Genomic DNA, 71,518 nt, shown 5'->3' on the forward strand with positions numbered 1-71,518 from the left:
CACAACCTCCCCTTCCACTGTAATAAGCCCTCCAAACGTTGGGCTCATCTTCAGTGGTGTTGCTGAGGAAGGTGGATCAAGAAGCTCCTCCGCCTTTGTGATGAGGGCCTCTGTGACTGCAAGGGCAGGAGCTTTAAAAAACTGTGTCCTCGCCGTAATGTTGATTAGATAAGGGGGAGCTTGACCCCTCAGCTCATGTCCCCTCATCATATAAGACATGCCCTCATCATATAAGACATGCCCTCTTTTACTTTGGATGAGAATTCCTCAAACAAAGTAATTTTTGCCACTGTCTCTCCGTCAGTGATTGCTGCCACCGTATTTTTTTTGGTTAACAGTGGTTTGACCCCTCCATCTTGGATATCCCAGCTGATCACCTGATAAATACATAAATAAAGAAATGTATTTCTATGATCTTACTCCTGTGTGTCTGTGATTTGATGCTATATAAATAACACTGAATTGAATTGAATCACCTTTAGCTGGTCGCAAGATTTTAACACCCGGATGTGAATGGGTGGGGGCCTGAAGTACGGCGTCTCAGGCCGGTTATTGGTCAATTTCATTAAGGCCATTCTGAAAAAAAAAAAAGCAAAAGAAACACATTAACAGGTTCATACATTTCTGCTGGATCCAGTTCTGATAGAATACAGTAACACCTGTTGCTTTTGTTGTCTCTTCACATTTTGATATGAAACAAACACATCATTAACTTCCTCAACCCCAAGTGTGTTTCTGAGGTTCCTGCTTGATATTTACATACCCGAAAACATTTCAATATTTCTGTGAAAACACAAATTATCTTTACAAAATGGTGGTCTGACAATCAATTTAACGCGTATGAGCCTTCATAAAATACATACAAATATTACAGCACATGTAAGTCTATCCAATTCACTCTGGATGGAACGCAGAAAAAAAAAATCACAATTTTCTTTTCCCCACTTAATTTTTTTCAGATAATAAATAAAATAATAATTAATTAAAATAATACTTGAAAATAGGTTACAGTGGACAATAGAAAACAAGGAATCATCATAGTAAGATTATCTGAAAAAGGATTCATGCTCCTGAATTGAAAAACAGTAACATTACAGATATCTTACTGAAGACCTAGCCAAAGATTGCCTGCCTGCCTCCCCCCCCCCCCCCCCCCCCCCCACACACACACACACACACACACGGCACAGACGCGCACGCACAAACACAAACATAGTGCACCTGCTTGGTCTCTGTGGCTTTAGTTCATATTGGCTCCCCTTTTTAATCATTTGAGCCAATAGAATTACTGTCCCTGCTTTTAGGTCAGTCCCGCCCTCCTTAACTGGGCAGAAAATGGCAATTTTTGACCAGAAACAGCTCTGTGGGAGATGACCACTACCCTTTGCACCAGGCAGTGGAAACATTGGGGCTGAATAGATTTCTGTTTTATATATGTTCCTGTCAACTATTCCTCCTGTCTGATATGTATATTGTCTTCCGGCACAGTACGATTTCATGACAATACAGGGCTATGAATACGATAAATACTTAGCTATACTCCTATTGGTTACTCAGCTGCTGTATAGAGTAACTGGGAAAGTAATTGGCTTGCAAAGCTGGGAGGAGGTTGCCAGGGCAGAGTGCCAGCCTTAAGCAATTTTTTCATACTAACAGCCCAAACTTTAACGTCTTAAAGTTTATAAAACTGTTATAGATCTGGAAGATTTGTCTGATTCTGTAAGATCTTAATATTTCATAAAAAAAAACAGATGCCATTTTCATGAATACATTCAGATAGTTTTTTCAATTAAATATCCCTGAAACAATAAGTTCATCAAACTATGACACCTACAAATACATTGCTATCAATACTAAGTGTGAATTTATCAAAAGTGAATTTTTTTCTTCGAGAGAAAAATGAAGATACACATATATAAAACATTCGTAGGCCGAAAGAAAAGTCAGGCCAAATTTTAGGGGTACTTTAACTGTCTTTATATTCACAGGAACTGAAATGGCTAGATCTTTTATCTTTCACTACATTATAATGTGTTGTACATAGTATAAAGGCACTAAAGAAACGGCTCCAATATCAATACTTACGTTTTATGAAGTTCTTAATACCACTAAGAGTAAAGTAGAAGAGCTGACTGTATGACTGAATGACTGTGACTGGAAGTTTCTTCAGAAAGACCGGGAAAGGGACCGCTGGTCTTTTATGTTACAAATTGTGATGTAATCTGTTGCCACCCGCCTGATTGGCTAACTATGATTGTTGTTTTTCCCAATTGTACTGCCTTGTGTTGATTTTGTCTCTTTACTTTAGGGCGGTTTTTGTTGGTGATCAGACCCGATTCTTGTCTAATTTGAATTATGAAATTATCAGTACTATTTTATAAGTCTCAAACTTACAATTTAAAACGTATAAAATTACTGGTGTTTTTTATTTTTTATGTAGTTATTTTTCTTTAAGTTCGACTCCTAAAGCCCTGCATGTATTTTTTAGGTGAGCTTTTATTTTGAAAGTGGTGATCTCTTTTCCTGGTGTCATGGGGAAGCACGCCTGACAGATCCACGTTACCCGGTCGTTAAGTCTGACGTCACTCGCTGTGTCTGGGCCTAAACTCCACTGCAGGTCCATATATCAAACGATCACTATGGCATTACTGAGAGTTGAAAAACTGTCTAAAGTCTTTCATCTTTAATAAAATGATCAGCGTTCTGCTCTACCAGGTGTAACAATTGAGTTTAACATCCAGGCATCCATGAAAACGGAGTTAGAAGTTAGCAGGAAGTTAGCTCGCTAGCTTCTATCTAAATACAATATAGCATGTCCTGACTGCGGGCTTTTGGAAACAAATTAAAACGTACAGCTCTGTTATCACTTCCAACATAAATGAAGACAGAAAACTAAACAGCAGTGATGTTTGTAGGGTTACTGAAGTTTGGCTAGCTGGTATATAATGATGTGCTACGTGACCGCTAGCGACACAGCTATGTTAGCATAATATAAACAAGCTAACTTTTTTTCCATTCGATAAAAGTTAACGTGAGTGTTCTCGGTGGTCAGGAACAAATGTAATCGCATGGCAGGATGCTGTAAAAGGACCAAACTTCAGCCAGGAGAACAACTGAGATAATCCATCCACAATACGAGGTTAGTCATTCATATACAGCTGCATGGGCTGGGCTGTAGTTACATCCTAAGGTTTTAAAAACTGAGCTTAAATAAATGATTAGCGGTAATAAAAGCCGAGGGAGGTCAACAGTGATCACGGACTGTTTTAGGAGCTTTTTGAGATTAAATAGAAGAAAATACATAGCATTAAACATGTTAACAACACAAAAGCCATATTAAACGCAGACTACTTTAGACCCGGAAGTAGGATTTGTCACGTCATCACTTAACGACCGGATACGGCAAGGCTGGGATGGTCCATTTGGTAAAGTAAATCCGTTGGGCATCTTTCTTTGCTTTTAGACAATAATTCTGATGGCAAAAGAACCAAATGGGACAGGCAAAAAAACCCAATAAATAATAATAATTCAAACCTCAGCTTCAGAGCATTTCCTCCATCTGTCTGACACATTTTTAAGGCTAACTACTGAAACTGCAAAAACTCCTGATGTTTACATAAACCAGTTATAGTTACTGTACAGGGGTTTTTTGAGGGTTTTTTTGCATACAAAATATTAATTATAATGTTTTTTTAAAAAAACTAATGAAAAACTTGCTAAATCTCCTCTCTCAATACGAAATTGCTTATTCTGCCGTTAACTCAAGTTTTGAGCTTCTGGTAGTTCAGGTGACGATAATCATTCATAAGACTAGTTCCTGTGCCATTGGGCAATTTCAAGCTGCACCACTATTTGGAGTAAGTCCTAGTACCATCTCCAAATTGAAGGCTAAATTCTATACAATGGTGGATGTCAGAGACAGGCCGTGAAGTGGACATCCCAAGAAGACAACACCACAAGAAGATCACCCTGTCAGCACTTAGGAACTATAGGCAGTGTTCTACAGATTTGTAGTCAGGGTTTGCAGGATGATATGCCAACTTTGTTTTGAAAATGGTGACATGATAGAAAGTGCACACACTGTAAGAAGTCATCTATAGAATTTAACCAATAAATCTGAGGTAACAATTTGCATTGACTTTTTTGGGATAGATTTAAGTCAATATATTGTGTATAAAATAGCTTCAATAAAAAGCTATGAAATACTTAATTAAATTGGGTAAAATGTACCCCATATTTACGTATATATTCAACAGCTACTTACTCATTGAAATTAGGTACAATTAATTATATAATTACTAATAAAATTTAATTATTATCAGTTGATAAACATTATCTATTCATATAAGGTAAAATGTATCCCCCAAAAAAGACATTCAGATGGTTCATCATCTCAATGTTTTTATTCCATAAAAACACAGAATAAAGTGCAACACAACAGCTAATGCAGACAACACTTTCAAAGGCCACTTAGTCCATTTTAAAAGCCAAAAGCACATACAGAAACTCTGCGAGGTTGTTTCTGTGCATGTACGTTATCAAAAATATGGATACATAGAACAGAACACTAACACCAACATTCAATCTGTGCTTGCTGTCAGAAGAAAAATTACAGCTCCATCAAGCTATGTCTGGACAAAAGATTCTCTTGGAACAAGAGGGGAAATGTGTGTGCATTGCACAAGCTTATTTTTGAGGCCGTGGACCTTTTTCAGTAGTTTGGCCCCGTCAAGTTCCAAAAAAAGTTTTTGAAAAGTGTCAAATGTGTTCTTCAGCTCCTTCGGATATTCGAGGTTGAGGGCATATATCAGTCCCATCAGCAGTACACATGCCTTTGTTCGGCTTCCACATCCCTCCATCACTTGGTTTCCTTCATTCACAATGGACACATCTGATGGATCCTCCTCAGCCATGATGTTGGGGTTCATGATCACCTTCATCATTTTGTCTGTGTAATCCTCACATTCCTACGTGTTAAAAAGAAAGAAACCAAAAGCATACACATGTTTTATTTTATTTAAGATGCTTTTTCAATATATTTCAGTTTATCTAAAGAGGGGAGTGGACAGAAGATGAATGGAGAAGGGGAGAACAGGGGATAGGAGAGGACAGGAGAGAAGAACATTAGGATCCCTTGAGTTAATAAGTAATCTGTTATCAATATGACAAACCTGGCAGTCATGAAAAAGATCTTCTTGTCTTTCCCCGAGGTAGCTAATGAGGCAGCAGATAAGGAGATCCCTTTTCTTCTCAATGCTTTGTGTCTGTCGGGAGATACAATTTAGTGAAAAGACTAAGTTGAGTGATTTACTTACATTAAGACTGAATTAAAAACAAAAACGTGGCTGATGTCTATCTCCAGCTTTCAACAGGTGAGAGGCTGGGTACACACTGGAAAGTCAATCACAAGGCAACATTGAGACAGACAGGATAAACAAACATGCACGCACACACTCAAACCTAAGGACAATTCGGAGAGACCAATTATCCTAACAGTCATGTTTTCTGACTGTGGGAGGAAGCTGGAATACCTGGGGGGAACCCAGAAATGCACAGGGAGAACATGCAAACTCCACGCATAAAGACCCAGGGCCAGGATTTGAACCCAGGACCTTCTTGCTACCCACTGCAGCCCTCCATAATTACATATTTGTGGAAAAAAGTCAAATAACATACATCATTCAAAGTGTCCAGCAGAGGTCTCATCTTGGAACCAGCAGCTCCTCCTTTGGCAGGCATAAGCTGCAAAAGACCTGGTGTGTACTCATCAAGTTTCAGCATGAATGTCTCCACCAACGAAACTGGTGATGCGTCTGAACTCTTCGATGATCTAAGAAGTAAGGGGACAAAAAAAAAGAAATTTTAAATGACAGACCAGATCTCATATTTATAACATGAATGTTTTTTATTTATTTGTTTTCCTCCTGAAAAATCTCCCTATAGCTGGAGTTCATGATGCTGCTGTGTCCCAGTGTTTCCACGCAGTGCGATCATCTGAGCGGATAATGAAGCAGATACGTGAGCAAAGCTGTATCTGCATGACAGAACAAGCGACTACTGCCGCGCACATTTTTAAATACAAGCAAGCCTGCTTCAGAGCTTTTCAGAAAGTTCTGGTGCTGCTAAAACAAAGTCGCCAGTTACAGCTGGGAGAAAGCTTTCAGTGAGCTCTCCGCAATGATGAGGAGCTACAGATCAACGGGGAGACGCAGACAGAAGCAACAGCTGATTTTTAAGAGTTTAAAACACGACTGTTGGGAATGATTTGCCCAATGTTCATAGAATCTCAAAGACATACAGGATTTAAGTTTGTTTACCTGTTTTATGTGTTGACCCAGAAGCAGAGCCACCACAACTTAAGGATTGCCCCTCTCATTTCTCAAAAAAAATCTTCTGACGTCCATTTTCTTTTCCATCGAGACAGGAAAGTAGTTTGCAAAGACTATGATTCAAATTCATGGGCTTCATCCTCCTGGGGACGCATTTGTAGACCGATTACGCCACACGCGCCGAAGGCTGTCCAAATTCGTCCAAATTCGTAGACTCCGCCGAATGTAGCCGACAAATGCATCCTCCTTTTCCTCGAATTTTAAGGATGGGTCGGGTGTGTCCTTCGTGGCCCACCATATCCCAGAATTCATAGCGCAGCCCAGCCAAACTCCAGTTTCCGGAAATGGCAGCCGCTACTAAGTTTTAAAATTACTCTTTCTGGGTCACAAAATAAACTTTTAACATATTTTCAGGCGAGAATGTGGGTGTGTAAACTGCAACTATCTGCTCCGTTTATCGAGACATCGCATATTTGCAAAAGTGCTTCGACGTTTTCTGAGATGTCTGTTACCCACCAGCTCAATAGCTAGCTGAGAGCTCGAGGGTTACTAGAGCCGCCGAGAACGGCACAACTCCCGGCACATCATTTTCAGATCACCGCGGTCTTTCGCTACTCTGGTTAAACATAGGTTTACATCCGGCCTACCCGACCTTCTGAGGAACGGCCCACATAGCCTGCGAAAGCCGGGTCCTCAGGAGGATTCAGCCCATGAATTTGGACACAACCTCAGCGTTCCGATTACCAGTCCAGGACTGGTCATGCAGGCTGACTGATAAAGCGCACCACGAACACATTTAATTGCAACTTACCGGCAGTTGTCTAGACGGTTAACAGACAGCAGCAGATTCAAAGTTTTATTTCAAGTAATGGTGCATTACACAGACGTAAGCAATAGAAGTGAAGTGTAATAGCTCATTACTTCAAAAATTACCATTTGCATACGCTATTATATATTATTCACCCTATGTAAATAGCTTACCTTCACTTCTGTGGTTTGATCAGGTTTGTTGGAAGCCGGAAAAAGGACCCAGAATTTTCTTGCTGTCCCGCTTGGTCAAAAAGTGCGGTCTGGCGCATGCGCAATTAGGAACATAAGACTCATTGTTTGGGGATATATTTTACTGCATTTTTTAATGTAATGATCTTACTGTTAGGAAAAGGGTATAATTAACCCATTACTTTATAATTCCTTGGCTGAGTGCAGTAATAGAGTAAATTTTACATGATTTGCATAGATTATATATACCTCTCTCCAAAATAGCTTTTATCAGTGCAGGATGGGTACTGGGGATCCTGCTTTCCTCAGTTTACAGAAGTAGAGGCATTGCTGTGCTTTCTTGGCCAGTGATGCAGTGTTGCATGTTCAGGAGAGGTCCTGTGTAATGTGCACACCCAGAAATTTTTGTGCTGCTCACCTTCTCCACAGCAGCACCATTTATTTTGAGTAACCAACTGATTCACCTTCTTCCTGTAGTTTATCTCATCAGTGTTACTAATAAGACCCACCACCGTTGTATTATCTGCCAACCTAATGAGAAAGTTATTGCTGTAGTGCAAGGTGGAGCCAAGAATCAACATTGTGTAGAGGCGATGGATCAGCACACATTCATGGGGAGCTCTAGTGATGAGCATGATGATGCCTGATGTGTGTGAAATTTAAGTAAGTTTGAAGCAAAACAGCAACAGTGCTAGAAGTGAGTACCAAAAAAACTGACCTGACAATTTGATCCAGGCAGTCCACCACAACCGGTCAAAATAGTTCCCGTGTTGTCCCTTTCACTCTTCCCCAAGTATCAAACAGATATTAAACCCTATTTAAATTTAGAGTCACTGACACGTGAAACAATGTGGCTTTTACCACTGTTAAACCAGTGGTGCTGCAGGTGATATGTGGTCATGTCACTCACCCTAATTGCCTTACTTTTAAATGTCTTTTTCAATTGGAACATTTTTACACGTTTGTAAATCAACAGAATTACATATGTCTCACAGTTTTGCAGTGGTATAAAGACTAAAGGGTAACGATTTTGTGATACAAAAATCCTATTCGACCAAAAAAAGTCCCAGAGAACAGAGGAAAACATAGGGAAGTAAAAGCCAGGTGCATTATTGATAGCGTTAGAAGTTAACATGAAAATAATTCATTCAAACAGAATTAACTTCAATGTGGTGTCTCGACACAGAAAAGCTATTGATCATGACAGTCTGTGATCTGTCAGATTATTGTTGGCCAGTTTGGACTGCAAAGATCTAAAGCTTTGATTATTCTTGGTTCAAATCATTATGTACAAATATTGTATACAATGGTCCCTTGTTTAGTACGGGAGTTACGTTCTGAAAATAACCCGCGATAGGTGAAATCCACGAAGTAGCCAACTTTATTTTTTACAATTATTATACAGTGGCTTGCAAAAGTATTCAGCCCCCTTGAACTTCTCCACATTTTGTCACATTACAGCCACAAACATGAATCAATTTTATTGGAATTCCACGTGAAAGACCAACACAAAGTGGTGTACAAGTGAGAAGTGGAACGAAAATCATACATGAGTCCAAACATTTTTTACAAATAAATAACTGAAAAGTGGAGTGTGTGTAATTATTCAGTCCCCTGAGTCAATACTTTGTAGAACCACCTTTTGCTGCAATTACAGCTGCCAGTCTTTTAGGGTATGTCTCTACCAGCTTTACACATCTAGAGACTGAAATCCTTGCCCATTCTTCTTTGTAAAACAGCTCCAGCTCAGTCAGATTAGATGGACAGCATTTGTGAACAGCAGTTTTCAGATCTTGCCACAGATTCTCGATTGGATTTAGATCTGGACTTTGACTGGGCCATTCTAACACATGGATATGTTTTGTTTTAAACCATTCTATTGTTGCCCTGGCTTTATGTTTAGGGTCGTTGTCCTGCTGGAAGGTGAACCTCCGCCCCAGTCTCAAGTCTTTTGCAGACTCCAAGAGGTTTTCTTCCAAGATTGCCCTGTATTTGGCTCCATCCATCTTCCCATCAACTCTGACCAGCTTCCCTGTCCCTGCTGAAGAGAAGCCCCCCCCAGAGCATGATGCTGCCACCACCATATTTGACAGTGGTGATGGTGTGTTCAGAGTGATGTGCAGTGTTAGCTTTCCGCCACACATAGCGTTTTGCATTTTGGCCAAAAAGTTCCTATTTTCATCTGACCAGAGCACCTTCTTCCACATGTTTGCTGTGTCCCCCACATGGCTTGTGGCAAACTGCAAACGGGACTTCTTATGGTTTTCTTTTAACAATGGTTTTCTTCTTGCCACTCTTCCATAAAGGCCAACTTTGTGCAGTGCACGACTAATAGTTGTCCTATGGGCAGATTCCCCCACCTGAGCTGTAGATCTCTGCAGCTCGTCCAGAGTCACCATGGGCCTCTTGGCTGCATTTCTCATCAGCGCTCTCCTTGTTCGGCCTGTGAGTTTAGGTGGACGGCCTTGTCTTGGTAGGTTTACAGTTGTGCCATACTCCTTCCATTTCTGAATGATTGATTGAACAGTGCTCCGTGGGATGTTCAAGGCTTGGGAAATCTTTTTGCAGCCTAAGCTTTAAATTTCTCAATAACTTTATCTCTGACCTGTCTGGTGTGTTCTTTGGACTTCATGGTCTTGTTGCTCCCAGTATTCTCTTAGACAACCTCTGAGGCCGTCACAGAGCAGCTGTATTTGTACTGACATTAGATTACACACAGGTGCACTCTATTTAGTCATTAGCACTCATCAGGCAATGTCTATGGGCAACTGACTGCACTCAGACCAAAGGGGCTGAATAATTACACACACCCCACTTTGCAGTTATTTATTTGTGAAAAATGTTTGGAATCATGTATGATTTTCGTTCCACTTCTCAAGTGTACACCACTTTGTATTGGTCTTTCACGTGGAATTCCAATTAAATTGATTCATGTTTGTGGCTGTAATGTGACAAAATGTGGAAAAGTTCAAGGGGGCCAAATACTTTTGCAAGCCACTGTAGATGTTTTAAGGCTGTAAAACCTCTCACTACACACTTTATACACTTTTCTCAGACAGGCACTTTTCTCTTTTGTTTAAACACCCTCGAAGTTCAAACCTTCATAGAAAAATCAGTCCAGTATTATGGAATGAAACCAAAGATTAAACCCTGTTTTCAGGTGCAGGACATGGGAATAGAGCAGCTGCGAGAGAATTCAATATTAATGAATCAATGGTACAGAAGTAGACGAAGCAAGAAGAACGAGTTGAGTAAAGTTTGACTTATCTGACTGTTTTGTTTCGTTTAATGCGCCTTATAACCTGGTGTGCCTTATGGGCCGAAAAATACGGCAACTTGTACCTTCCTTTAGCATGTCAAAAGGTCCAACTTTTTGTGCGTTGGTTAGCATCTTCCTCTGCCTTTTGAGTGCTACCGCAGGTGCCTTTGACGGTGCAAAATTTTTCATCAACATTGTTGTGTTTGTTGGGGAGAAAAACTACAAACACACAGTACAGCACTTCAGAGTCACACTGCTAGCGATCGAAGATTTATGTAAATTTGACAAGCTGAACGCATTCTGTACTGTACAGGAGACATGGCACGAGGAGACTGATTAACAGTTGTTTACAGCCAATCAGGATGCCGAACACATTTGTGTGGGGGGAAAAAAGAAAAGAAAAAGCATGCAAAATTGCAAAAAAAAAAAAAATTCAGCGAAAGAGCAAGACCTTGAAAGGTAAACCCTGTTATAGCGAGGGACCACTATAGATAAAATAAACTGATGGGGGTAAACAGGTAACATCATTGTGTTCTCTCACAGATCTCAGGATTGTACTTGTTGGGAAAACTGGAGTTGGGAAGAGTGCAGCAGGAAACACCATCTTAGGAAGAGATGCTTTTAAATCTGAGCTGACTTCTTCCTCAGTGACAGAAGTGTGTGAGAAAAAGATGGGAGAGTTTGGTGGCCTTAAACTGGCTGTAATTGATACACCAGGACTGGGTGACACAAATAAATCTGAAGAGCAGGTGAGGAGAGAGATCGCTCGATGCATGTCCTTTGCTGCTCCTGGGCCACATGTTTTTTTGGTTGTGCTCCAGCCAACCAGATTCACAAAAGAAGAACAAAAATCAGTGAAAATCATTCAGACAATATTTGGAAAACAGGCATCGCGTTACACCATGGTACTGTTTACCCATGGAGATGAGCTGAAGAAAAGACATTCCTCCATAGAAAAATTAATTAATGAGAATCCAGATCTCCGCCGCTTCATCAGTCAGTGTCACAGAAATCATCATGTTTTTGACAATGATGACAGAGATCCCTCTCAGCTTAAAGAGCTGCTGCTGAAGATCAGTGCAATGATTCAACTAAATGGAGGAGGCTTCTACACCAACGAAATGTTCCAAGTGGCTGAGAGAGCCATAAAACAAAAGATTAAAGAACTTCTGGAAAAATATCCAGACATGAATCTTGAAGAAGCAAGAAGAAAGGCAGAGGAAGACAACTCCTTTATTCAGGCTGTTCTAAAGGGTGTTTTTATTGGAGCTGCTGCTGGAGGTCTAGGTTTAGCTGCTGCTGGTGCAGCCGCTGCTGGAGTTGCTGCTGCTGGAGCTGCTGCTGGAGCGGCTGTTGGAGTTGGAGCTGCTGTTGGAGCTGCTGTTGCAGCTGCATATGCCGGGGTTCCAAAACAAGATATATATTTCAGAGTGAAAGATGAAACAGGATGCAACATACAGTAATACACAAAGGATTGTAGTAATTAGTTAGATCATTCCAGTCCTATGAAAAATTGAGATAAACTTCAAACTATATTTCATAAATATTGTTTATTTTTCCTGTTCTGTCACCATATTATCTTTATCATAAGGCTGATTGCTGCTCAGATACAGATATAGATTAGGATCTTATTTCATTAATTATTTTTATGATTTTTTTGTCTGCAGCCCTTCACATGTCCTTATGTTGTATGTCAGTAGAACACATTATCCACACTGAATCTTTTAATTATGTTCCTATATTCAAAAGCAATAACTGATTGATAACTCTGTGTGTGTGTGTGTGTGTGTGTGTGTGTGTGTGTGTGTGTGTGTGTGTGTGTGTGTGTGTGTGTGTGTGTGACTTTGTTTGCCACTGATGGACTCAAAGGTGATCAAAGCAAACAGGCTGGAACAGGCCGGACGTTTGGTCAAATGTGCCCCTCTGGATTATTAAGTCTAAAAAATGTTAAAGTGATCCTTTTAAAATAAATTACATCAAGAGAAAAAGCACATGCTGTCTGAAATTCTTTTTATTGTTATCTGCTGTTTATAAAATGAGCTATTATGTGCACAGGTGGTGAGCATACTGATACACTGGTGTAACACCACCTGATGACCTGTGTTGTTTCAGGCTTACGCCTCAGGGTGGTGCTGGTGGGGCAGGAGAGAGTGGGGAAGAGTTCAGCAGGAAACACCATCCTGGGAAAGAAGGCGTTTGACTGTAAGATCAGTTCCAGCCCAGTGACTCTGTGCAGTCAGAAGATAGAAGCTGATGTTCAGGGTCGCAGAATCTTTGTGGTCGACACTCCTGGACTCTTCAGCACTCGGTTGTCTATAAACATGGTGAAAGCAGAGATGTTAAAAGCACTCAAGCTGAGCTTTCCAGGTCCTCACGTTTTCCTCCTCGTCCTCCAGCTCGGAAGATTCACCAAACAAGAGCAGGAAGGGCTGAAAAGCCTGCAGACAATGCTGAGTCCTGACGTTTCCAAACACACCATGGTCCTGTTCACATATGGAGACAGACTGAAAAACACCATCGACATAGAGAAGTTTGTCAGCAAAGACAACAACCTGCAGGAACTGCTTAAAAACTGCAGCGGTCTGTACCACGTGTTCAACAATGAAGAGATGGATGAGAGGCTCCAAGTCCACGAGCTGCTAGACAAAATAGACTCCATTACAGATGGAGGACATTTGTACAATCAGGGAAGCTTTGAGTCAGAGAGATCGATCAGGAGTTTCTATGTGTATTGCTGGGGTTTAACGCTCCGGGTTCTTAGACAAATTAATTACATGGGAATATTTAACATCATCCGTTTCATCTTCACATGGTGGGAGACACATTTCGAGTGAGATAAAACTGTAAAATGAGGCAGAGGAGAGAAAGAACACAGGATGACGGCTGAGAAACAAAGGACAAAAACAGGAGTATGTGACAGGAGGAATGTTTTCATCAGTCCTTGATACCCAGAGGTCACACATCCACAGATTTTGTTAAGCATATATCTAGATTAGGATCATAGCTGGGTGAGTCTATTCCAAGTGACAGAGGTGTTGATGAAATCTGAAATAAACTGAGATAGACACAACCAGGTTGTCTTGATGAGTTGTATTTACCTTTGGGTCAAACAACAGCACTGAGAGATTAACAGTAGTCTGCATGTTTTTGACAAAGAGAGACTGTAAGCCTAGATTAAAAAAGAAAAAAGAAAGAAACAATTTATCTCTCAGAATCCCGGGTAATGAAAGATAACTTGTACACAGACATGTGGTACATCTGTAAGATTAAATTGAGAGCATTTAATTCAGTAAGATCAGCCTGACACAGAAGTAGCACAATCGCAACATTTTCCAATACACTCTTACATTTACTGATTTATTGTTCAGACAAGTATTTACAATTACAAGGTAAACATGAGCTCAAGAAATGCAGACAGTTTCCATTAAGGTCATCTTTGTTGAGCTACAGAAAGAATATAGTTGTGTTTAGTGTAGGGCAACAGTTATGAGCAACAAAACAGAGGCAAAGGGTCCATTTTACACTGAAACGTCTGATTCTTTATCAGAGTAAAGACAAGTTGGGATCCTCAGGATGTTCCTTGGGGTCACGTGCACACTGAACCAGCTGAGATGAAGTGATAAATAAACCATAGAAGTATCAGAGTACTACAGGACTACAACACATTGACAGACCTGGGACACAATGAGACCACAAACGCAGCTCAAAGTGGAGGTTGAGTGGAGTTGAGTGAGATCCTCATTCTGCCTGGTGGGTTTTGCATTTGTCACACTGAGGAATGGACAGATAAACCACATCAGAGCACTATTTATGATATTTAGCTCTTCCATATTGCACACAAGTAACTCAGTCCATCACACCATAGTACCCTGTGAGGGTGAGGTGTTCTGTCTCCTGACCCCAACCCATCACCAGGGACTTCACCAGTCAAAGGAAAAGGATATCAAAGGCACTGACAGGTGAGTTTGTCTCTTTCCCCAGCAAAAGGCAGCAAAATGTGAGTTTTTAAAACACTGCGGTGTTAGAGAGTAATGTTTGCTATGCCAGAACTTCATCAACATCAACCTCCCCTCAACAGTGCAGGTGAACAGATGTCCCCCAGAGCTAGCAGTTTTCCAAGGATTCAGCCAACTCAGCCTCTGAACCACCAGCTGATCTCTATCCTGGGTACAGTGAAGGAAAGAGTGGTGCAAGAAGACCCGCACCACTCCACCTCCCAGTGCATTAGTGCTGGAAGTGATGCGTTGGGTGCATGTGTTTCTGTTGTCATCTCTAATTTGATTCTTCATCTGTATTTTTTTCCAGTTAAGAATTTTTATTTTTGAGATGACAAAGTTTTATCATAAAGAAAGAAAAAAATGAATCAGAGTCATGGGTCAGGGAGTGACGTCATATTTACCAAAGGACAACAGTGCTGTAGTTCTCTGGAAGAAGCACAATTATTAGAGTGAAAGCAGATGAGAAGCACAATGGTTCAATACAGATGGATTAAGATGTTTTCATTAATGACAGCAATGTTTCACATAACAGGTAAGAGAGCTCATACGTGATATTAAAAAAAACTAACTGTAGTGTTCTTGTGGAAATGCGCCTAGTGCCATTTGACAGAATTAGTACTTTATTTTTGTTTGAATTGTCATTAGTGCTGACATATATAATAAATGCCATTACACAGTATAGTGGTTCCAATAAAGATTAAAATACTTACATTTCTTAATATTGATACATTCGAAGGTTATGTGTTATTGAAGTGGTGAAGTGGCTGAGAATTCATCCTTTAAGTGTCAAAACTGGTAAGACTATGAGTAACTACATCATGTAATATCCTGTTATAAACAAAAATAAAATAAACATCTTTTGTACAACAGCAGGTTAAAGATAACAGCTGGTGTTGGAAAAATAAGAATAAGTTCCCTGTACAGCAGACCATATCAAAATCAAATTCTAGCTTGAAGACTAAACAATTTCTTATTTCTCTTTGGCAGGATTGCTTTGAAGCGAACATGAGGCATTCCCTCACCTGTTATTCGGTAGACTACAACCAAGCCCAGTATAATTACTATGAGCACGAAATAGCATTACAACATATTTCACAAAAAATACAGAGATTAACCCAAAGTGACCTGAGAAATCAACATAGAAATGAACATAGACTGTGACAGTTGTTAGCGTGGAAAACCAAACTGAAGACTGAAAATCGACTGCTGAATTGTTGGATTAAAATATCAATGGTTTTACTAATGCGTCAGTTAACAGACACAAATGCACGTGTTTAAGCATACGATTTCAAAGACTTATTGATACTACTGGTATTATTTATTTAAAATACTTTGTCTGAAAAAGCTGCAATTACAACCACATTCTCATGTGTGATAACTGGGTTGTTTTTTCTCAGTAGCAGCAACTGAACAATCTGACATTTTCGTCAAAGATGGAGATGAAATCACTTTGTCTTGTGGAAATGATAAATGTGACAGAACTACTTGGCTCTTAATTAGTTATAGTAAAACGTCATTAGCAACTCGCTCAACAAAGTGAGTTTCTTGAGCAAACGCTATGTCAATGCATTTAGATTTTAAAAGGTCAAAATACATCGCCCTTTTTTTCATGTCCCTTGCACCATTAAGGTTCAAGGATGAGATTTTAAAGCTACTCATAGCCATACAGAAAAAGATCCATAAAAAAACAAGAATACAGCATCGTATCTGCTGTTTTTCCCCTGTCAGGTATAGCATCAAACTCTGGCCCTAATTTTCTGCATCAGTTTTCGCAGTCTATACACTTCAGTGTCCCTCAAACCATCAGGGGTCCTTTGTCGTATCAACCATTTAGCTGAATCAAGAAACAACTCTCTATCAGGAAAAAAATCCTGTACAACCACATCTCGCTTCCCTTTGGTTACTTCCAAAAAACTCCTAATTTGTTCTAAACCGTATCCATTACTTCTCTGACCATCAGGAATAGAAGAGTCAGATGACTCTCTACCACTATCAGAATCGGATAAAACATCCGACTCACTCTCTCTTCCACCCTTTTCGTTTGCCTGCATCTTTTTTGGCTTTGCACCTTTGGAGTCCTTAGGTTTCCTTTTTGTATGTGGAATCTTAAAAACACTTTCATTATCCCCAAACAAATTCCCGTCACTTGGGACCATTCCATCCACATCCATTTCCTGTTGCACTCCTACTGGCGTAGCTGTGTGGCCAAACTCCTCACACACTTCAGCATAAGTAGCGGCAACCTCACTGGTGTCCTGACTGCTAAGAGTCTCACATCCTGAAACTCCGCCTGTCTTTCCATCTCCGACATTGAAAGCTGGGGCTCCGTCCCGTGCATCACTTGCAGAAACACCTTTGCCCCCCTTACCTGCTGAGACCCTTGCCAAAGTACCTGCCAAAGTCCCCTCCCCTGCGTCGTCAGAGCCCTGCACAGTTTCAGCTTCATTATGCACCTTCTCAGGACAATTACGGACCGAATGCCCTTCCTGATGGCACCCAAAACATCTCATGGTTTCCGTTGTTGCAAAAATTGTGTAGTCAAACCTGTCAACCTTAAATTTCATAACTATGTTCAGCTCCTCATTCTCATTGTTTGGAATCATATACACCCGTCGGCGAAATGAAACAACATGCCGTAACTTCGCAGATTTACACCCAGAAGGGAGCATAACCATAGCTGACACAATCTGACCATGACGTGACAACTCTTTCAGCAAAATATCATCACTGATGAAAGGCGGCAAATTAGACAGAATGATCTTCTTCGCCAGGTTCATTAGAGGAAAGACCGTGGTATATGTACTTCTCAAACCACACTCCTCTACCGAAAAATCGGTACCAACCGGTATTTTAATACCATGCCGCCGGGAGAGGCTCCGAAAGCCCTCCGTCGCATGATTTCTTCTGGCCATCGCACCGAGCTAAGAGCTCAGCGCTGCCGAAAAGAACACCAAACAAAAAACAAGTGAAAAAGGATTTTGCAAAAGGACGAAAAAGTGAATTACCACTGTGAAAAAAGCAAAGTTCAAACGCTCACACTCGTTCTCCGTCCCCCACCTGCACCAGACGCTCACACATGCGCACCTGACAGAGAAAGAAAGAAAGAAAGAAAGAAAGAAAGAAAGAAAGAAAGAAAGAAAGAAAGAAAGAAAGAAAGAAAGAAAGAAAAACAAACTACTTTCTGAGGGTTCTCAGAAAGAATAACATCCCTGAGAAACTGTTGGTGTCCTCTTATCGCTGCAAAGTATCCTGTGCTACTTTCTTTGTGCATGGTTTTGCACAGTAGCACAGAAGAGTGAGCGCAATAGGGTTATAAAGGTCACCAGGCACAGCGGTCCCCAACCCCCGGGCCACGGACCGGGAGCCGATCCGTGAGTCATTTGGTACCTGGCCGCGAGAGTTGAGACTCAGGTGTGAAGTTTATGGTTTTCAGGGTTTTTATCAGTTTTATGATTATTATTACTTTTTTTATCATTTTTATCGTTAACTGGGTTTCCCTGGGTCTTTCCCCGTGTGTTATGAATGAATCTTCTTTTTTTTGGGTACCGGTACTGGTTTTATTTTGTTGTGTTTATCCTCGACACCTTAAAGGCCAGTCCGTGAAAATATTGTCGGACATAAACCGGTCCGTGGCACAAAAAAAGGTTGGGGACCGCTGGCCTAGCAGATAGTCAGCTGTCCTCTCCCCTCACTTGAAAAACTGCACAGCTCCCATTGTCTCAAGAACATGAATCGAATCCTTCAAGACCCAGCTCACCCTGGTCATGTACTGTTTGAATGTCTACCTGAAACTAACAGACTAAGCAACAGATTTTATCCCCAAGCAAGCCATTACCATGCTGAACACTACTGAATTAGGCAATCAGATCCAATACAGCTTTCATGTACAATGTAACATTGTTATAACACAATCTCAGGTTTACACATTTGATGCTACGGTTACCACTGGTCTTTACATCAGCACCAGCAAACAAGGTAAATCATTGAGAGCACAGTCTTGATCACTGTCATCAGCATGGATTCTGTTGTTTAATAAACACTGAAGCAATATGCAATATGAGTTTGCACAAGACAGAATGTCACACTGCACAATGTAATGTCATTGCTGGTACAAGTACATATTTCTATATATGGCAGTGGACAGGAAGTGTGCTGTGGCTTCAGTGGAGATAAACCTCTACAGCACATATTTTAATAACCTGTAGATTTACTCTAATTTACCTCCATTAAAGTAAGTAAGACTGCTGTCTCAGTTTGGTTAAAGAAGGATGTATGTTCATTTTTTCTTTCATATCTACACGTTTGTAAAAACTAAGGGAATACATGTGACCTACCAACATTAAAAATAACCACAGCGTGAATGAAGAGGAGACAGGAAGTAAAGAAGATAGACATTTGTCTTTGACAAGTACAACAGAGTTTGCAAGTTGCAGTTGTGACAAGATGAGAAGGAAAACCAGAACAAAAGGCGATGATTGATCACAAATTATTCAACATTTCTCTGTTTTTGTTGCTTCTTTATTCAGGTAAGGTAACCTTTACAAATACTCTAAAACATAATTTTTACTTAATATCAACAACAAATTTTAAAAATACATTTTCAGATCTGAAAATAAACAAAGACACTGCATATTAGAGTAAAGACTTTATTTTAGTCCAGTCTCATTATTGATATTTCTTTACTTTTTAAATCAACAGTAATTGCACAAAATGATGCGATTTATGCGAAATATGAGAACTGTTTAGCTAAATCACCCTAAAAAATTTCTATTTCATGTATTAAACCACAAAAAGCATATAAAGTGCTTTGAGAACTCAGAGTAGAAAAACGCTATATAAGAACTAGCCCATTTACCATTTGATATAATATATTTTTGGCCTCTGTGACCCATGGGACACTGTTTTCCCTACTCAGTATTTCTACTTCAAACCAGGCTCACAGTGCATTATGCATAATGCAACTGTAGGAAAGGAAGATCTACATGTACATACAAGTATTAAAATGTTTGGGGGGTTGTGCTTCTGTTTAAAGGTAAAGATACATTTAACATGTAACAAATTTTTTCCAACTTCTTTTCAGATTTACTTTATTCTGAAATCTTTATGTAGACAGCTGTGCTTTTGTTAGAGCAAAACTGAGTTTGGTGCACACATTTTTTCTGTGCACAAGAATGTAAATTATCTGCATTTGCACAAGTAATGGTAATATTTTTGTTTCTCTTTCATGTTCTCAGGAGCACTTAGTGAAGATCTTTCGCTTGCCTTCACTGTCAGAGATGGAGATAAAGTCACTTTGCCTTGTAAAAATAGGATCAACATTCATCACAACTGTGACACTACCACCTGGATCTTCAGAGATTCAAGAGGCACACCAGCAGTAGAGCTGGTTAATCATGGACAAATCAAAGAAAAAGCCAAATCAGACAGACTGAGTGTTACAGCAGAATGCTCACTGGTTATAAAGAAGGTCACAGCTGAGGATGTTGGTCGTTACACCTGCAGACAGTTTAGAGGTAATCCAGGGATACAGCAAGGTCCAGATGCTGTGGTTTATCTGTCTGTTGTCGTCAGTAAGTATTTACACCACAATATATTTTAGTTCAAGTGGTGTCATTGGAACAGCATATTTTCATTATATATGAAAATAAATATGTGTTCTTGCTTCGTTTTTCTCTTGCAATTCATCTTCACCAGTGACCGAAAAGAAGAACGCTGATAAAGTAACTTTAAGCTGCTCTGTGTTGACATTTGATCGGTGTAAACACAAAGTGAAGTGGATCCATAACAGAAGAGATCTGGATAGAGATTACTCAAATTTAAAAACATCACAGTCTTCCTGCTCTGCTACAGTGACTTTTCTGAACCTTACATATGGTCACATATCAAGTTCTGACTTTAAGTGTAGCTTAAAAAGAACAGAAAATAACAAAGAGCAGCTTTTTACCTTCAGCCATCATTCATCAGGTAAGAAACCAGGAGAGGTTCTGAAGAGCTTATTAAATGAATTCACATTATTTTGTCTAAGTACCTAAGATATTATCTTATTTTATTAATCTGAAGATTTAATCGACTGAATATACAGAAAGTTTTCTAATGAAAGGGCCACTGAATTTTGTTTTTTGTTCAGGTGAAGAAACAAATACAGCAACAACAGTTAAATTAGACACAATGACTACAATAAAAGTGCTGGAAATGGATGGTTCAACAAATTTACCAGGTAATGTCAACAATATTCTATATCAATTTTTCAGCAAAGTCTTTTTCTTTCTGAATTTTAGGAGAAAATGTTAGTTGTTGTTAGTGAATGAGCAAAGTTTAATCAAAAGTCATTCAGACTGGTGTTAGTAATGACTTCATTTATGGGTTTTAATTTACAATATTACATATACAAAGCAAACACTTACAGCTTCCTATTGAGTAGTTGCCAGAGTTTTGTTTCTTTGTTCAGATGAAGGTACATAAACAAATCATTTAACTGTTATAGAACATACAGAATGAAAGATCCTTTCAATTTTATTCTTTTGTTTTTGGTGAAGAAATATATGCAGCAGCAACAATTAAATTGGAAATAATGACTGAATCTGGCATTAAAGGAGGTCTGACAACAAAACAGCTGGAAATCATGAATGGTTTGAGAAAATTACCAGGTAATGGCAACAATATCTCTCTCTTTCTACAGACTTCAGTAAATATTAAAGGTATGCACTGATATTTCAGATCATGTACTTAAACATACATTTAAAATATACTTTTCATGTTTTCACTCTCTTCCCAGACTGGTCCTGGTACAGGCTTGCCATTGTGGCCCTGGGTTTAGTAGCACTTATAGCAGCTGTTGTTGTCGTCAGCATCTGGATAAGAGTTGGTGGGATTTATTCACATATAAACAGAAAGGTTGATAAACCTGGATTCTGTTTGTGGAAGTTAAAGTTGACTCCTTATTTTCTATTTTTTAGGGAAAAAAGCACAGATGGATGAAAACATGGTGAGTTTATTAATCAGAATGAAACAGATAATTTTAGATTTTTTCCTTCATTTGTTCCACAAGAACAACAAAACAGCACGACACATTAGGACAAGACAGATAATAAATAGAAAATTAAGCTGGAATGTCTGCAATAAAACAACCTTTCCCAGTAACACAAACATGTCGGATTATACAGAAATTTTAGAGCTCACAGTTCTCCTCATGAAGAGGCGGCACTCATCAGGATCAAAACACTAATTCATGGCAAACCTGATAAAAGCTCACATAAGGATCAATGAATATCCATATCTATGCCATATATATATATATATATATATATATACATATTTGCCTGTTTGTTTCAGGAACAGAATTTAAACTCTGCAGTAACTTCGTCTGCTCCAGGAACCATTCAGGAATCTGTGAGATCAAACAGTTACTCACCACATGTATTTGTTCACCTATATGTTGAATCTGCATTTTATACATTACTGAGCAGTTTTTATGTTGTCTTCACTGTGCAGGCTGATCTTCAAGATGTTGTTCTCTACGCCTCCCTCAGCTACACCGAGACCAACTACAGCTGTCCAGGTCTTCAGGTAATTTGATTGTTAAGGTTGCGGGGTTTCTCCTCCTACTGATCCCTGTCGGTAGTTACTGCTTACCCATTGGTTTTAGGGCACATGGCTGGAAGATCTGGCGTAGTTATTGACCTGTCTCCTGGGGTATCCTCTGGTGCAACACGTTCTCACTCTTTAAGCAGAGGAACCCTGGCCAAGCATCCATATATAGTAAGGAGTAAGAACCTTGTGGCAGGGCGTGGTCTGCAGTGCCGCTGCAGGGGTGGTGGATGCACCTGAGCGGCAACACACCTCGCCAATTTAAAGTGTGGGCTAACTCGTGTCGTGGTTGTTGGTGTGTCAGGCTGTGCGCAAAGAAGCTGCAGCTAAAGGTTTGTACAGCAACCAATGAATAAAGATAATGCAAAGCATGTTCATGTAGTGGGGTCTGCTGTGGTTACATTCCTAGACGGCCGGCCTCTGGCTCAAAGCTTTTCAGTGAAGTGAAAATATTGAACATGGACATTTTTGTGTTTTTCTGAAATAGTTATGTTATGGTGTGCAAGAGGAAATTATTTATGTTTGATTTAAAGAAAAACCCTTGGGAAATTTTGACAAAAATTTTACATTTCATTGAGAGGCTAGTAATTTTGTCCTCATCTGTTCATATGTAAAAACAAAAAATATTAAAATAAAAAGAAATTGGCTCACAAGAGGAGCCGTAGAGAGTAGAATTCTTCTTGGTAAAGTAAATGTGTTTGTAACAAAAACGTTTGTTAAAGCTCCCAAACAGGGCAGGTTAAGAAACAAAAAGGAAAAAAAGAAAAAAGCTGTGTATTCTTTTTCAGGTTCCCCATAAAGACGATGAAGAAGGTGAAGCTTTGACCTACATTATATGTCCAGTCTCTTCTCCTGGACCTGCTCCCAGCAACCTCTATGCTAGCATCAACAAACCAAAAAACTAAAAAACAGGAAAAAACACAGAATCTCTTTTTCTTTGATAACTTCTTTCTTTCTTTCCATTCTTGTGTAATGAAAGAGGGTTTCTGTTTTGCTAAAGTTCCCAGGATTTAACAACAGTGATAATATAATCTGTATTTCAATTTTTAATTTCTAACACAGAATGTTGCACTATATTTTTTCATAGATTGTTTATTGCTTTATCAGTGTACATATATGTGTTTGTATATCTGCAGTTTAGGCCTGACAATTTTATGATATTAAAAAGTGTTTTTCCATTATGTAAAATCCCAAGCAGCCAATAAAGGCTCCAGCACGTGAGTTTTACTGTCACGGTACTGGGTCTCTGACCCAGTGTTTTTGTTGGTTTTAGTTATGTTCTTTGTTTATTGTATTTCATGTATAGGTTTCCTGTTACTTTGCCTTCCCTGTGTCCCGTGTCTAGTTACCCTTGTCTCCATGTTCCTTCTGCCTCCCCAGTGAGTTGTGTCTTTTGTCGCTCCTGTCTTTCTGCTCCGTGTTCAGTTTGTTCAGTGTCAAGTCAGCGTCTTTGTGTTATATTTCCTGTTACTTTGACGTTCCCTTGTCTCATGTCAGTGTTTGTGGTTTTGCTTTGGTCTTTTCATGTTTGATTACTCACAGCTGCGCCTTGCTCCTGTGTCTCATTCCCTCGTTATCCCTCAGTGTATTTAAGCCCTGTGTTTTCCTTGTTCTGTGTTGTGTTGTACGGTGTGTGTTTACCGGTGTGCACCTCTCTGTGTGCTTAGTTTATTTTTCCAGTGTAGTTTTGTATTGTTTCTCCCAGCCAGCAAATAAAGCTGCGTTTTTTTGAGTTTGCTCTTTGCCTCTGTGAGTCTGCATTTGGGTCTTCTCCTACCAGCACACAGCTGGTTCATGACATTTATTGTTGTATTTTGTTTATTTTTAATTTTTTTTTTTGGTATTTATATACATATATATTATGTATATGTATATATGCAAATTTATTGCCTCAAGCAAATAAGCAATGTTTGCTTAAGATAACTACATTAGGACAACTTATCCATTCATGAATCACATTTTTGTCATATTTTATATTTGTATTTTGAAAACAGTAGCGATGTCAGCTACCATTTCACACACTTCACATGGGATTTTGTTGGTTGAAGGACCCTAATAGACTCTAGAATTGTCACCATAAGCGCTGCCTGTCTGTTTCGTATGAGCATAACAGTTCGGGCTCGGCTGTGTTGCATGTGTGTCAAGAAAGAAGCAAGCATGAAGAAAAAGGAAGTGTACCTAATAAAAGAAGGAGGAAAGGAACAAGGTTTATCTGGCAAAAATTAATACAAAAAACTTGTATTGTAAGATTTCATTTTATTTTATTTTATTTTTCTGATTCTAAATGTTTGGTATTGACATCCAAACCATTATAAAGGCCAAAATATAAACTCAGTAAACAGATGAGTAGATTAAATAATAATAATCTGCCATTAAATGTTTTTATTTTCCATAGTTTGTTCCAATAACGGTATAAATTTGTTTTTCCTTTTTTCCACAGTGATTAATTTGCCTTGTTGCCATTTTTATTGACTTCAGCAACATTGTGCAGGGGAATTAGAGCATCCATTTGCTGTTGCTATATGTGAAGCTAGCCTTAAAGGCAACTGATGACGGGCTTTCTGTCTCCCATTCAGTTATCCACTCATCTCTCTTAAAGTAGAACAATCTTGACTCAGGGTAAAGAAAGAAAGAAGGGATGATCATTTTCTCCTCTTCACTGTGTGTAAGCGGCAATACATGAAAAACCGACCCACCATACAAGAATGTTAACGGGCCATTTTTAGATTATTACAATTAAAAAAAAAAACATTATAAGCAAAGGCCCAAAGCCTAACAACACAACCACTAAAAAAATTTTACTTTTGTACCACCAGATTTTCATTTACTTGCATTTAAAAGTGTGTTCCTCTTCCGCATTAACTCCCACTTCATCCGCGATTGTTATGAGAAAATCTCTCCTGTATGACCCGCAATGAATCCTGAGATATGGTGGGCCATTAAGGATACACCAGACCAATCCTTCAAATCTGGTGAAAAGGAGGACCCATTTGTCGCCTCATTTGGGGGAGTCTTTGAATTTGGACAGCTGTGACGTAATTGCCTACAAATGCAGCCATCGAAGCATGCTATCCCTGAATTTGGACACAGCCACTGGCAGGTGTAAGTTAGTGGGGGTGAGCTCGGGGAGTGGAGTGGATGAAAGCAGAGCAAGAGCACCATCTGCAGCCTGTTTCTGTTTTGTACGGCTTTTAATTCCTAAAAATAATTTTACCTGCTCTGTTATGGTAACTGTCTTGATTAAAAAATATTTATATATTTAAAAGCATATAAATTAACAAAAACATTAAAGAGTGTTTGAGAACGTTTATCCAGCCATGATTTGAAAGCATATAGCCCACATTTTAACAGACTGGTGTAGCAGTGAAGATGTTTAATCTGCAGTGAAAGTAATATAATAAAAGCCACATGTTGTACCAGCTGTTCCAGTGAAAGGTTTGTCTATATACCTTTTAAGTTACATTTCATCAAACAGTCCTGAGAATCCACACAAATGATCTTTTTATATATTACAGTCCAAAGTGAATGCAGATGGTCTCCTGCAGCTTTAAAATATCTAAAGGACACTGAGTGTGGAAACGATCTGTGTTTCTTTTTTTGGTCATCATTAAGTGCTAAAAATTCTGCTGCTGATGTATTCACATTCCTACCAAAAGACTTCCCTTTTTCTTCTCAGAGGAAAAACTATTTCAGAAATGCAATGAGGAACCAACACGTGTTAGAGCAAGAAAGAAAACATCTTATCTGTTACAGCTTGGACATCAACAGCAGATAGTTGTCCTCTTCACCTGGCCCTCTCTATCAGCATAATATTAGCATAAATCACAGGAAGTGGACACAGCATCTCTACAATAAGGACTATTTCAGAGATTAATTTTTAATGTGAGAAACAGGAAGGAGAAAGACGGAGAATGGCTGAATTCAGGTGGATTCAAATGTTTTCATCAGTGATACTAATGCTTCAATTGTCAGGTAAGAATATTTAAACGTTTATAAATGAGATTACAAAAGCTTAGTTTGTTGACATTATTGATTTTATTCTTTTCTTCACAGCAGCAGCAGCTGACTACTCTGAGTTTATTATCAGGAATGAAGGTGAGGTCACTTTGTCATGTGAAAATGTGACAGATGATCAAGATAAATGTGACAGAACTACCTGGCTCTTTAGTCAATCAAATAGAGCCGTAGTAACACTGTTTGAAAACGGGAAGATTCACCAAGGGGCCAAAAATAAATCAGACAGACTGAGTGTTACAGCAAAATGTTCTCTGGTTATAAAGAAGCTCACAGCTGAGGATGTTGGTCAGTACACCTGCAGAAGGTTCAACAAATCAGGACAAAAAGAAGGTTCAGACTCTGTAGCTGAGCTGTCTGTTGTTAACCGTGAGTATTTCCATCATAATGTTTTCAGATTATTAGAACATCAAACTCAAAACATTACAATAACTATAACTACAGTGATGATTGCTGTAAATGTTATTCTTGTTCTCTCTTTTTTAACAGTAACTGAATATAAGGATGACGACACAGTGACATTGAAGTGCTCTGTGTCCACATATAAAGAATGTAAATACACCGTCAAGTGGCTCTATGGTAACAAAGACCTGAGGATGTCACAGTCTACCTGCAGTGTGACCTTTGCAACATCTGATCATATTTACACATCCAAGAACTCTGAGATGTTGAAGTGCCAAGTGACACATGGTGGAAACGTGCAGGAGTTTATCTTCAGTCAATCTTCTGGTCAGAGAAGGAATACGTAAACATTTCAGTCCTTACAATAACTTCATCCTGTTATAAACAAACAAAGAATTTTTTGGGGGGATATGATCATAGAAAAAGTGCTTGTATGATTGGGTGAATAAGGCGAGTTGTACAAAGCGCTTTGAAGTCAGGTAAAGTAGAAAAGCACTGCAAAAGAAGCACAATTTAACAGATTTCAGAAGCCTGCTCCTACCAACAGTCAGCGTTGGATTCTTATACACGATACACTTACTTCACTTCAGCAAGTTCCCAAAAATAAGCTGTAAAAGAAAACATCCTGTGGAGATGTATTAATGGAAAGAAGGAAAAGGGGAAGTCAGCTTAATGAGGCTGCTGTTCATTTTCTGTTCCCGTTTATAAAAAAAAAAGCTTATTTTTTTAAAAAACATTTCTCTCAGTGAAATAACATTATAACCAGGACAATATTTCTTTGTTGGTCATTTTAAGCAAATACAATGATCTTAACCGAGTAATTTTATACAACCTAAAAACCAAATTAAAACACATTTGATTTTTATACATCAGGATTTTAAAAAGACAAGAACCTGCAGACATAATGTGTTTAATGTTTTTCTTTTTCTTCAGGTGTGTGGAAGTTTATTGTTGTAGCGCTGGGGTTAACAGTACTCATAATGAGTGCTTTCATAGGCATCATATGGAAGAGAGTTAAAGGTGAGAGCTTTCATAAGACTGAGCTTTCATCACCAGGGAGACTGCAGAAACCAGGATGGACTTTCATTCTAAAAGCTTGAATTGATTTTTCTCTTTTTTAGGACACAAATCACAGATGAATGAAAATGCTGTGAGTTATAACACTTTCATGCTATATACGAGTAATCAGTCTTTCTTACTGATGTGATTATAGTCTGCTGTGTTTATGAGGCTTCTTTGTCTGTTTTATTTGTTTCAGGAACTCAGTTTAAACCCTGCAGTGACTCTGTCTGCTCCAGGAACCATTCAGGACTCTGTGAGCTCAAATACTTACTCACCACTTGTATTTGTTCTCCCATATGTTGAATCTAAGCATTACTGAGCAGTCTCTATGTTGTCATATCTGTGCAGGCTGAATCTGAATACGCTGTTCCCTATTCCTCCATCAGCTACACCAACAACACCACCAGTAAAGCTCAGGTAAGCTGTCCTGTTGGTTATTCAGGTGATGTCAGTTAATAACAATAAAAATTCCCATGAAAGAGCAAGGTAAATGTTGATATCTGAGTGTTAAGAATAAATATTAAGATTATAATACTATTATCATATCTGCCTTACCCTACATTATTATGGTCTTAATTATTTTGTTTTTTGTGTATTCACTTTCAGGTTGTAGGTCAAGATGATGATGAAGATGATGACACAGTGACCTACATCACCATGAAAAGTCACATCACTTCTGCTGCACCCTCCAGTGATCCCAGCAGCCTCTATGCTGCTGTCAACAAACCAGTGAGAGACACGTGTTGACGAAACAGCTACAGCTCATACAAGATTTCTTACGTTACACTGGTTATGGTTGCGCTCAGGCCCTTTTCAACCTGTTATTTGTATCAGATTGTGTAAAAATGTTTCTAATAGGCTTAAGTTCTCCATGTTTAACAAAAAGGATATTATACTGCTCATTTACATTTCTAACACAGAATGTTGCACTATGTTTTATCCATAAATTGTCTCCAGTTTGACAAAGTTCAGAATTTATTACTGTAGCAATCCCTTTTATCCAGAAGGGGGTGCTGTATATTCATTATAACAAAATGTGAAGCAGTGGAAGAAATGATCTAACATCCTCAGACATAATAAAAGTCACATGTTACATCAGCTGTTTCTGCTTGCAGTCATTTAAACATCTATATCTCAGAAGTGTTTGAGTGTGTGTTTCAAAGCTGAATTAGTTAATTATTCAGTATTCAACAATATAGAATCACAATGGAAAACAACAAACTGCATTTTTACATTGGGCTATACAGGGAGTGCAGAATTATTAGGCAAGTTGTATTTTTGAGGAATAATTTTATTATTGAACAACAACCATGTTCTCAATGAACCCAAAAAACTCATTAATATCAAAGCTGAATGTTTTTGGAAGTAGTTTAGTTTGTTTTTAGTTTTAGCTATTTTAGGGGGATATCTGTGTGTGCAGGTGACTATTACTGTGCATAATTATTAGGCAACTTAACAAAAAACAAATATATACCCATTTCAATGATTTATTTTTACCTATGAAACCAATATAACATCTCCACATTCACAAATATACATTTCTGACATTCAAAAACAAAACAAAAACAAATCAGCGACCAATATAGCCACCTTTCTTTGCAAGGACACTCAAAAGCCTGCCATCCATGGATTCTGTCAGTGTTTTGATCTGTTCACCATCAACATTGCGTGCAGCAGCAACCACAGCCCCCCAGACACTGTTCAGAGAGGTGTACTGTTTTCCCTCCTTGTAAATCTCACATTTGATGATGGACCACAGGTTCTCAATGGGGTTCAGATCAGGTGAACAAGGTGGCCATGTCATTAGTTTTTCTTCTTTTATACCCTTTCTTGCCAGCCACGCTGTGGAGTACTTGGACGCGTGTGATGGAGCATTGTCCTGCATGAAAATCATGTTTTTCTTGAAGGATGCAGACTTCTTCCTGTACCACTGCTTGAAGAAGGTGTCTTCCAGAAACTGGCAGTAGGACTGGGAGTTGAGCTTGACTCCATCCTCAACCCGAAAAGGCCCCACAAGCTCATCTTTGATGATACCAGCCCAAACCAGTACTCCACCTCCACCTTGCTGGCGTCTGAGTCGGACTGGAGCTCTCTGCCCTTTACCAATCCAGCCACGGGCCCATCCATCTGGCCCATCAAGACTCACTCTCATTTCATCAGTCCATAAAACCTTAGAAAAACCAGTCTTGAGATATTTCTTGGCCCAGTCTTGACGTTTCAGCTTGTGTGTCTTGTTCAGTGGTGGTCGTCTTTCAGCCTTTCTTACCTTGGCCATGTCTCTGAGTATTGCACACCTTGTGCTTTTGGGCACTCCAGTGATGTTGCAGCTCTGAAATATGGCCAAACTGGTGGCAAGTGGCATCTTGGCAGCTGCACACTTGACTTTTCTCAGTTCATGGGCAGTTATTTTGCTCCTTGGTTTTTCCACACGCTTCTTGCGACCCTGTTGACTATTTTGAATGAAACGCTTGATTGTTCGATGATCACGCTTCAGAAGCTTTGCAATTTTGAGACTGCTGCATCCCTCTGCAAGATATCTCACTATTTTTGACTTTTCTGAGCCTGCCAAGTCCTTCTTTTGACCCATTTTGCCAAAGGAAAGGACGTTGCCTAATAATTATGCACACCTGATATAGGGTGTTGATGTCATTAGACCACACCCCTTCTCATTACAGAGATGCACATCACCTAATATGCTTAATTGGTAGTAGGCTTTCGAGCCTATACAGCTTGGAGTAAGACAACATGCATGAAGAGGATGATGTGGACAAAATACTCATTTGCCTAATAATTCTGCACTCCCTGTACATCCTGTGATTAACACTCCTCTAAATCCCTGTGCTTTGTGAAAATCATCTCTTTGGGATTTATGATCCTGCAAATTTGTTCGTCTCTGTAAACTTTTCGATCGGACAAATGGGAGAGAGGGGTTTCACCCACTCAAGATGCATTTCCTGCTACTCCCTCTGCTCGACGCAGCAGGAAAACTGTTATTGCACCACACAAGGAAAAGAAAAAACATGGTTTTCAAAGTGTGTGCCGCTTCATACATCTCATTGCAATTGTATCTGTCGCGTCTGATACGAGCCCTTTTGGTTTGGCGGTGTGCGTAAACTCTGAGCATTATGATTCAGTTTCTCATATTGCAGAAGTAAATAAAGTAAAGTGGACAGGACAACCAAACCTTACTTAACTATCTAAGAGATTAATTTTAGGAGTCACTTTAACAACAACTGGCTGTTAATAAATGAGGAACATGAAAGCTGTGACAGTCTGGTTGTGTAAGAATAATGGCAGAAATGTGAGAAAGAAAGCTGAAAGTCATAATGAGGAAGTCATAGATCGAAAACTACAGGAAGAAGACACACTTATGCTTTAGAAGCCTGAGAAGAAAGGAGAGACTGAGAGACATGATGGTTACATTTAGATGGATAGAAATGTTTCTGTTCTTTATACTCATGCTTCAGTTTGGAGGTAAGGATGATTTGTACACTGTACATCGTCTTAGGATTTGAAAACTAACTCTTCTTTTTAATTTTAGTAATATCATTTTTATTTAGCACACAAAGCTGTGGTGTTTCTGTGAACAATGAAAACTGAGTTTGATGCACTCTTGAAAAATGTAGTCTTAACATTTTTGATTCTGTCATGTTCTCAGGAGTACATAGTGGAGATCTTTCACTCTCCTTCACTGTCAGAGATGGAGATAAAGTCACTTTGCCTTGTGAAAATCTCATCAACAATCATCACAACTGTGACACTACTGTCTGGCTCTTCACTGATTCAAGAGGCACACCAGCAGTAGAGCTGGTTTATCTTGGACAAATCAAAGAAAAAGCCAAATCAGACAGACTGAGTGTTACAGCAGAATGCTCACTGGTTATAAAGAAGGTCACAGCTGAGGATGTTGGTCGTTACACCTGCAGACAGTTTAGAGGTAATCCAGGGAGACTTTAAAGTACATTTAAATATGCCATTCAGCCCCAACTTTGAGACCTGCCTGTCACAGTCAGGCTGCAAAGCTGACTGTGTGAATAAAGGAGGTGAACCCAAGCGCAGACACTCTAAAACAAAACTCAAACTTAACAGAAAGCGAGACGTTTATTAAGGCTGGTAAGACATTGCAAAACAAAAGGCAGAGGTGATGCTAAACAATAACCTAAACTGGGGAAACTAAAGATAAACATAAAAAACCCAAAACATGACGTGGATACGTGATACATGACACATGATACATGGAACATGGTGGTGCAAAGGACAAAAGACAAACTGACACTGAACAAAGTAGGACAGAGGACTTCAATACACACGGAGATAATGAGGGGATGTGGAACAGGTGGGAACACACCTGGGACAAATCAGACCTAACGAGACAAGGAACACTGCACATAGGACAGGGACTTTCACAGTAAAACAAGAAACAGAGTGGAATCCAGACATGGCAACACAAGCTTGACAATATGAACAAGAAGACAAGAAACATGACAGACTAACACAGATGACTTAAGTAAAACATAACTAAACTAAACTTAAGGCAACCAAATGATAATCCTATTACATAACATATTTAAAGGAATAACTTAAAGACTCAAAGCACTGCCCAAAAGCTTATCTCCATCTATACAAGGACAAGTGACCTCTAAAGAAGTTAGAGGAAGCATGACTTCATCTGTGATATCTAAAACAACTCATTTGGACTGTCTGCAGTGTTTATGTGGCAGCTTTGTGTATCCTATCTCATGTCAAGGCTTTCATTGGGGAGTGTGAACATTTCATTCTGTGGATTGCATTGCTCTACTGAAAATAAATCTCTTGTAAACTGGTTCATTCATTATAGAAGGTGATAATTTATACTTTGCATGTCCCACTTCTAGTAAACTTTTCCCCTAAAAAGCATAATTGGATACTGAAATGTTTAAACGTAAAGAATCATTCATCTTCTGCAGCTTTAAAATATCTAAAAAACACTCTGTGGTTTTTTGACCTGTGTCTGGTCGTCATTAGAGGTTAAAACCTGCAGAGTTATGCTGGTGCTGTCGTATCCACATTTGCACCAAAGCACTTCCCCTTCAGTTCTCAGAAAGAGACACTTAAATAAGATGTAATGAGGAAGAAATGATGTACCAATGAAGTGACAACAGTTGAGCCTGTGAGTTTGTTGCCTCTGCACATCTATGCAGATTAATGTTTCTACCCTGTTGGCCTTACTTTCAGTCACGAATAAAAAAAGAGAGAATGAAATTTACAGTAATCTTCCAGTTTGTGTTTTAATGAGACAGTCTGAGCTGAAAATTATATGATTGAAATGTTTACTATTAACAACATAGGCATGAGCCACAAAAAAAAAAAACAATATGTTGAACTTTCTGAAAGTGTAATAACCAACACCCTCAGCTGTGAGAACAGTTTGCTGTTACACTTAGTTTAAATGTCTAAAGGACATTTAGTGTGTGAAGCGTCTGTGTTTCTGACGGTAACACTTCTACATTCTCACCAACTCTGCCCCTTCATTTCTCAGAAAAACAACACGTCACAGACACAGTGAGGGACCAACAAGTATCAGAGCAAGAAGACATAATCTTACCTTCACAAACGGACAGTGGGATTATCATAAGTCACTGAGCAACATTCGGCTGTCTGTTCTACGTGCTCGTTTTAGTTTTACAGGGTTTGATGGCCTGCAGTGACCTTTGACCTCTTTAATATTGTTTCGTTCCCCAGCCATTTTATAAACAACAGAAATTGTCAGAGAAAGAACTTCCTGAACAGTTAGCGTGAGATAGTGAGATAACAACCACAGGAACCGCCACAGGGAGCACAACTTTAAAGTCTGTGACTGTCATTAGTGTGAGAAACAGGAAGGAGAAATACCGAGAAGCATGATGGCTGAATTCAGATGGATTCACATGTTTTTATCAGTGATACTAATGCTTCAATTAACAGGTAGGAATACAGATACGTTTATAAATGAGATTACAAAAGTTTACACTGAGGACATTATTATTATTATCATCTCAGCAGATTCTGAGTTCTATGAATGTATTACCTCACTAATAACAGGGAAGTTGATACACTTATTTTTCAGAAGCTCAAGAAGAAAGTGAGAAAAGAGAGACTAAGAGAAATGATGGTTAAATCTATTTAGCTTAAAGTGTTTTTATTGCTGTACCTGTGCTTCAGTTGGTAAGGATACATCCAACATGTGTATAAGAGAAAGATTTAAAAACATTTCCAGCTCAGTGCACTAGTGAAAATGAAAAATATACAAATGCAAACATGTGTGCATAACTATGCAAAATTATCTGTGCTCTGACATGCAGTGTTACCTTTTTGATTCTTTGTCGTGTTCTCAGGAGCACTAAGTGGAGATCTTTCACTCTCCTTCACTGTCAGAGATGGAGATAAAGTCACTTTGCCTTGTGAAAATGTGATGAAGAATCATCACAACTGTAACGCTATCAACTGGCTCTTCATTGAATCAAGAAGCACACCAGCAGTAGAGCTGGTTAATCATGGACAAATCAAAGAAAAGGCCAAATCAGACAGACTGAGTGTTACAGCAGAATGCTCACTGGTTATAAAGAAGGTCACAGCTGAGGATGTTGGTCGTTACACCTGCAGACAGTTTAGAGACAATCCAGGGAAACAGCAAGGTCCAGATGCTGTGGTTTATCTGTCTGATGTCATCAGTGAGTATTTACACCACACCAGACCACCAGTATTTACAAGCTGTGAACAACTAAACAATATGCTAACACATTACATTTATTTTTTTTTTTAAATGTTTGTTTGTTTGCTTTTTTCTTGGAACTTATCTTCACCAGTGACTGAACAGAAGAACACTGATCAAGTGACTTTAAACTGCTCTGTGTGGACATATGAACGGTGTAAACACAAACTGAAGTGGATCCATGACAGTGGAGGTCTGAATAGAGATTACTCAAACATAAAAACATTACAGTCTTCCTGCTCTGCTGCTGTTACTTTTATAAAGTCATCATACAGTCACATATCTAACTCTGACTTTAAGTGTAGCGTAACAACAGAAGAAAACAAAGAGCAGCTTTTTACCTTCAGGCCTCAGTCATCAGGTAAGAAACCAGGAGAGATTCGGTTGAGAAAATTACTTTCAACTGATGTGAGGAAAGAACTTTTAATTAGCTGAATTTGATCTTTTGTTTGAATGAAGATACAGTAACATCAACAACAACAACAACAAGAAAAGTAACAACAACAAGAACAACAAGGACAACAAGAACAACATCACAGACTGATGACCCAGGTGATTTTTCTTTTTTTTTCTTTTTTTTCTGGGGGGGGGGGGGGGGGGGGGGGGGGGGTTCAAAGCAATGATTGAATAGTTTTTTGTTAAGTCACATGCATGTCATATTTGCAATTTTTCTACCTCTCAGACATTGAACAGTAAATGAAAAGCTTCAGATATTTATGTTCAGGTGCAGCTCTGGTGTGGCCGTACATCCTCGTGGCTGTTATTTCAGCAGCACTTTTAATCTTTGCTGTGGAACTGATTGTACTGAAGAGAGGTGAGAGAAAATCCCACATTACATATTAAAGCTGAATCTTCTCTCTGGTTAGATGTGTAACCCTGTTTTTCTTTTCTTTTCAGGGAACAAAACACAATCCAATGAAAATGTGAGTTTAAAAATAATCTTTACTAAACATTTTAATTCTAGATCAGAAGTGATGCAGTGGTTGGTGCAGCAAAAGATCAAGAAAAGAAAAAAGAGGGTGCAAAATTCATTTTTGCTTTGATTTTATAATTATTAACTCCAAAAATGACCTCAGCCTATGTGCGAAGTCCTTTCTGACCACAAAAAACAGACCCCATCAGCTACTGGTAGTTGGACCGTTGTGTTGCATTTTATATGTTTTATCATTTTACCTATCTATGATTGTTGCAGATATTTTAATACTCACATTTTCATGTTGCAAGTAACTGAAAGTTGCACTGAAGCAATATTTATTCAGGCCTTGACCTCAAACTCACAACTTCTGCTGTATGAATTTGTTCTTCAACATTATAAAACTAACTTTACAACATGAGACTGTGCAAGAGATAGATTTCAAACGGAAGGGAAGTGAACTGGTGCTGTCAAACTAAGCCAAAAGAAGTGGTAACACATTTTGAGCAATAACATGACATCTTTGGCGGAGACGGGTCAGTGTAGATCCCCCTGCATCTCAGAGGGCAGTAATCATGTTTTCTTTACTGTGTAGGCGGATCATGAAGATGGTGTTTCCTACATCTCCATCAGCTACACCAACAAGGCTAACAGTGAAAACAAAGTAATGCTCAATGATGATCAATGTTTCCGGCTTCATCAGTGCATTAGTAAATGATGTTTTCACTGTGTTGTGTTACATCTGGTGAAACATCCTGTGCTCTGTGTGCTTCCAGGTTTGGGGTAAATGTGACAGTGATGAGACAGTTACCTACTCCACTGTGAAAGCTTCCTCCACAGATCCCAGCAGCCTCTATGCTACCATAGAGTAAACAAAAAGGAAACTTAATCATCAGGTCATCGCTTCTGTGAAAAAGCTTCGTCCCTATAAGAATAATCGGTTTGCTCAGTTTAAAAGGAGGAAGCAGCTGTGTGAATGCTTAAAAAGCAGAATTTGTGACACATTTTGTTTTGTAACATTTGAAAGGCTTTCATTTTTATTTTATCTTTTGTTCAAAGTTTTGAAATGATGTACATAGATGTTTTTATTTTGCTATTTGCCTGTAAATTTTCTAAAACTGCAGTAATTTATAAGTTTAGTTTCATGTTTTCCATAAACAATCATTCAAACATTTGTGTCTCATTACTGTAAGCATCAAAAGCAGGATTAAATGGAATCAGGCATCAGAGTGGGAGGATATGTCTTTACCTGTATGACATACAGAATTTTACATGAATGAATGTGAAAGTTTTATTATGTTGGTTGCATTTCTCTACTGAAAACAAACCTTCCCTCTGGTGAGCAGGTTTTTTCACAAAGGGCTTAAACTTATCTAAATGAAGAAATTCAGTTCAAGACACCTGAGACTGATCATGAATCAGGACACATACATATGAGAGTTAAAGTGAAAGGAGACAATATCCACTGCAAGTTTAGAATATCTAAAGGACACACAGGCTACACACACAGTGACATTAAACTGCTCTGTGTCCACATATGAAGAATACACCTTAGGTGTTTTTTTAACCACAAGGGTGTATAGACAAAATACAACAATAGGAAACCCAACAACAGTGTTTTCAGTTTGGAATCATATTGGATATTATATTATTTAGATTTATATATTATATTTTCTATTATATTTTCTGTTCTGTCCTTTTTGGCTTGTTCTCTTTTATTTACAGTTTTATTTTTGTTGCCTTGCACTTTCTAATAAATTTCACTTCCTTTGTATTTGCCTCCTTGATTAGTTGCGGCAGTGTTTGTTTTCCCATCTAGTTTACCTTCCTTCATTACCTGTTGTGTATTTAAACACACATTTCTACTGGAGTGTATACTTGCTTACTCGATTAGTTGCGGCAGTGTTTGTTTCCCTTTCATTTCCTGTGGATGTAACCACTCATTCTGTTCTATGCTTACTGTCTGTCTGCTTGTGAGATTTCCTGTTGTATATTCAGTTTTGTTTGATGGATATTGTTATCTGGTCCCTGTTGGATTTTTCCTTGCCCCAATAAAAGTTTGGCTTTTGTTTTGGATCCACACTTTTCAATCAACATCACTGTTTTGTTATTAGTTTTATGTCTACTGGAGTGTATAATGGAAGATGTTAGGCTGAAGTTCCCCATGTAACAACCAGTTTCGTTTATTTTTGTAACAATTACTGTTGTCCAGAAGGGGGTGCTGTATAATAATTGCAAGAAACTAAGCTACCAAATAGACACATACACTAGCTGGTTTAAAAAAAATACAATAGAAAATGAAGAACTTTTTTTTCATATTTTATTTTTTCATAAATGAGTGTTCTTTATGTAAATAAGATGCCAGTGATGTTTCTTTAAGCAAAGCAAATTAAAATTGTTGCAGTCCAAAAAATGAAAAAATAAACATCCAAATTCAAACTCTCTCTGCTTAAGTATGTCATTAACCTGCACTCTGAAAAGTAATGGTAACATTTCTACTTCTCTGGCATATTCTCAGTAGATCTTATCTCTTTCCTTTACTGTCAGAGATGAAGATAAAGTCACTTTGGAGGAAAGGAAAACAAAGGAACAAAGGAAGCAAAACCCAAGACAATGCACACATGGAACACATGCTCAACAAAATAAGACAGGAAATGAGAAAGCTAAACAGGGGTGCTAGTTTCAGTCATTATGCAAATCCAGTGTTATAAGGATGGGGAAAGGATGAGACTAAAGCAGTCACTTGGATGAGTGACACTGAAAACGTGAAAACCTGCCACTGCATCCACATGAACAGAACTAGCTTTTACACTAAGGGAGGAATAAAGCCAAAGCAACTAGGACCTGAGAACTAAATACAATTTTTTAGGTTGCAAGAAAGTAAAGCAATCTAAAATACAAAATATTCCCACTTATGTTTATTCTGGTCATTTGTGGATAACACCTCCCCCGCTCTGCTGCTGCTAATTAAAAATGAATTAAACAAGCTAAATCATTAAGAGCAAAGTCTTGCTTACCATCACCAACATGGATTCTGTTAAACACTGAACCAGCAATATGAGTTTGCACAAGACAATTGGTACAAATACATACTTTGATATATGGCAGTGGGCAGGAAGTGTGCTGTGGCTTTAGTGGAGATAAAACTCTACAACACATTATTTAATATCCTATAAAATTACTTTTATTTACCTCTTTTTTATTTAAAAACTGAGGGAATTCATATGATCTACGTTAAAAAATAAATACAAGAAATAACCATAACATTGAAAATAACCACAGCCTGAATGAGGAGGAGACAGGAAGTAAACTAGATAGGCATGTGTCTTTGACAAGTACAACAGAGTTTGCCAGTTATAGATGTGACAAAATGAGAAGGAAAACCAGAACAAAACGTGATGATTGAACACAAATTCTTCAACATTTCTCTGTTTTTGTTGCTTCTTTATTCAGGTAAGGAAACCTTTACAAATACTCTAAAACATAATTTTTACTTAATATCAACAACAAATTTCAAACACACATTTTCAGATATGAAAATTAATTAGCTTTGCAAACCTCTTCCTACTGTAACACTTTATCAGCATCTAACTTACTGATTAGGTTATTGTTAAGATTAACAGATGCATTAAGAAGTTTTGAATAATTCACTGTCTTAATGATAGACGTCTGATATTGATAAGTATGTTCAGTTACAATAGTCACCAAACTCTTGTTTTGTCTCAATTATTAGGTGTAATTTCTACATCAATTTTCTTTTACCTACTTTAGCTTTTATGCTGTGATACTTTCTGTTTGCTTTCTGCATTTATTTTTATATTCCTCCTTTGGAGTCTTTGTGGAGCAAATCAGCTGAACTTGTTGTTTTGAACTGGTTGTTAAGAGAAAGCTGAAAGTCTTTATGAGGACATCATGATTCACTAATTAAAGGAAGCTCTCTGTGTATCTAGATGTATTACAAGGTCTGTGTTTTTTTATATTTGTGCTTCAGTTTGAAGGTAAGGATACATGTAACATGTAAGAGATTTTTTTTCTTCTTTTGAGTTTTACTTTATTTTGAAATCCAAGAGAGCTGGGCTTTTGTTTGACAACCCAAATCAAGTTTTTTGTTAGTTCTTTTGTAATAAGAATGTAAATCGTCTCCGTTCAGACAAGTATTGTTTTTTTTCTCTGTTATATTCTCAGGAGATCTAAGTGGAGATCTTTCACTCTCCTTCACTGTCAGAGATGGAGATAAAGTCACTTTGCCTTGTGAAAACGTGGTCAAAAATCATCACAGCTGTGACACTACCACTTGGCTCTTCATTCATTCAAGAGGCACACCAGCAGTAGAGCTGGTTAATCTTGGACAGATCAAAGAAACAGTCAAATCAGACAGACTGAGTGTTACAGCAGAATGTTCAGTGGTTATAAAGAAGGTCACAGCTGAGGATGTTGGTCGTTACACCTGCAGACAGTTTAGAGACAATCCAGGGAGACAGCAAGGTCCAGATGCTGTGGTTTATCTGTCTGATGTCATCAGTGAGTATTTACACCACAATATGTTGGAGTTCAAACTGTGTTGTTAGAGCAACATAATGAAACATTACATTTAGTGAAAAGAAATGTATTCATACTTTTTAATTCTTCTTGCGTTTATCTTCACCAGTGACTGAACAGAAGAGCAGGGATCAGGTGACTTTAAACTGCTCTGTGCAGGTACATGGACATTGTGAACACAAAGTGAAGTGGATCCATTACAGTGAAGGTCTGAATAGAGATTACATTTATACAGATCATTACATGTATACATTACATACAGATTAAATTCTTTTTATTCCACTAGTTTGTCTTGGTCTGCCTCACTGTAAAGCCAGCCGCAAACGGCCGCCCTGTTACAATGCCATAAAAAAAGGTTGTTCATGAAAAGTAGGTGGCATCTGATCTACTGTAACCTGTTGAGGAAAGCTGTCTTTCCAGCCCCACTCTCTGATTTTTCTTTTCTTAAAAAAAACAAACGTTTTCAAAGTTATGTGGTTACAAATGTATTTTGGAAATATTGAGCAGTGCGAAAACCTGCACTGATCTGACCTAATTTCTTCCTCGTCCTGATTCCTGACCTGGCTAAGGTGGTTCTGGCATCTGACAAGGATTCCTTCTGGGCGTCTCCCTGGTGAGGTGTACTGGCTGTGTACCACTGGGAGGAGGCCCTCGAGCTGGAGAGGGAGGTCTGATGTTCTCTGGTTAGACTGCTGTCCCCGCGACCCGGTCGCAGATAAATGAAATGGGTAGAGCAAGTTTAGTTTGTAAAGAATGCAATTGTTTCCATGCAGGAAATCTATAGCAAAAAGAAGAGATGAGCCCTTCGTCACAGATGGTGTGGTCACCTGCAGGTTCAAGGTCATTGCATCTCCAACCCACATCGATAGCCACTGTACTTGAGGGAAGTTTGGACGATGTTAAACACTTTCTTCAGGCAATTGTATTTGGATCACCTAAATCAGGGGTCCCCAACTCCAAGCCTGGAGGGCCAGTGTCCTGCAGTTTTTAAATGTGTCTTTGATCGAACACAGCTAATTCGAATGGCTAAATTACCTCCTCAACATGTTTTGCAGTTCTCCAGAGGCCTGGTAATGAACTAATCATTTGATTCAGGTGTGTAGACCCAGGGTGAGATCTAAAACCTGCAGGACACTGGCCCTCGAGGCCTGGAGTTGGGGACCCCTGACCTAAATTCATGACAGTAATTCAAGCGGTAATGCCTAGACGGACAAACAAACCATCCTTAACCTCCTTGGACCTGACGTCCACATATGTGGACATCACATTTTGGGTTATTTAGACCAAAAAACTCAACACCATCTTACCAGATAACACCAGCTACAATATTGGTAATGTGTGTGTTGTTCAGCAGAACATTGTCCAGTATGTTGGCTGATATACTTTATTTACCTTTGAAAATAAAAGTTGATCTGATTTTAATGAATTACAAGGAGTGTTTTTAATTATTATCTTTGAAATAAACGTACAGTGCTTATATTAACTGCTGAATTAGAAAAAATAATGTGCTCTTAAAAACACTCATCTATTTAAAGACTACACAAGCTGTGTTAATTATAGTTATACCATAATCCTTTGTGCCAGCATGTGATGTTAAATATACATAAACAGTATGTGTTATCAAATGATAGATAGATAAGTATTTATTGTCATTGTCAGAGAACAATGAAATTGCGTTTGGAGCTTCCGTACAACCCATAAATACAATAATAAAGAAAATAATAAATACCCCTTAAAACCCAAGTGTAAATATTTAACCCAGTGTGACTCCAGTGCAATAAGACAATCCTTAGCAACAACATGAGAACATGACAAGTAATGTTCATAAGAAATTCAGACAAAAAACCTGAGAAACATGACAAAGTACAACAATGCAACCCATTCAATATTATTATTGTACTGTGAGATATGATGTCAGATATGATAGTTATCTATTTAAGAAAGAGGGGGGGGGGGGGGACAGGAGGGGGAAAGAGAATAAAGATATGATGCACCAATGCAGACCAGTTCAGTGCTATTAAAGAGTTGGATATGGTTATTGTCCGTGAGAGGGGGGCAGAGAGTTCAGAAGCCTCACAGCCTGTGGATACAGGCTGTTGGCCAATCTGGATGTTCTGGCCTGTATAGACCTGTACCTTCTCCCTGAGGGCAGCAGGTGGAAAAGGTGGCGCGCAGGGTGATGTTGGTCCCGCAGGATACTATGCACCCTCCTCAGACAGCGAGTGGGGAAGATATTACTAATCTCTGGCAGACTTGTTCCAATAATTCTGCCAGCTTCTTTCACCACCCGCTGGAGTGCTTGCTGATCGGCCTTGGTGCAGCTGGGGAACCACACTAGAAATCCATACGTCTGAACACTGCTGATGGCACAGTTGTAGAAGTTCAACATCAGAGATCTGGGAATGTGTGCGCTCCGCAGTCTCCTCAGGTAGTAGAGGCGCTGTTGGGCCTTCCGTGCAACTGAGGTGATATGGTTGCCCCAGGACAGGTCCTCGGTCACAGTTACCCCCAAGAATTTAAAACTACTCACCCTCTCCACCGCCTCACTGCCAATGAAGAGAGGCAGATGGTTGTTATGAAAGTGCAAAACTCTTTGTTAGGAATCTCTACCTCTGATAACAAGTTTCATGCTTTTTCAGATTTTTAGGAAAAATGGGCCAGAATTCAGTAATCTCAAGGACAAAAAAATCAAAAACAAAACAAGACCCAACCTCCAGAAGCTTTGCTTATTCTTTGGTCAGCATTTTCTTTACATTGTATTGTATTTTCTGTATAGTCATTTGGTTTTCTTTGTTCTTTTTAAGCATGCTTTATGAAAAATGTAGTTCAGTAAAAACATATGGAAAGTCCAGGCTTTTCTATGTGCTGAATTGAAACCCATTTTAATACTTGACATAATTTCTAGTATAATTACTATGTTTTGTGAGGATATAGTACTTGTGTAGCATTTATTTAATTATTCAGTAATCAATATGAAGTAAAAAGTTTTGATCCCGAATATGATTTTTCCAAAAATAATGCTTGTCCAACATATCTAACCTGTTACTGTAAAGTTCATAACAAAGTCATAATAACCTGATATTTTGAATCCCTATATATCATTTCCTTTATGCTTATATGCTGTCAAACAATGGCAGTAAACAGTGTTAAAATAGCTCTATATAGCATTATCTGTTTAACCTTAAGATTAATCTTGAGAAGAGGTCAAAGGTAATAGACTGTTAGCATGAGACCACTCTACAAAGAAGCTACACCATTAGGACTGACAGTTAACAAATGTGCTATAGGCTTACCCTGAAAATAGTGAGTTTTACAAGATTGATTTTCGTGACAAAGGCTTACACAGGCCTAAGCTCACTTATGACCACCAAAGCTGGAAACCAGACCTCAACCAATCCCAAGGCTAACTGGCACGCTAGCCTTTTAAAAACACTTGCTAAATGTTGTCATTGCTAACGTATACCTGTATTACAGCATGGTGAGTAGCAAGAAAGCTAAGTTATTGTTACCTTTGAAAATAAAAATGTGAAGATGTAATATTAGCATGAGCTATATGCTAATGTTATTCACTGAAGCAAACATCTGAGTTACTGACTTGCTCCTTTCTAATACATGTTTATTTCTGGATATTCCTACATGCCTACATGGTTATTATACATCCCACATAAAGGGTGACAAACGCAGTAACTGTAAATGGCCATAAATTTACTGTAAATTACATTGCGGTGGGCTCAATTCATATAGTTCTATGACATGTTGGCAACAGTAACCAGGGCCCACCTAGGGTATATAAAGGCTGCGCAGCGTTCCATTCGTCACTTTGGACCTGTTCTTGGGCTTATCTTCACCTGCTCCAAACTCAGCCTGTGGAAAGATAACTTTTGGAGAATATTCCTACTGAAAGCGGATTTTACTAAAGCCACAAACAACTACTGCATCTTTGGATCGTTTGTACTTGTGTTTCATCAGAACAGGAAAGCTAGAAGATGGCTCGCTGTGGATCCCGACTCCTCGACACTCACTTGGACTTCCCTGCAGGTACATTTCAAAATGTCTTTAATTATTTTAAGGGTCACAAAATGACTGTAATAATTTAACAAGTTCCAGTGTGAATATCATTTTTAATGTGATCAAAATATTTTTAGTCCACGATTTTCCCCGTAAATTGTTTGTTTGCTTTAAATTTTCTGGGAGAGGTGTAGAATTTATTAAGGACTGGTGTATGAATTAGAAAAAGGCATTACTTTGATTTGAAGGCTTTAAATTTGACACTTTTTTCCCAGTAAAATGGTTAAAAAATAGCATAACGGACTTAAATTCGTAAAATGCCTCCGAATCAGTTTCTGTGGTAACGGCATCTTCAAGACATGACATCAAAACGTTAGAACGTACAGGTGTAAACGCAACAGATCCCTGGTAGGTTCTAACATCAATTTCTTCTCCAGCTCAAAGGCTTTATTTAAATAAACTATCATTTTTTCCCAGCTACAGAACACATAATGAAAGTAGAAATTAATCATGAAGTCAAACTTTTATGAAAATGTGTTTTATGTTTAAAACTGTGTTTAAAGTTCTACTTTACACACAGAGTAGGCTGCCTTGGTGGAGGTTTGGTGCTCTTCTTTTAAAAATGGATGCTTCACTTAATGATTGTGAACATAGTTGAGATCTTGTTTTCGTCTCACATGAACATGAACAAGTACAAGTGCCATTGAGTCTGACATAAATGTAGCCTAAAATGCTGTCATGCTCATCATCTGCTCAAACTAGCAGACTTAGGTTGCTTTAGCACTGGGTGTCTATTACATTCCTAATGTTATTTTAATGTTTCCTCACAGGTCGTTTTGACTACATTGCTCAACATCCCACAGAAGAAGGCCTTTCTGAAGTCATCAGGATCCTTGATGACAGTCTCCCGATCAACATCTTTTCTGATGAAGCATGGGACACTGATGCCGAACATGTCAGTGAAGGTGAGTGCATTGCTCTCTCCCCCTCTTCTCATCAAGAATTGGATGCTGATGTCAAGCGTGACAGTGAAGTGCAAGGTGAGTACCCCTCCTACATCCTTGAAAACGATGAGTGTCAGTGTTGGTAAGACACTTTATTACACTGAGGTCTGGATATTTTAAATATCTTTGACTTATTTTACACCTTGTAGTGTTTAAGTTGTCCTTTCTGTCTTGCAGTGTTGGTAAGGTATTTTCTTGCACTGAGGTCTGCTTATTGTGAATATCATATGCTTGTTTTTACACCCTGTAGTGTTTAACTTTTCCTTTCTGTCTTGTAGTGTTGGTAAGGTATTTTCTTGCACTCAGGTCTGCTTATTGTGAATATCATATGCTTGTTTTTACAGCCTGTAGTGTTTAAGTTGTCCTTTATTTATTACAGTGTTGGTAAGGTATTTTCTTGCACTGAGGTCTGCTTATTGTGAATATCATAAGCTTGTTTTTACACCCTGTAATGTTTAATTTGTCCTTTATTTATTATAGTGTTATTAAGGTATTTTCTTGCACTGAGGTCTGCTTATTGTGAATATCATATGCTTGTTTTTACACCCTGTAGTGTTTAAGTTGTCCTTTATTTCTTACAGTGTTGGTAAGGTATTTTCTTGCACTGAGGTCTGCTTATTGTCAATATATCATATGCTTGTTTTTACAGCCTGTAGTGCTTAAGTTTTCCTTTCTCTCTTGCAGTGTTGGTAAGGTATTTTCTTGCACTCAGGTCTGCTTATTGTGAATATCATATGCTTGTTTTCACACCCTGTAATGTTTAATTTGTCCTTTATTTATTACAGTGTTGGTAAGGTATTTTCTTGCACTGAGGTCTGCTTATTGTGAATATCATATGCTTGTTTTTACAGCCTGTAGTGCTTAAGTTTTCCTTTCTCTCTTGCAGTGTTTTTAGGGTATTTTCTTGCACTGAGGTCTGCTTATTGTGAATATCATATGCTTGTTTTTACACCCTGTAATGTTTAAGTTGTCCTTTCTGTCTTACAGTGTTGGTAAGGTATTTTCTTGCACTGAGGTCTGCTTATTGTGAATAACTTTGACTTGTTTTTTACAGCCTGTAGTGTTTAAGTTTTCCTTTATCTATTACATTGTTGGTAAGGTATTTTCTTGCACTGAGGTCTGCTTATTGTGAATATCATATGCTTGTTTTTACACCCTGTAATGTTTAAGTTTTCCTTTATTTATTACAGTGTCTTTAAGGTATTTTCTTGCACTGAGGTCTGCTTATTGTGAATAACTTTGACTTGTTTTTTTACACCCTGTAGTGTTTAAGTTGTCCTTTATTTATTACAGTGTTGGTAAGGTATTATCTTGCACTGAGGTCTGCTTATTGTGAATATCATATGCTTGTTTTTACAGCCTGTAATTTTTGAGTTTTCCTTTCTCTCTTGCAGTGTTGGTAAGGTATTTTCTTGCACTGAGGTCTGCTTATTGTGAATAACTTTGACTTTTTTTTTTACACCCTGTAGTGTTTAAGTTGTCCTTTCTGTCTTACAGTGTTGGTAAGGTATATTCTTGCACTCAGGTCTGCTTATTGTGACTATCATATGCTTGTTTTTACACCCTGTAGTGCTTAAGTTTTCCTTTCTCTCTTGCAGTGTTGGTAAGGTATTTTCTTGCACTGAGGTCTGCTTATTGTGAATATCATATGCTTGTCTTTACACCCTGTAGTGTTTAAGTTTTCCTTTCTCTCTTGCAGTGTTGGTAAGGTATTTTCTTGCACTGAGGTCTGCTTATTGTGACTATCATATGCTTGTTTTTACACCCTGTAGTGCTTAAGTTTTCCTTTCTCTCTTGCAGTGTTGGTAAGGTATTTTCTTGCACTGAGGTCTGCTTATTGTGAATATCATATGCTTGTCTTTACACCCTGTAGTGCTTAAGTTTTCCTTTCTCTCTTGCAGTGTTGGTAAGGTATTTTCTTGCACTGAGGTCTGCTTATTGTGAATAACTTTGACTTGTTTTTTTACACCCTGTAGTGTTTAAGTTGTCCTTTATTTATTACAGTGTTGGTAAGGAATTTTCTTGCACTGAGGTCTGCTTATTGTGAATATCTTTGACTTTTTTTTCACACCTTCTAATGTTTAAGTAGTCCTTTCTGTCTTGCAGTGTTGTCTGCACTGAGGTCTGCTTATTGTGAATATCATATGCTTGTCTTTACACCCTGTAGTGTTTAAGTTTTCCTTTATCTATTACATTGTTGGTAAGGTATTTTCTTGCACTGAGGTCTGCTTATTGTGAATAACTTTGACTTGTTTTTTACACCCTGTAGTGTTTAAGTTTTCCTTTATTTATTACAGTGTTGGTAAGGTATTTTCTTGCACTCAGGTCTGCTTATTGTGAATAACTTTGACTTGTTTTTTACACCCTGTAGTGTTTAAGTTGTCCTTTATTTATTACAGTGTTGGTAAGGTATTTTCTTGCACTCAGGTCTGCTTATTGTGAATATCATATGCTTGTTTTTGCACCCTGTAGTGTTTAAGTTTTCCTTTATCTATTACATTGTTGGTAAGGTATTTTCTTGCACTGAGGTCTGCTTATTGTGAATAACTTTGACTTGTTTTTTACACCCTGTAGTGTTTAAGTTTTCCTTTATCTATTACATTGTTGGTAAGGTATTTTCTTGCACTGAGGTCTGGTTTTTTACACCCTGTAGTGTTTAAGTTTTTATTTATTTATTACATTGTTGGTAAGGTATTTTCTTGCACTGAGGTCTGCTTATTGTGAATAACTTTGACTTGTTTTTTACACCCTGTAGTGTTTAAGTTTTCCTTTATCTATTACATTGTTGGTAAGGTATTTTCTTGCACTGAGGTCTGCTTATTGTGAATAACTTTGACTTGTTTTTTACACCCTGTAGTGTTTAAGTTGTCCTTTATTTATTACAGTGTTGGTAAGGTATTTTCTTGCACTGAGGTCTGCTTATTGTGAATGTCATATGCTTGTTTTTGCACCCTGTAATGTTTAAGTTGTCCTTTATTTACTACAGTGTTGGTAAGGTATTTTCTTGCACTGAGGTCTGCTTATTGTGAATAACTTTGACTTGTTTGTTACACCCTGTAGTGTTTAAGTTTTCCTTTATCTATTACAGTGTTGGTAAGGTATTTTCTTGCACTGAGGTCTGTTTATTGTGAATATCATATGCTTGATTTACAGCCTGTAGTATTTAAGTTTTCCTTTCTGTCTTACAGTGTTGGTAAGGTATTTTCTTGCACTGAGGTCTGCTTATTGTGAATGTCATATGCTTGTTTTTGCACCCTGTAGTGTTTAAGTTGTCCTTTATTTATTACAGTGTTGGTAAGGTATTTTCTTGCACTGAGGTCTGCTTATTGTGAATGTCATATGCTTGTTTTTGCACCCTGTAATGTTTAAGTTGTCCTTTATTTACTACAGTGTTGGTAAGGTATTTTCTTTCACTGAGGTCTGCTTATTGTGAATATCATATGCTTGTTTTTACACGCTTTAGTGTTTAAGTTGTCCTTTATTTATTACAGTGTTGGTAAGGTATTTTCTTTCACTGAGGTCTGCTTATTGTGAATATCATATGCTTGTTTTTACACGCTTTAGTGTTTAAGTTGTCCTTTATTTACTACAGTGTTGGTAAGGTATTTTCTTGCACTGAGGTCTGCTTATTGTGAATATCATATGCTTGTTTTTACACCCTGTAGTGTTTAAGTTGTCCTTTATTTATTACAGTGTTGGTAAGGTATTTTCTTGCACTGAGGTCTGTTTATTGTGAATATCATATGCTTGTTTTTACAGCCTGTAGTGTTTAAGTTTTTATTTATTTATTACATTGTTGGTAAGGTATTTTCTTGCACTGAGGTCTGTTTATTGTGAATAACTTTGACTTGTTTTTTACACCCTGTAGTGTTTAAGTTGTCCTTTATTTATTACAGTGTTGGTAAGGTATTTTCTTGCACTCAGGTCTGCTTATTGTGAATATCATATGCTTGTTTTTACAGCCTGTAGTGTTTAAGTTTTCCTTTATCTATTACATTGTTGGTAAGGTATTTTCTTGCACTGAGGTCTGGTTTTTTACACCCTGTAGTGTTTAAGTTTTTATTTATTTATTACATTGTTGGTAAGGTATTTTCTTGCACTGAGGTCTGCTTATTGTGAATAACTTTGACTTGTTTTTTACACCCTGTAGTGTTTAAGTTGTCCTTTATTTATTACAGTGTTGGTAAGGTATTTTCTTGCACTGAGGTCTGTTTATTGTGAATATCATATGCTTGATTTACAGCCTGTAGTGTTTAAGTTTTCCTTTCTGTCTTACAGTGTTGGTAAGGTATTTTCTTGCACTGAGGTTTGCTTATTGTGAATGTCATATGCTTGTTTTTGCACCCTGTAATGTTTAAGTTGTCCTTTATTTACTACAGTGTTGGTAAGGTATTTTCTTTCACTGAGGTCTGCTTATTGTGAATATCATATGCTTGTTTTTACACGCTCTAGTGTTTAAGTTGTCCTTTATTTATTACAGTGTTGGTAAGGTATTTTCTTGCACTGAGGTCTGCTTATTGTGAATATCATATGCTTGTTTTTACACGCTTTAGTGTTTAAGTTGTCCTTTATTTATTACAGTGTTGGTAAGGTATTTTCTTTCACTGAGGTCTGCTTATTGTGAATATCATATGCTTGTTTTTACACGCTTTAGTGTTTAAGTTGTCCTTTATTTATTACAGTGTTGGTAAGGTATTTTCTTTCACTGAGGTCTGCTTATTGTGAATATCATATGCTTGATTTACACCCTGTAGTGTTTAAGTTGTCCTTTATTTATTACAGTGTTGGTAAGGTATTTTCTTGCACTCAGGTCTGCTTATTGTGAATATCATATGCTTGTTTTTACAGCCTGTAGTGTTTAAGTTTTCCTTTATCTATTACATTGTTGGTAAGGTATTTTCTTGCACTGAGGTCTGGTTTTTTACACCCTGTAGTGTTTAAGTTTTTATTTATTTATTACATTGTTGGTAAGGTATTTTCTTGCACTGAGGTCTGCTTATTGTGAATAACTTTGACTTGTTTTTTACACCCTGTAGTGTTTAAGTTGTCCTTTATTTATTACAGTGTTGGTAAGGTATTTTCTTGCACTGAGGTCTGTTTATTGTGAATATCATATGTTTGATTTACAGCCTGTAGTATTTAAGTTTTCCTTTATCTATTACATTGTTGGTAAGGTATTTTCTTGCACTGAGGTCTGGTTTTTTACACCCTGTAGTGTTTAAGTTTTTATTTATTTATTACATTGTTGGTAAGGTATTTTCTTGCACTGAGGTCTGCTTATTGTGAATAACTTTGACTTGTTTTTTACACCCTGTAGTGTTTAAGTTGTCCTTTATTTATTACAGTGTTGGTAAGGTATTTTCTTGCACTGAGGTCTGTTTATTGTGAATATCATATGCTTGATTTACACCCTGTAATGTTTAAGTTTTCCTTTCTGTCTTACAGTGTTGGTAAGGTATTTTCTTGCACTCAGGTCTGCTTATTGTGAATTTCATATGCTTGTTTTAACACCCTGTAATATTTAAGTTGTCCTTTCTCTCTTGCAGTGTTGGTAAGGTATTTTCTTGCACTGAGGTCTGCTTATTGTGAATATCATATGCTTGTCTTTACACCCTGTAGTGTTTAAGTTTTCCTTTCTGTCTTGCAGTGTTGGTAAGGTATTTTCTTGCACTGAGGTCTGCTTATTGTGAATATCTTTGATTTGTTTTTACACCCTGTAGTGTTTAAGTTGTCCTTCATTTATTACAGTGTTGGTAAGGTATTTTCTTGCACTGAGGTCTGCTTATTGTGAATAACTTTGACTTGTTTTTTACACCCTGTAGTGTTTAAGTTGTCCTTTATTTATTACAGTGTTGTTAAGGTATTTTCTTGCACTGAGGTCTGCTTATTGTGAATAACTTTGACTTGTTTTTTACACCCTGTAGTGTTTAAGTTGTCCTTTATTTATTACAGTGTTGGTAAGGTATTTTCTTGCACTGAGGTCTGCTTATTGTGAATATCATATGCTTGTTTTTACACCCTGTAATGTTTAAGTTGTCCTTTCTGTCTTACAGTGTTGGTAAGGTATTTTCTTGCACTGAGGTCTGCTTATTGTGAATAACTTTGACTTGTTTTTTACAGCCTGTAGTGTTTAAGTTTTCCTTTATCTATTACATTGTTGGTAAGGTATTTTCTTGCACTGAGGTCTGCTTATTGTGAATATCATATGCTTGATTTACAGCCTGTAGTGTTTAAGTTTTCCTTTCTGTCTTACAGTGTTGGTAAGGTATTTTCTTGCACTGAGGTCTGCTTATTGTGAATGTCATATGCTTGTTTTTGCACCCTGTAATGTTTAAGTTGTCCTTTATTTACTACAGTGTTGGTAAGGTATTTTCTTTCACTGAGGTCTGCTTATTGTGAATAACTTTGACTTGTTTTTTACACCCTGTAGTGTTTAAGTTTTCCTTTATCTATTACATTGTTGGTAAGGTATTTTCTTGCACTGAGGTCTGTTTATTGTGAATAACTTTGACTTGTTTTTTACACCCTGTAGTGTTTAAGTTTTCCTTTATCTATTACATTGTTGGTAAGGTATTTTCTTGCACTGAGGTCTGTTTATTGTGAATATCATATATTTGTTTTTACACGCTTTAGTGTTTAAGTTGTCCTTTATTTACTACAGTGTTGGTAAGGTATTTTCTTGCACTCAGGTCTGCTTATTGTGAATATCATATGCTTGTTTTTACAGCCTGTAATGTTTAAGTTTCCGTTATTTATTACAGTGTTGGTAAGGTATTTTCTTGCACTGAGGTCTGCTTATTGTGAATATCATATGCTTGTTTTTACAGCCTGTAGTGTTTAAGTTGTCCTTTATTTATTACATTGTTGGTAAGGTATTTTCTTGCACTGAGGTCTGCTTGTTGTGAATAACTTTGACGTTTTTCACACCCTGTAGTGTTTAAGTTGTCCTTTATTTATTACAGTGTTGTTAAGGTATTTTCTTGCACTGAGGTCTGCTTCTTGAGACTAACTTTGACTTGTTTTTTACAGCCTGTAGTGTTTAAGTTGTCCTTTATTTATTACAGTGTTGGTAAGGTATTTTCTTTCACTGAGGTCTGCTTATTGTGAATATCATATGCTTGTTTTTACAGCCTGTAATGTTTAAGTTGTCCTTTATGTATTACAGTGTTGGTAAGGTATTTTCTTTCACTGAGGTCTGCTTATTGTGAATATCATATGCTTGTTTTTACACCCTGTAATGTTTAAGTTGTCTTTTATTTATTACAGAGTTGGTAAGGTATTTTCTTTCACTGAGGTCTGTTTATTGTGAATATCATATGCTTGTTTTTACACCCTGTAATGTTTAAGTTGTCCTTTATTTATTACAGTGTTGGTAAGGTATTTTCTTTCACTGAGGTCTGCTTATTGTGAATATCATATGCTTGTTTTTACACCCTGTAGTGTTTAAGTTGTCCTTTATTTATTACAGTGTTGGTAAGGTATTTTCTTTCACTGAGGTCTGCTTATTGTGAATATCATATGCTTGTTTTTACACCCTGTAATGTTTAAGTTTTCTTTTATTTATTACAGTGTCTTTAAGGTATTTTCTTGCACTGAGGTCTGCTTATTGTGAATAACTTTGACTTGTTTTTTTACACCCTGTAGTGTTTAAGTTGTCCTTTATTTATTACAGTGTTGGTAAGGTATTTTCTTGCACTGAGGTCTGCTTATTGTGAATAACTTTGACTTGTTTTTTACACTCTGTAGTGTTTAAGTTCTCCTTTATTTATTACAGTGTTGGTAAGGTATTTTCTTGCACTGAGGTCTGCTTATTGTGAATATCATATGCTTGTTTTTACACGCTTTAGTGTTTAAGTTGTCCTTTATTTATTACAGTGTTGGTAAGGTATTTTCTTTCACTGAGGTCTGCTTATTGTGAATATCATATGCTTGTTTTTACACGCTTTAGTGTTTAAGTTGTCCTTTATTTACTACAGTGTTGGTAAGGTATTTTCTTGCACTGAGGTCTGCTTATTGTGAATATCATATGCTTGTTTTTACACCCTGTAGTGTTTAAGTTGTCCTTTATTTATTACAGTGTTGGTAAGGTATTTTCTTGCACTGAGGTCTGTTTATTGTGAATATCATATGCTTGTTTTTACAGCCTGTAGTGTTTAAGTTTTTATTTATTTATTACATTGTTGGTAAGGTATTTTCTTGCACTGAGGTCTGTTTATTGTGAATAACTTTGACTTGTTTTTTACACCCTGTAGTGTTTAAGTTGTCCTTTCTGTCTTACAGTGTTGGTAAGGTATTTTCTTGCACTGAGGTCTGCTTATTGTGAATGTTATATGCCTGTTTTTGCACCCTGTAATGTTTAAGTTGTCCTTTATTTACTACAGTGTTGGTAAGGTATTTTCTTTCACTGAGGTCTGCTTATTGTGAATAACTTTGACTTGTTTTTTACACCCTGTAGTGTTTAAGTTTTCCTTTATCTATTACATTGTTGGTAAGGTATTTTCTTGCACTGAGGTCTGTTTATTGTGAATAACTTTGACTTGTTTTTTACACCCTGTAGTGTTTAAGTTTTCCTTTATCTATTACATTGTTGGTAAGGTATTTTCTTGCACTGAGGTCTGTTTATTGTGAATATCATATATTTGTTTTTACACGCTTTAGTGTTTAAGTTGTCCTTTATTTACTACAGTGTTGGTAAGGTATTTTCTTGCACTGAGGTCTGCTTATTGTGAATATCATATTCTTGTTTTTACAGCCTGTAATGTTTAAGTTTCCGTTATTTATTACAGTGTTGGTAAGGTATTTTCTTGCACTGAGGTCTGTTTATTGTGAATATCATATGCTTGTTTTTACACCCTGTAATGTTTAAGTTGTCCTTTATTTATTACAGTGTTGGTAAGGTATTTTCTTTCACTGAGGTCTGCTTATTGTGAATATCATATGCTTGTTTTTACACCCTGTAGTGTTTAAGTTGTCCTTTATTTATTACAGTGTTGGTAAGGTATTTTCTTTCACTGAGGTCTGCTTATTGTGAATATCATATGCTTGTTTTTACACCCTGTAATGTTTAAGTTTTCTTTTATTTATTACAGTGTCTTTAAGGTATTTTCTTGCACTGAGGTCTGCTTATTGTGAATAACTTTGACTTGTTTTTTTACACCCTGTAGTGTTTAAGTTGTCCTTTATTTATTACAGTGTTGGTAAGGTATTTTCTTGCACTGAGGTCTGCTTATTGTGAATAACTTTGACTTGTTTTTTACACTCTGTAGTGTTTAAGTTCTCCTTTATTTATTACAGTGTTGGTAAGGTATTATCTTGCACTGAGGTCTGCTTATTGTGAATATCATATGCTTGATTTACAGCCTGTAGTATTTAAGTTTTCCTTTCTGTCTTACAGTGTTGGTAAGGTATTTTCTTGCACTGAGGTCTGCTTATTGTGAATGTCATATGCTTGTTTTTGCACCCTGTAGTGTTTAAGTTGTCCTTTATTTATTACAGTGTTGGTAAGGTATTTTCTTGCACTGAGGTCTGCTTATTGTGAATGTCATATGCTTGTTTTTGCACCCTGTAATGTTTAAGTTGTCCTTTATTTACTACAGTGTTGGTAAGGTATTTTCTTTCACTGAGGTCTGCTTATTGTGAATATCATATGCTTGTTTTTACACGCTTTAGTGTTTAAGTTGTCCTTTATTTATTACAGTGTTGGTAAGGTATTTTCTTTCACTGAGGTCTGCTTATTGTGAATATCATATGCTTGTTTTTACACGCTTTAGTGTTTAAGTTGTCCTTTATTTACTACAGTGTTGGTAAGGTATTTTCTTGCACTGAGGTCTGCTTATTGTGAATATCATATGCTTGTTTTTACACCCTGTAGTGTTTAAGTTGTCCTTTATTTATTACAGTGTTGGTAAGGTATTTTCTTGCACTGAGGTCTGTTTATTGTGAATATCATATGCTTGTTTTTACAGCCTGTAGTGTTTAAGTTTTTATTTATTTATTACATTGTTGGTAAGGTATTTTCTTGCACTGAGGTCTGTTTATTGTGAATAACTTTGACTTGTTTTTTACACCCTGTAGTGTTTAAGTTGTCCTTTATTTATTACAGTGTTGGTAAGGTATTTTCTTGCACTCAGGTCTGCTTATTGTGAATATCATATGCTTGTTTTTACAGCCTGTAGTGTTTAAATTTTCCTTTATCTATTACATTGTTGGTAAGGTATTTTCTTGCACTGAGGTCTGGTTTTTTACACCCTGTAGTGTTTAAGTTTTTATTTATTTATTACATTGTTGGTAAGGTATTTTCTTGCACTGAGGTCTGCTTATTGTGAATAACTTTGACTTTTTTTTTTTACACCCTGTAGTGTTTAAGTTGTCCTTTATTTATTACAGTGTTGGTAAGGTATTTTCTTGCACTGAGGTCTGTTTATTGTGAATATCATATGCTTGATTTACAGCCTGTAGTGTTTAAGTTTTCCTTTCTGTCTTACAGTGTTGGTAAGGTATTTTCTTGCACTGAGGTCTGCTTATTGTGAATGTCATATGCTTGTTTTTGCACCCTGTAATGTTTAAGTTGTCCTTTATTTACTACAGTGTTGGTAAGGTATTTTCTTTCACTGAGGTCTGCTTATTGTGAATATCATATGCTTGTTTTTACACGCTTTAGTGTTTAAGTTGTCCTTTATTTATTACAGTGTTGGTAAGGTATTTTCTTTCACTGAGGTCTGCTTATTGTGAATATCATATGCTTGTTTTTACACGCTTTAGTGTTTAAGTTGTCCTTTATTTACTACAGTGTTGGTAAGGTATTTTCTTTTACTGAGGTCTGCTTATTGTGAATATCATATGCTTGTTTTTACACGCTTTAGTGTTTAAGTTGTCCTTTATTTACTACAGTGTTGGTAAGGTATTTTCTTGCACTCAGGTCTGCTTATTGTGAATATCATATGCTTGTTTTTACAGCCTGTAGTGTTTAAGTTTTCCTTTATCTATTACATTGTTGGTAAGGTATTTTCTTGCACTGAGGTCTGGTTTTTTACACCCTGTAGTGTTTAAGTTTTTATTTATTTATTACATTGTTGGTAAGGTATTTTCTTGCACTGAGGTCTGCTTATTGTGAATAACTTTGACTTGTTTTTTACACCCTGTAGTGTTTAAGTTGTCCTTTATTTATTACAGTGTTGGTAAGGTATTTTCTTGCACTGAGGTCTGTTTATTGTGAATATCATATGCTTGATTTACAGCCTGTAGTGTTTAAGTTTTCCTTTCTGTCTTACAGTGTTGGTAAGGTATTTTCTTGCACTGAGGTCTGCTTATTGTGAATGTCACATGCTTGTTTTTGCACCCTGTAATGTTTAAGTTGTCCTTTATTTACTACAGTGTTGGTAAGGTATTTTCTTTCACTGAGGTCTGCTTATTGTGAATATCATATGCTTGTTTTTACACGCTTTAGTGTTTAAGTTGTCCTTTATTTATTACAGTGTTGGTAAGGTATTTTCTTTCACTGAGGTCTGCTTATTGTGAATATCATATGCTTGTTTTTACACGCTTTAGTGTTTAAGTTGTCCTTTATTTACTACAGTGTTGGTAAGGTATTTTCTTGCACTGAGGTCTGCTTATTGTAAATATCATATGCTTGATTTACACCCTGTAGTGTTTAAGTTGTCCTTTATTTATTACAGTGTTGGTAAGGTATTTTCTTGCACTGAGGTCTGTTTATTGTGAATAACTTTGACTTGTTTTTTACACCCTGTAGTGTTTAAGTTGTCCTTTATTTATTACAGTGTTGGTAAGGTATTTTCTTGCACTCAGGTCTGCTTATTGTGAATATCATATGCTTGTTTTTACAGCCTGTAGTGTTTAAATTTCCTTTATCTATTACATTGTTGGTAAGGTATTTTCTTGCACTGAGGTCTGGTTTTTTACACCCTGTAGTGTTTAAGTTTTTATTTATTTATTACATTGTTGGTAAGGTATTTTCTTGCACTGAGGTCTGCTTATTGTGAATAACTTTGACTTGTTTTTTACACCCTGTAGTGTTTAAGTTGTCCTTTATTTATTACAGTGTTGGTAAGGTATTTTCTTGCACTGAGGTCTGTTTATTGTGAATATCATATGCTTGATTTACAGCCTGTAGTGTTTAAGATTTCCTTTCTGTCTTACAGTGTTGGTAAGGTATTTTCTTGCACTGAGGTCTGCTTATTGTGAATGTCATATGCTTGTTTTTGCACCCTGTAATGTTTAAGTTGTCCTTTATTTACTACAGTGTTGGTAAGGTATTTTCTTGCACTGAGGTCTGCTTATTGTGAATATCATATGCTTGTTTTTACACGCTTTAGTGTTTAAGTTGTCCTTTATTTACTACAGTGTTGGTAAGGTATTTTCTTGCACTGAGGTCTGCTTATTGTGAATATCATATGCTTGATTTACACCCTGTAGTGTTTAAGTTGTCCTTTATTTATTACAGTGTTGGTAAGGTATTTTCTTGCACTGAGGTCTGCTTATTGTGAATATCATATGCTTGTTTTTACACCCTGTAGTGTTTAAGTTTTTATTTATTTATTACATTGTTGGTAAGGTATTTTCTTGCACTGAGGTCTGTTTATTGTGAATAACTTTGACTTGTTTTTTACACCCTGTAGTGTTTAAGTTGTCCGTTATTTATTACAATGTTGGTAAGGTATTTTCTTGCACTCAGGTCTGCTTATTGTGAATATCATATGCTTGTTTTTACAGCCTGTAGTGTTTAAGTTTTCCTTTATCTATTACATTGTTGGTAAGGTATTTTCTTGCACTGAGGTCTGGTTTTTTACACCCTGTAGTGTTTAAGTTTTTATTTATTTATTACATTGTTGGTAAGGTATTTTCTTGCACTGAGGTCTGCTTATTGTGAATAACTTTGACTTGTTTTTTACACCCTGTAGTGTTTAAGTTGTTCTTTATTTATTACAGTGTTGGTAAGGTATTTTCTTGCACTGAGGTCTGTTTATTGTGAATATCATATGCTTGATTTACAGCCTGTAGTGTTTAAGTTTTCCTTTCTGTCTTACAGTGTTGGTAAGGTATTTTCTTGCACTGAGGTTTGCTTATTGTGAATGTCATATGCTTGTTTTTGCACCCTGTAATGTTTAAGTTGTCCTTTATTTACTACAGTGTTGGTAAGGTATTTTCTTTCACTGAGGTCTGCTTATTGTGAATATCATATGCTTGTTTTTACACGCTCTAGTGTTTAAGTTGTCCTTTATTTATTACAGTGTTGGTAAGGTATTTTCCTGCACTGAGGTCTGCTTATTGTGAATATCATATGCTTGTTTTTACACGCTTTAGTGTTTAAGTTGTCCTTTATTTATTACAGTGTTGGTAAGGTATTTTCTTTCACTGAGGTCTGCTTATTGTGAATATCATATGCTTGATTTACACCCTGTAGTGTTTAAGTTGTCCTTTATTTATTACAGTGTTGGTAAGGTATTTTCTTGCACTGAGGTCTGCTTATTGTGAATATCATATGCTTGTTTTTACAGCCTGTAGTGTTTAAGTTTTCCTTTATCTATTACATTGTTGGTAAGGTATTTTCTTGCACTGAGGTCTGGTTTTTTACACCCTGTAGTGTTTAAGTTTTTATTTATTTATTACATTGTTGGTAAGGTATTTTCTTGCACTGAGGTCTGCTTATTGTGAATAACTTTGACTTGTTTTTTACACCCTGTAGTGTTTAAGTTGTCCTTTATTTATTACAGTGTTGGTAAGGTATTTTCTTGCACTGAGGTCTGTTTATTGTGAATATCATATGTTTGATTTACAGCCTGTAGTATTTAAGTTTTCCTTTATCTATTACATTGTTGGTAAGGTATTTTCTTGCACTGAGGTCTGGTTTTTTACACCCTGTAGTGTTTAAGTTTTTATTTATTTATTACATTGTTGGTAAGGTATTTTCTTGCACTGAGGTCTGCTTATTGTGAATAACTTTGACTTGTTTTTTACACCCTGTAGTGTTTAAGTTGTCCTTTATTTATTACAGTGTTGGTAAGGTATTTTCTTGCACTGAGGTCTGCTTATTGTGAATAACTTTGACTTGTTTTTTACACCCTGTAGTGTTTAAGTTGTCCTTTATTTATTACAGTGTTGGTAAGGTATTTTCTTGCACTGAGGTCTGCTTATTGTGAATTTCATATGCTTGTTTTAACACCCTGTAATATTTAAGTTGTCCTTTCTCTCTTGCAGTGTTGGTAAGGTATTTTCTTGCACTGAGGTCTGCTTATTGTGAATATCATATGCTTGTCTTTACACCCTGTAGTGTTTAAGTTTTCCTTTCTGTCTTGCAGTGTTGGTAAGGTATTTTCTTGCACTGAGGTCTGCTTATTGTGAATATCTTTGATTTGTTTTTACACCCTGTAGTGTTTAAGTTGTCCTTTATTTATTACAGTGTTGTTAAGGTATTTTCTTGCACTGAGGTCTGCTTATTGTGAATAACTTTGACTTGTTTTTTACACCCTGTAGTGTTTAAGTTGTCCTTTATTTATTACAGTGTTGGTAAGGTATTTTCTTGCACTGAGGTCTGCTTATTGTGAATATCATATGCTTGTTTTTACACCCTGTAATGTTTAAGTTGTCCTTTCTGTCTTACAGTGTTGGTAAGGTATTTTCTTGCACTGAGGTCTGCTTATTGTGAATAACTTTGACTTGTTTTTTACAGCCTGTAGTGTTTAAGTTTTCCTTTATCTATTACATTGTTGGTAAGGTATTTTCTTGCACTGAGGTCTGCTTATTGTGAATATCATATGCTTGATTTACAGCCTGTAGTGTTTAAGTTTTCCTTTCTGTCTTACAGTGTTGGTAAGGTATTTTCTTGCACTGAGGTCTGCTTATTGTGAATGTCATATGCTTGTTTTTGCACCCTGTAATGTTTAAGTTGTCCTTTATTTACTACAGTGTTGGTAAGGTATTTTCTTTCACTGAGGTCTGCTTATTGTGAATAACTTTGACTTGTTTTTTACACCCTGTAGTGTTTAAGTTTTCCTTTATCTATTACATTGTTGGTAAGGTATTTTCTTGCACTGAGGTCTGTTTATTGTGAATAACTTTGACTTGTTTTTTACACCCTGTAGTGTTTAAGTTTTCCTTTATCTATTACATTGTTGGTAAGGTATTTTCTTGCACTGAGGTCTGTTTATTGTGAATATCATATATTTGTTTTTACACGCTTTAGTGTTTAAGTTGTCCTTTATTTACTACAGTGTTGGTAAGGTATTTTCTTGCACTGAGGTCTGCTTATTGTGAATATCATATGCTTGATTTACAGCCTGTAGTGTTTAAGTTTTCCTTTCTGTCTTACAGTGTTGGTAAGGTATTATCTTGCACTGAGGTCTGCTTATTGTGAATATCATATGCTTGTTTTTACAGCCTGTAATGTTTGAGTTGTCCTTTCTGTCTTGCAGTGTTGGTAAGGTATTTTCTTGTACTCAGGTCTGCTTATTGTGAATAACTTTGACGTTTTTCACACCCTGTAGTGTTTAAGTTGTCCTTTATTTATTACAGTGTTGTTAAGGTATTTTCTTGCACTGAGGTCTGCTTCTTGAGAATAACTTTGACTTGTTTTTTACAGCCTGTAGTGTTTAAGTTGTCCTTTATTTATTACAGTGTTGGTAAGGTATTTTCTTTCACTGAGGTCTGCTTATTGTGAATATCATATGCTTGTTTTTACAGCCTGTAATGTTTAAGTTGTCCTTTATGTATTACAGTGTTGGTAAGGTATTTTCTTTCACTGAGGTCTGCTTATTGTGAATATCATATGCTTGTTTTTACACCCTGTAATGTTTAAGTTGTCTTTTATTTATTACAGAGTTGGTAAGGTATTTTCTTTCACTGAGGTCTGTTTATTGTGAATATCATATGCTTGTTTTTACACCCTGTAATGTTTAAGTTGTCCTTTATTTATTACAGTGTTGGTAAGGTATTTTCTTTCACTGAGGTCTGCTTATTGTGAATATCATATGCTTGTTTTTACACCCTGTAGTGTTTAAGTTGTCCTTTATTTATTACAGTGTTGGTAAGGTATTTTCTTTCACTGAGGTCTGCTTATTGTGAATATCATATGCTTGTTTTTACACCCTGTAATGTTTAAGTTTTCTTTTATTTATTACAGTGTCTTTAAGGTATTTTCTTGCACTGAGGTCTGCTTATTGTGAATAACTTTGACTTGTTTTTTTACACCCTGTAGTGTTTAAGTTGTCCTTTATTTATTACAGTGTTGGTAAGGTATTTTCTTGCACTGAGGTCTGCTTATTGTGAATAACTTTGACTTGTTTTTTACACTCTGTAGTGTTTAAGTTCTCCTTTATTTATTACAGTGTTGGTAAGGTATTTTCTTGCACTGAGGTCTGCTTATTGTGAATATCATATGCTTGTTTTTACAGCCTGTAATGTTTGAGTTGTCCTTTCTCTCTTGCAGTGTTGGTAAGGTATTTTCTTGCACTCAGGTCTGCTTATTGTGAATATCATATGCTTGTTTTTACAACCTGTAATGTTTAAGTTTTCCTTTATTTATTACACTGTTGTTAAGGTATTTTCTTGCACTGAGGTCTGCTTATTGTGAATAACTTTAACTTGTTTTTTACACCCTGTAATGTTTAAGTAGTCCTTTCTTTATTACAGTGTTGGTAAGATATTTTCTTGCACTGAGGTCTGTTTATTGTGAATAACTTTGACTTTTTTTTACACCCTGTAGTGTTTAAGTTTTCCTTTCTGTGTTACAGTGTTTGTAAGGTATTTTCTTGCACTGAGGTCTGCTTATTGTGAATATCATATGCTTGTTTTTACACCCTGTAATGTTTAAGTTGTCCTTTCTGTCTTACAGTGTTGGTAAGGTATTTTCTTGCACTGAGGTCTGCTTATTGTGAATAACTTTGACTTGTTTTTTACAGCCTGTAGTGTTTAAGTTTTCCTTTATCTATTACATTGTTGGTAAGGTATTTTCTTGCACTGAGGTCTGCTTATTGTGAATAACTTTGACTTGTTTTTTACACCCTGTAGTGTTTAACTTTTCCTTTCTCTCTTGCAGTGTTGGTAAGGTATTTTCTTGCACTGAGGTCTGCTTATTGTGAATATCATATGCTTGTTTTTACACCCTGTAATGTTTAAGTTTTCTTTTATTTATTACAGTGTCTTTACGGTATTTTCTTGCACTGAGGTCTGCTTATTGTGAATAACTTTGACTTGTTTTTTTACACCCTGTAGTGTTTAAGTTGTCCTTTATTTATTACAGTGTTGGTAAGGTATTTTCTTTCACTGAGGTCTGCTTATTGTGAATAACCTTGACTTGTTTTTTACACTCTGTAGTGTTTAAGTTCTCCTTTATTTATTACAGTGTTGGTAAGGTATTATCTTGCACTGAGGTCTGCTTATTGTGAATATCATATGCTTGTTTTTACAGCCTGTAATGTTTGAGTTGTCCTTTCTGTCTTGCAGTGTTGGTAAGGTATTTTCTTGTACTCAGGTCTGCTTATTGTGAATATCATATGCTTGTTTTTACAGCCTGTAATGTTTGAGTTGTCCTTTCTCTCTTGCAGTGTTGGAAAGGTATTTTCTTGCACTCAGATCTGCTTATTATGAATATCATATGCTTGTTTTTACAACCTCTAATGTTTAAGTTTTCCTTTATTTATTACACTGTTGTTAAGGTATTTTCTTGCACTGAGGTCTGCTTATTGTGAATAACTTTGACTTGTTTTTTTACACCCTGTAGTGTTTAAGTTGTCCTTTATTTATTACAGTGTTGGTAAGGTATTTTCTTGCACTGAGGTCTGCTTATTGTGAATAACCTTGACTTGTTTTTTACACTCTGTAGTGTTTAAGTTCTCCTTTATTTATTACAGTGTTGGTAAGGTATTATCTTGCACTGAGGTCTGCTTATTGTGAATATCATATGCTTGTTTTTACAGCCTGTAATGTTTGAGTTTTCCTTTCTGTCTTGCAGTGTTGGTAAGGTATTTTCTTGCACTCAGGTCTGCTTATTGTGAATATCATATGCTTGTTTTTACAGCCTGTAATGTTTGAGTTGTCCTTTCTCTCTTGCAGTGTTGGAAAGGTATTTTCTTGCACTCAGATCTGCTTATTATGAATATCATATGCTTGTTTTTACAACCTCTAATGTTTAAGTTTTCCTTTATTTATTACACTGTTGTTAAGGTATTTTCTTGCACTGAGGTCTGCTTATTGTGAATAACTTTGACTTTTTTTTACACCCTGTAGTGTTTAAGTTTTCCGTTCTTTCTTACAGTGTTGGTAAGGTATTTTCTTGCACTGAGGTCTGCTTATTGTGAATAACTTTGACTTGTTTTTTACAGCCTGTAGTGTTTAAGTTGCCCTTTCTCTCTTGCAGTGTTGTTAAGGTATTTTCTTGCACTGAGGTCTGCTTATTGTGAATAACTTTAACTTGTTTTTTACACCCTGTAGTATTTAAGTAGTCCTTTCTTTATTACAGTGTTGGTAAGATATTTTCTTGCACTGAGGTCTGCTTATTGTGAATAACTTTGACTTTTTTTTACACCCTGTACTGTTTAAGTTTTCCTTTCTGTCTTACAGTGTTTGTAAGGTATTTTCTTGCACTCAGGTCTGCTTATTGTGAATATCATATGCTTGTTTTTACACCCTGTAGTGTTTAAGTTGTCCTTTATCTATTACATTGTTGGTAAGGTATTTTCTTGCACTGAGGTCTGCTTATTGTGAATATCATATGCTTGTTTTTTAAACCCTGTAGTGTTTAAGTTGTCCTTTCTGTCTTGCAGTGTTTTTAGGGTATTTTCTTACACTGAAGTCTGCTTATTGTGAATAACTTTGACTTTTTTTTACACCCTGTAGTGTTTAAGTTTTCCTTTCTGTTTTGCAGTGTTTGTAAGGTATTTTCTTGCACTCAGGTCTGCTTATTGTGAATATCATATGCTTGTTTTTACACCCTGTAGTGTTTAAGTTTTCCTTTATCTATTACAGTGTTGGTAAGGTATTTTCTTGCACTGAGGTCTGCTTATTGTGAATATCATATGCTTGTTTTTACACCCTGTAATGTTTAAGTTGCCCTTTCTGTCTTACAGTGTTGGTAAGGTATTTTCTTGAACTGAGGTCTGCTTATTGTGAATAACTTTGACTTGTTTTTTACAGCCTGTAATTTTTGAGTTGTCCTTTCTCTCTTGCAGTGTTGGTAAGGTATTTTCTTGCACTGAGGTCTGCTTATTGTGAATAACTTTGACTTTTTTTTTACACCCTGTAGTGTTTAAGTTGTCCTTTCTGTCTTACAGTGTTGGTAAGGTATATTCTTCCACTCAGGTCTGCTTATTATGAATATCATATGCTTGTTTTTACAACCTGTAATGTTTAACTTTTCCTTTATTTATTACACTGTTGTTAAGGTATTTTCTTGCACTGAGGTCTGCTTATTGTGAATAACTTTAACTTGTTTTTTACACCCTTTAGTGTTTAAGTAGTCCTTTCTTTATTACAGTGTTGGTAAGATATTTTCTTGCACTGAGGTCTGCTTATTGTGAATATCATGTGCTTGTTTTTTACACCCTGTAGTGTTTAAGTTTTCCTTTCTGTCTTACAGTGTTTGTAAGGTATTTTCTTGCACTCAGGTCTGCTTATTGTGAATATCATATGCTTGTTTTTACACCCTGTAGTGTTTAAGTTGTCCTTTGTCTATTACATTGTTGGTAAGGTATTTTCTTGCACTGAGGTCTGCTTATTGTGAATATCATGTGCTTGTTTTTTACACCCTGTAGTGTTTAAGTTGTCCTTTCTCTCTTGCAGTGTTTTTAGGGTATTTTCTTACACTGAAGTCTGCTTATTGTGAATATCTTTGACTTGTTTTTACACCCTGTAGTGTTTAAGTTGTCCGTTCTTTCTTACAGTGTTGGTAAGGTATTTTCTTGCACTCAGGTCTGCTTATTGTGAATATCATATGCTTGTTTTTACACTCTGTAGTGTTTAAGTTGTCCTTTCTATCTTGCAGTGTTGGTAAGGTATTTTCTTGCACTCAGGTCTGCTTATTGTGAATATCATATGCTTGTTTTTACAGCCTGTAGTGTTTAAGTTTTCCTTTCTGTCTTGCAGTGTTGGTAAGGTATTTTCTTGCACTCAGGTCTGCTTATTGTGAATATCATATGCTTGTTTTTACACCCTGTAGTGTTTAAGTTTTCCTTTATTTATTACATTGTTGGTAAGGTATTTTCTTGCACTGAGGTCTGCTTATTGTGAATATCATATGCTTGTTTTTTACACCCTGTAGTGTTTAAGTTGTCCTTTCTCTCTTGCAGTGTTTTTAGGGTATTTTCTTACACTGAAGTCTGCTTATTGTGAATATCTTTGACTTGTTTTTACACCCTGTAGTGTTTAAGTTGTCCGTTCTTTCTTACAGTGTTGGTAAGGTATTTTCTTGCACCGAGGTCTGCTTATTGTGACTATCTTTGACTTGTTTTTACACCCTGTAGTGTTTAAGTTTTCCTTTCTGTCTTACAGTGTTGGTAAGGTATTTTCTTGCACTGAGGTCTGCTTATTGTGAATGTCATATGCTTGTTTTTGCACCCTGTAATGTTTAAGTTGTCCTTTATTTACTACAGTGTTGGTAAGGTATTTTCTTTCACTGAGGTCTGCTTATTGTGAATATCATATGCTTGTTTTTACATGCTTTAGTGTTTAAGTTGTCCTTTATTTACTACAGTGTTGGTAAGGTATTTTCTTTCACTGAGGTCTGCTTATTGTGAATATCATATGCTTGTTTTTACACGCTTTAGTGTTTAAGTTGTCCTTTATTTATTACAGTGTTGGTAAGGTATTTTCTTGCACTGAGGTCTGCTTATTGTGAATATCATATGCTTGTTTTTACAGCCTGTAATGGTTAAGTTTTCCGTTATTTATTACAGTGTTGTTAAGGTATTTTCTTGCACTGAGGTCTGCTTATTGTGAATATCATATGCTTGTTTTTACACGCTTTAGTGTTTAAGTTGTCCTTTATTTATTACAGTGTTGGTAAGGTATTTTCTTGCACTGAGGTCTGCTTATTGTGAATATCATATGCTTGTTTTTACACCCTGTAATGTTTAAGTTTTCTTTTATTTATTACAGTGTCTTTAAGGTATTTTCTTGCACTGAGGTCTGCTTATTGTGAATAACTTTGACTTGTTTTTTTACACCCTGTAGTGTTTAAGTTGTCCTTTATTTATTACAGTGTTGGTAAGGTATTTTCTTGCACTGAGGTCTGCTTATTGTGAATAACTTTGACTTGTTTTTTACACTCTGTAGTGTTTAAGTTCTCCTTTATTTATTACAGTGTTGGTAAGGTATTATCTTGCACTGAGGTCTGCTTATTGTGAATATCATATGCTTGTTTTTACAGCCTGTAATGTTTGAGTTGTCCTTTCTCTCTTGCAGTGTTGGTAAGGTATTTTCTTGCACTCAGGTCTGCTTATTGTGAATATCATATGCTTGTTTTTACAGCCTGTAATGTTTTAGTTGTCCTTTCTCTCTTGCAGTGTTGGAAAGGTATTTTCTTGCACTCAGGTCTGCTTATTATGAATATCATATGCTTGTTTTTACAACCTGTAATGTTTAAGTTTTCCTTTATTTATTACACTGTTGTTAAGGTATTTTCTTGCACTGAGATCTGCTTATTGTGAATAACTTTGACTTTTTTTTAGACCCTGTAGTGTTTAAGTTTTCCTTTCTGTCTTACAGTGTTTGTAAGGTATTTTCTTGCACTCAGGTCTGCTTATTGTGAATATCATATGCTTGTTTTTACACCCTGTAGTGTTTAAGTTGTCCTTTATCTATTACATTGTTGGTAAGGTATTTTCTTGCACTGAAGTCTGCTTATTTTGAATATCTTTGACTTGTTTTTACACCCTGTAGTGTTTAAGTTGTCCGTTCTTTCTTACAGTGTTGGAAAGGTATTTTCTTGCACTGAGGTCTGCTTATTGTGAATATCATATGCTTGTTTTTACACCCTGTAATGTTTAAGTTGTCCTTTCTGTCTTACAGTGTTGGTAAGGTATTTTCTTGCACTGAGGTCTGCTTATTGTGAATATCATATGCTTGTTTTTACACCCTGTAGTGCTTAAGTTTTCCTTTCTCTCTTGCAGTGTTGGTAAGGTATTTTCTTGCACTGAGGTCTGCTTATTGTGAATATCATATGCTTGTTTTTACAGCCTGTAATGTTTGAGTTGTCCTTTCTCTCTTGCAGTGTTGGTAAGGTATTTTCTTGCACTCAGGTCTGCTTATTGTGAATATCATATGCTTGTTTTTACAGCCTGTAATGTTTAAGTTGTCCTTTCTCTCTTGCAGTGTTGGTAAGGTATATTCTTGCACTGAGGTCTGCTTATTATGAATATCATATGCTTGTTTTTACAACCTGTAATGTTTAAGTTTTCCATTATTTATTACACTGTTGTTAAGGTATTTTCTTGCACTGAGGTCTGCTTATTGTGAATAACTTTAACTTGTTTTTTACACCCTGTAGTATTTAAGTAGTCCTTTCTTTATTACAGTGTTGGTAAGATATTTTCTTGCACTGAGGTCTGCTTATTGTGAATAACTTTGACTTTTTTTACACCCTGTAGTGTTTAAGTTTTCCTTTCTGTCTTACAGTGTTTGTAAGGTATTTTCTTGCACTCAGGTCTGCTTATTGTGAATATCATATGCTTGTTTTTACACCCTGTAGTGTTTAAGTTTTCCTTTATCTATTACAGTGTTGGTAAGGTATTTTCTTGCACTGAGGTCTGCTTATTTTGAATATCATATGCTTGTTTTTACACCCTGTAATGTTTAAGTTGCCCTTTCTGTCTTACAGTGTTGGTAAGGTATTTTCTTGCACTGAGGTCTGCTTATTGTGAATATCATATGCTTGTTTTTACAGCCTGTAGTGTTTAAGTTGTCCTTTCTGTCTTGCAGTGTTTTTAGGGTATTTTCTTACACTGAAGTCTTCTTATTGTGAATAACTTTGACTTTTTTTTACACCCTGTAGTGTTTAAGTTTTCCTTTCTGTCTTGCAGTGTTTGTAAGGTATTTTCTTGCACTCAGGTCTGCTTATTGTGAATATCATATGCTTGTTTTTACACCCTGTAGTGTTTAAGTTTTCCTTTATCTATTACAGTGTTGGTAAGGTATTTTCTTGCACTGAGGTCTGCTTATTGTGAATATCATATGCTTGTTTTTACACCCTGTAATGTTTAAGTTGCCCTTTCTGTCTTACAGTGTTTGTAAGGTATTTTCTTGCACTGAGGTCTGCTTATTGTGAATATCATATGCTTGTTTTTACAGCCTGTAGTGTTTAAGTTGCCCTTTCTCTCTTGCAGTGTTGGAAAGGTATTTTCTTGCACTGAGGTCTGCTTATTGTGAATATCATATGCTTGTTTTTACAGCCTGTAGTGTTTAAGTTGCCCTTTCTCTCTTGCAGTGTTGGTAAGGTATTTTCTTGCACTGAGGTCTGCTTATTGTGAATAACTTTGACTTGTTTTTTACACCCTGTAGTGCTTAAGTTTTCCTTTCTCTCTTGCAGTGTTGGTAAGGTATTTTCTTGCACTGAGGTCTGCTTATTGTGAATATCATATGCTTGTTTTTACACCCTGTAATGTTTAAGTTTTCTTTTATTTATAAGTGTCTTTAAGGTATTTTCTTGCACTGAGGTCTGCTTATTGTGAATAACTTTGACTTGTTTTTTACACCCTGTAGTGTTTAAGTTCTCCTTTATTTATTACAGTGTTGTTAAGGTATTATCTTGCACTGAGGTCTGCTTATTGTGAATATCATATGCTTGTTTTTACAGCCTGTAATGTTTGAGTTTTCCTTTCTCTCTTGCAGTGTTGGTAAGGTATTTTCTTGCACTGAGGTCTGCTTATTGTGAATAACTTTGACTTTTTTTTTACACCCTGTAGTGTTTAAGTTGTCCTTTCTGTCTTACAGTGTTGGTAAGGTATATTCTTGCACTCAGGTCTGCTTATTGTGAATATCATATGCTTGTTTTTACACTCTGTAGTGTTTAAGTTTTATTTTATTTATTACATTGTTGGTAAGGTATTTTCTTGCACTGAGGTCTGCTTATTGTGAATATCATATGCTTGTTTTTTACACCCTGTAGTGTTTAAGTTGTCCTTTCTCTCTTGCAGTGTTTTTAGGGTATTTTCTTACACTGAAGTCTGGTTATTGTGAATATCTTTGACTTGTTTTTACACCCTGTAGTGTTTAAGTTGTCCGTTCTTTCTTACAGTGTTGGTAAGGTATTTTCTTGCACCGAGGTCTGCTTATTGTGACTATCTTTGATTTGTTTTTACACCCTGTAGTGTTTAAGTTGTCCGTTCTTTCTTACAGTGTTGGTAAGGAATTTTCTTGCACTCAGGTCTGCTTATTGTGAATATCATATGCTTGTTTTTACACTCTGTAGTGTTTAAGTTGTCCTTTCTGTCTTGCAGTGTTGGTAAGGTATTTTCTTGCACTCAGGTCTGCTTATTGTGAATATCATATGCTTGTTTTTACAGCCTGTAGTGTTTAAGTTTTCCTTTCTGTCTTGCAGTGTTGGTAAGGTATTTTCTTGCACTCAGGTCTGCTTATTGTGAATATCATATGCTTGTTTTTACACCCTGTAGTGTTTAAGTTCTCCTTTATTTATTACATTGTTGGTAAGGTATTTTCTTGCACTGAGGTCTGTTTATTGTGAATAACTTTGACTTGGTTTTTACACCCTGTAGTGTTTAAGTTTTCCTTTCTATCTTACAGTGTTGGTAAGGTATTTTCTTGCACTGAGGTCTGCTTATTGTGAATGTCATATGCTTGTTTTTGCACCCTGTAATGTTTAAGTTGTCCTTTATTTACTACAGTGTTGGTAAGGTATTTTCTTTCGCTGAGGTCTGCTTATTGTGAATATCATATGCTTGTTTTTACATGCTTTAGTGTTTAAGTTGTCCTTTATTTACTACAGTGTTGGTAAGGTATTTTCTTTCACTGAGGTCTGTTTATTGTGAATATCATATGCTTGTTTTTACACGCTTTAGTGTTTAAGTTGTCCTTTATTTACTACAGGGTTGGTAAGGTATTTTCTTTCACTGAGGTCTGCTTATTGTGAATATCATATGCTTGTTTTTACATGCTTTAGTGTTTAAGTTGTCCTTTATTTACTACAGTGTTGGTAAGGTATTTTCTTGCACTGAGGTCTGCTTATTGTGAATATCATATGCTTGTTTTTACAGCCTGTAATGTTTAAGTTTTCCGTTATTTATTACAGTGTTGTTAAGGTATTTTCTTGCACTGAGGTCTGCTTATTGTGAATAACTTTGACTTTTTTTTTACACCCTGTAGTGTTTAAGTTTTCCTTTCTGTCTTACAGTGTTTCTAAGGTATTATCTTGCACTCAGGTCTGCTTATTGTGAATATCATATGCTTGTTTTTACAGCCTGTAATGTTTAAGTTGTCCTTTCTATCCTGCAGTGTTGGTAAGGTATTTTCTTGCACTGAGGTCTGCTTATTGTGAATAACTTTGACTTGTTTTTTACAGCCTGTAGTGTTTAAGTTTTCCTTTATCTATTACATTATTGGTAAGGTATTTTCTTGCACTGAGGTCTGCTTATTGTGAATAACTTTGACTTGTTTTTTACACCCTGTAGTGCTTAAGTTTTCCTTTCTCTCTTGCAGTGTTGGTAAGGTATTTTCTTGCACTGAGGTCTGCTTATTGTGAATATCATATGCTTGTTTTTACACCCTGTAGTGTTTAAGTTTTCTTTTATTTATTACAGTGTCTTTAAGGTATTTTCTTGCACTGAGGTCTGCTTATTGTGAATAACTTTGACTTGTTTTTTTACACCCTGTAGTGTTTAAGTTGTCCTTTATTTATTACAGTGTTGGTAAGGTATTTTCTTGCACTGAGGTCTGCTTATTGTGAATAACTTTGACTTGTTTTTTACACTCTGTAGTGTTTAAGTTCTCCTTTATTTATTACAGTGTTGGTAAGGTATTATCTTGCACTGAGGTCTGCTTATTGTGAATATCATATGCTTGTTTTTACAGCCTGTAATGTTTGAGTTGTCCTTTCTCTCTTGCAGTGTTGGTAAGGTATTTTCTTGCACTCAGGTCTGCTTATTGTGAATATCATATGCTTGTTTTTACAACCTGTAATGTTTAAGTTTTCCTTTATTTATTACACTGTTGTTAAGGTATTTTCTTGCACTGAGGTCTGCTTATTGTGAATAACTTTAACTTGTTTTTTACACCCTGTAATGTTTAAGTAGTCCTTTCTTTATTACAGTGTTGGTAAGATATTTTCTTGCACTGAGGTCTGTTTATTGTGAATAACTTTGACTTTTTTTTACACCCTGTAGTGTTTAAGTTTTCCTTTCTGTCTTACAGTGTTTGTAAGGTATTTTCTTGCACTGAGGTCTGCTTATTGTGAATAACTTTGACTTGTTTTTTACAGCCTGTAGTGTTTAAGTTGCCCTTTCTGTCTTGCAGTGTTGTTAAGGTATTTTCTTGCACTGAGGTCTGCTTATTGTGAATAACTTTAACTTGTTTTTTACACCCTGTAGTATTTAAGTAGTCCTTTCTTTATTACAGTGTTGGTAAGGTATTTTCTTGCACTCAGGTCTGCTTATTGTGAATATCATATGCTTTTTTTTACACCCTGTACTGTTTAAGTTTTCCTTTCTGTCTTACA

General features: G+C 36.8%; 4 protein-coding genes and 1 pseudogene across 4 annotated transcripts; 4 read left to right on the forward strand and 1 right to left on the reverse strand.

The window, feature by feature from the left end:
* Positions 1-4,625: 4,625 nt before the first annotated feature.
* LOC146372137 (uncharacterized) lies at positions 4,626-7,909 on the reverse strand (annotated as a pseudogene).
* Positions 7,910-10,949: 3,040 nt separating this feature from the next.
* Positions 10,950-13,421, forward strand: LOC146372138 (GTPase IMAP family member 8-like). The gene is made up of 3 exons (XM_084953424.1): positions 10,950-10,964; positions 11,106-11,725; positions 12,707-13,421. The coding sequence occupies exons 1-3, from the start codon at positions 10,950-10,952 to the stop codon at positions 13,419-13,421; spliced, it is 1,350 nt and encodes a 449-aa protein (XP_084809550.1).
* Positions 13,422-19,056: 5,635 nt separating this feature from the next.
* Positions 19,057-23,149, forward strand: LOC146372139 (uncharacterized). Its single transcript, XM_084953507.1, has 10 exons — positions 19,057-19,111; positions 19,820-20,155; positions 20,280-20,549; positions 20,713-20,802; positions 21,122-21,232; positions 21,361-21,450; positions 21,542-21,570; positions 21,918-21,974; positions 22,077-22,151; positions 22,961-23,149. The coding sequence occupies exons 1-10, from the start codon at positions 19,057-19,059 to the stop codon at positions 23,075-23,077; spliced, it is 1,230 nt and encodes a 409-aa protein (XP_084809633.1). The 3' UTR covers positions 23,078-23,149.
* Positions 23,150-25,886: 2,737 nt separating this feature from the next.
* On the forward strand, positions 25,887-28,712 carry LOC146372140 (uncharacterized). The gene is made up of 8 exons (XM_084953508.1): positions 25,887-26,144; positions 26,226-26,555; positions 26,676-26,915; positions 27,522-27,608; positions 27,710-27,738; positions 27,847-27,903; positions 27,999-28,067; positions 28,257-28,712. The coding sequence occupies exons 1-8, from the start codon at positions 26,084-26,086 to the stop codon at positions 28,395-28,397; spliced, it is 1,014 nt and encodes a 337-aa protein (XP_084809634.1). The 5' UTR covers positions 25,887-26,083; the 3' UTR covers positions 28,398-28,712.
* Positions 28,713-33,482: 4,770 nt separating this feature from the next.
* Positions 33,483-36,813, forward strand: LOC146372141 (uncharacterized). The gene is made up of 8 exons (XM_084953510.1): positions 33,483-33,593; positions 34,004-34,339; positions 34,475-34,741; positions 34,840-34,932; positions 35,105-35,194; positions 35,278-35,303; positions 35,889-35,957; positions 36,070-36,813. Exons 1-8 carry the CDS (start codon positions 33,530-33,532, stop codon positions 36,163-36,165), a joined length of 1,041 nt encoding a protein of 346 aa, XP_084809636.1. The 5' UTR covers positions 33,483-33,529; the 3' UTR covers positions 36,166-36,813.
* Positions 36,814-71,518: the final 34,705 nt, after the last annotated feature.

This window comes from Perissodus microlepis, chromosome 15, assembly GCF_051167445.1.
Source record: "Perissodus microlepis isolate ML-2025 ecotype Zambia chromosome 15, ASM5116744v1, whole genome shotgun sequence".
Classification (NCBI taxonomy): Eukaryota; Metazoa; Chordata; class Actinopteri; order Cichliformes; family Cichlidae; genus Perissodus; species Perissodus microlepis.

Bases quoted from the DNA above. Each gene is read 5' to 3' on its own strand.
- LOC146372138 (XM_084953424.1), top strand. The intron at 11,726-12,706 runs GAGAGCCATAAA...TTCAGGCTTACG, and splicing joins GAAATGTTCCAAGTGGCTGA to CCTCAGGGTGGTGCTGGTGG.
- LOC146372139 (XM_084953507.1), top strand. From the start codon at position 19,057: ATGATTGATCACAAATTATTCAACATTTCTCTGTTTTTGTTGCTTCTT. The intron at 20,803-21,121 runs GTAATGTCAACA...TTTTTGGTGAAG, and splicing joins TGGTTCAACAAATTTACCAG to AAATATATGCAGCAGCAACA. The intron at 21,233-21,360 runs GTAATGGCAACA...CTCTCTTCCCAG, and splicing joins TGGTTTGAGAAAATTACCAG to ACTGGTCCTGGTACAGGCTT.
- LOC146372140 (XM_084953508.1), top strand. From the start codon at position 26,084: ATGGCTGAATTCAGGTGGATTCAAATGTTTTCATCAGTGATACTAATG. The intron at 26,145-26,225 runs GTAAGAATATTT...TTTTCTTCACAG, and splicing joins ACTAATGCTTCAATTGTCAG to CAGCAGCAGCTGACTACTCT. The intron at 28,068-28,256 runs GTAAGCTGTCCT...ATTCACTTTCAG, and splicing joins ACACCACCAGTAAAGCTCAG to GTTGTAGGTCAAGATGATGA.
- LOC146372141 (XM_084953510.1), top strand. From the start codon at position 33,530: ATGATGGCTGAATTCAGATGGATTCACATGTTTTTATCAGTGATACTA. The intron at 34,742-34,839 runs GTAAGAAACCAG...GTTTGAATGAAG, and splicing joins CTTCAGGCCTCAGTCATCAG to ATACAGTAACATCAACAACA. The intron at 35,304-35,888 runs GTGAGTTTAAAA...TTTACTGTGTAG, and splicing joins AAACACAATCCAATGAAAAT to GCGGATCATGAAGATGGTGT.